Source organism: Vigna unguiculata, chromosome 1 (genome assembly GCF_004118075.2).
Source record: "Vigna unguiculata cultivar IT97K-499-35 chromosome 1, ASM411807v1, whole genome shotgun sequence".
Lineage (NCBI taxonomy): Eukaryota > Viridiplantae > Streptophyta > Magnoliopsida > Fabales > Fabaceae > Vigna > Vigna unguiculata.
Window position 1 is genome coordinate 32,010,600 of NC_040279.1, and position 72,089 is coordinate 32,082,688.

The 72,089-nt window shown below is 31.0% G+C and overlaps 5 protein-coding genes across 5 annotated transcripts; 1 reads left to right on the plus strand and 4 right to left on the minus strand.

The window, feature by feature from the left end:
- Positions 1–14,168: 14,168 nt before the first annotated feature.
- Positions 14,169–15,111, minus strand: LOC114180771 (ethylene-responsive transcription factor ESR1-like). Its single transcript, XM_028067066.1, has one exon. The coding sequence runs from the start codon at positions 14,968–14,970 to the stop codon at positions 14,482–14,484; it is 489 nt and encodes a 162-aa protein (XP_027922867.1). The 5' UTR covers positions 14,971–15,111; the 3' UTR covers positions 14,169–14,481.
- Positions 15,112–28,798: 13,687 nt separating this feature from the next.
- Positions 28,799–32,808, minus strand: LOC114190799. Its single transcript, XM_028079841.1, has 8 exons — positions 32,595–32,808; positions 32,164–32,387; positions 32,008–32,069; positions 31,072–31,293; positions 30,477–30,603; positions 29,982–30,304; positions 29,753–29,897; positions 28,799–29,273 (listed from the first exon to the last, which is right to left on the minus strand). The coding sequence occupies exons 1-8, from the start codon at positions 32,806–32,808 to the stop codon at positions 29,019–29,021; spliced, it is 1,572 nt and encodes a 523-aa protein (XP_027935642.1). The 3' UTR covers positions 28,799–29,018.
- Positions 32,809–47,971: 15,163 nt separating this feature from the next.
- LOC114193757 (flowering locus K homology domain-like) lies at positions 47,972–52,678 on the plus strand. Its single transcript, XM_028083686.1, has 7 exons — positions 47,972–48,113; positions 48,437–48,961; positions 50,014–50,263; positions 50,659–50,807; positions 50,999–51,286; positions 51,393–51,587; positions 52,272–52,678. The coding sequence occupies exons 2-7, from the start codon at positions 48,449–48,451 to the stop codon at positions 52,455–52,457; spliced, it is 1,581 nt and encodes a 526-aa protein (XP_027939487.1). The 5' UTR covers positions 47,972–48,113; positions 48,437–48,448; the 3' UTR covers positions 52,458–52,678.
- Positions 52,679–54,858: 2,180 nt separating this feature from the next.
- LOC114193753 (cytochrome P450 94A1-like) lies at positions 54,859–56,968 on the minus strand. The gene has a single exon (XM_028083671.1). The coding sequence runs from the start codon at positions 56,935–56,937 to the stop codon at positions 55,180–55,182; it is 1,758 nt and encodes a 585-aa protein (XP_027939472.1). The 5' UTR covers positions 56,938–56,968; the 3' UTR covers positions 54,859–55,179.
- Positions 56,969–63,417: 6,449 nt separating this feature from the next.
- LOC114180702 (cytochrome P450 94A1-like) lies at positions 63,418–65,256 on the minus strand. The gene has a single exon (XM_028067006.1). The coding sequence runs from the start codon at positions 65,227–65,229 to the stop codon at positions 63,682–63,684; it is 1,548 nt and encodes a 515-aa protein (XP_027922807.1). The 5' UTR covers positions 65,230–65,256; the 3' UTR covers positions 63,418–63,681.
- Positions 65,257–72,089: the final 6,833 nt, after the last annotated feature.

Sequence of the window (72,089 nt, forward strand, 5' to 3'; positions counted from 1 at the left end):
TAATATTAAGAAGAATAATTGAAATATTTTAATGTCAGATGAGAGTACCAATGAAATGAAGACTAATAAGAATAATTTCATCAATGTTTAACAATTATTCTCTATTTATTGTCTAGATCAATTTATTGCATTTATTAGTAAATATACTCTTTTTATGTTGTGTTTGTTTTTAAAGATTTACCGATTAAGAGGATGTATGAAATTTGTTACTTCTAGGAATTAGAGCTGATTTCTACAGATAGATCTAGATGGATTTTAAAGAGAATGAAATATTTTTATTCTTGCATAGATTTTAAGGAGAGAAAAACAACTCAACAATTCCTAGTTAACTAATTATCCATTAGTTTTTTTTATATATTTTAATTTAATAAATATGTTTTTACTTAATAATAATAATAAAACTAATAATAATTATATTTTATTTTATATTAATTTTAACCATAGGAGTAAAATTGTAATATAACAATTTTATCTACTAAAATATTATTTTATATTTATCATATTTAAATTTCTACACTTTCACCTCTAATCCCTTATAACAAACAACTTAACTTTTCCTTCTTCATCCCCTCAAACCAGTAATTTAAATATAGGTATAATTATTCGCAACGTACTCAGTTTTGTTCCAATGTGTCTAAATGGTACCCGCTTTTAACTTTGCATCTATTTAGTACCCAAATTAGTTAATTTGTATCAATATGGTCCATCCCGTTAAATTTTCAGAAACGCCGTTAACAGAACAGTGATCTGGCATTGTAGAACGGATACGTGTCAATGAGAAAATTGTACAGTGGCAATGGGTGGGTAACGTGTCATGCCCTATTTCAATTGATTTTCCCCACAGAAAAAACCCTAATTTCCCATTCCCATGTTCATCTTCTTCTTCGTTGCTCGATTGGTGCAGTGACCGTGAAGCTTAGTTGCTACAGTGGTGAAGTCGTTGGCGAATAGGGAAATGTCGCGTGGTTTTAGTCATCCATCGTCGTCTTGTTCGTGTGGGTCACGTAATCACAGTGTTTCTTCTCCTGGGTCAGTGAGTGGAACACCACATTGCCATTGCGGGGAGATTGCAGTGTTAAGAGTTGCAAGAACAGCAAAGAATTGTGGGAAACAATTTTGGGGGTACCCTCTCTACAAGGTTTGATATGTGACTTTTATTTTTGTTTGGGCTGAGGCAAAAGTGTGGAAAATCATGTTTGCTTTGTTTTTTGTGAATAGCGGAGTGTTGGTGAAGATTTCAAAGTCTGCAACTACTTCAAATGGTGCACGGAAGATAATGGGGATGAAAGAGATGCAACCATTGCTAGACAGAGTCAAAGAATACGTCAACTGGAGAAAGATTTGATTGATTCCGAGAAGTGGTTGATGTACTTGTTTAGGATAATAGGGTTGTTGGGTTTAATTGTGATCCTTCTTCTGTTGTATTGTTAAAAAAATAGGATGATTTAACTTTTTGGTTTGATGTTCTTGTTTTGTTAAATCTATGAAGGTTTAATTGTTTCAATGGTTAAATATGGTTTGTATTTGGGTATGTACTTTGTGTTCGATGAAGTTGTAATGAATGATTATTAAATGAATTGGAAGTGAAATTGTTGGTGATGAAAAGTGTGTTCAAATTGTGGTCATACATTTTTAAAGTTAATCTGCTGTAAATAATTAGATGAATATACATGCTGAACCATAACATTAAAGATGGATGAAAATGCATTCATTAAACTAAAACTGAATATCATGTGTTGAGTACATAACTTGGGCATATCAAAATAATTTGTCTTTCAAAATAAGCCCAAATATAAACCAACTAGTCAATTACAAATTACAGTTTAAAAAACAAAAAGAAGGTCCAAATTCTTCAAGACAAAACATTCATTTTCTGGATCATGGCTTCCATATTGGGCCCCTTTTAAAAGCCAATTTTGGTCTCTGATTTGTACGTGGAGGTGGTGCCTGAATTGGTTGTTGTGGTCCAGGAGGAGCATGTGTTGGGGGCTGAATTGGAGTCTCATTTGGTGCTCCAGCTGTGGACTGACTTGGTTCTTGTGGTCCAAGAGGAGCTTCTGTTTGTGGCTAAAATGGAGTCTCATTTGGTGCTTCAGCTGTGGACTGGATTGGGGGTTGCGTTCCAGGACTCTCAGTTGCTGGCTGTGATTGCTGAATTGGTTGTTCTGTTTCAAGTCCTTGTGTTGGTGGCTGTGATTGCTGACTGGTCCCAGTTGGTGGCTGAGTTTGGGGATTAGTTGGTGGTTGAGTTGATGGCTCCTTTGGGGCGTGGGGACAACCATTTCTTCTATGACCTATTTTCCTGCATATCCCACACCTTTTTCTACTCCCACCCTGTCTCAGTTGTGTAGAATTCTTGCGCAATTCCCAACTCTCAAGTCTTCTCTTTTTTTTAGGTCTCTGATAACGCTGTCGTTGACGCGTTCAAATTAATACTACTTATCTATAACAACTTCAGTATTGTTAAGAAAGTAGTCAACAAAATAGAAAGGGTAAAGTAACCCAAAGTCGTCTCCCAACGAACACGGAATTGATTTTTAACAAATTAGTTCTTATAAAACTATACAAAGCGGTTAGTCAAATAAAATAAAAAATATAGGGGATTAAGATAAACAAAGATAGAAATAAAATTTAAAAGATAAAAAGAAATAAAAACAATAGTAAAGAAAATAGATTGATTCCATTGCTTTTTCAAAATAGATTCATCATCGGTTATCTAAAGATTATTGCTCAATTAATTATTGTTATAGTTTTACAAATTAATCAATGTAAAGTCTCAATTAATTTGTTGGCGTTCTCACTTTTAACCAATGTACAGTCTCAATTAAAAGTGAGAACTTTTAGATTATCCATAGTAAATTCAACCAAAGTACAGTCTCAATCAAATTTACTATGCCTAATCATGTCTAGTCTTTTATCTCCTCACCAAATAAATAGCTTAATTAATCAAAGTAAAGTCTCAATTAATTGTAGTTAGAGTAAATACCTTTAACCAAAGTAAAGTCTCAATTATTGGTAAAAACTCATTTAATCATATGAAAGTTTCTAAATAAAATCAAAGTAAAGTCTCAATTCAATTTAAAAACCCTTGAACTCATATGATCAACATGTATATAGATTTAAAATCATTACTTTTTATGTGATTCAAAGATAAAAGACATAGATGAATTAAAACCTCAACAATAATAAAAAGAACAAAGAAATTAATTCATTCTAACCTCAGAATCCATAATGAAATTACAATGGAATCAACCCAAGAAGTTTAGCAATCCATGAAATACAAAATAAAAATAGAAGAATGAAGAGAAGAAAAGAGAGAAAGAAATTAGGTCCCCCTAAGGGTTCCTAAATTCCGAAGTGCCGAGCTTGTATTTTTATGCTTCTCCTTTGGTCTCTTTATATAGGAATTGGACTGGGCTTTTCTGTTGCTAAAACCTCTCAAATATCTTTTAAAATAAAGATAAAGATAAATATTCAAAGATATTTGGAGAGATATAAACTATTTGACAAATATAGTTGGTTAATAATTTATGATATAATTAAATAAATTAATTATTTAAAGATATCTGATAAATTATCACCAAATAATATTTGTATTAATTTTCTAAATAACCCATTTCAATCCTGTAGTCTAATTTTGCAAAGACATCCAAAAATATCAATATTTGCAAATAAATCCCTCTCCTTTGACTAGTCTTTGACCAGAGTTGACTGTTTGACCAACTTTTGAATGTTTGACCAGATTTGACCATTTGACTGTGCAATGACAGGATGACACGTGACAGAGTCTTCTCTCTCCCAAATGAAACTCTCTCTCTCTCTTCTAGGGTTTCTGCCACAGCACGAATTATGAGCTTCCATGGCTGCTGCTCTCACGTTTTTGCTGCTGCAGGTCCATCGCCTTGGTTGCGTCGTTTCGCGTTTTTCGGCGAGTTGCAGATCTACGGTGGGCGGCGTCATGTGCGGGGAAGATCTGGTGCGTTGCAGATACAGTATGGTTGCTCCCGGTGGCTTCGCTCCAGCAGCGTTTTCCGGCGTGGCTGCTTGCGCGTTGCAGCGATGGTTCGCTGTCACGGTGGATCTGTTCTGGCTCACAAGTGCATTGACGATGGTGTCGCGGTGGCCATGGTTGCGCGCTCGTTGCTGCTGCGCGGTGGCTGACGGTATGGAGATGGAGGCTAGGGTTTGGGAGGTTGAAGGTGATGACGTGGCAACATGTTATTGGCTGAATTTTGAGTTGCTAGATCATGACACATGTCTTTATCTGATTGGTTAATTTAATATTTGGAGGATTGCCACATGGCATGATCTGAGTGAATTGGGTTTAAGTGATAGGAGGGGTGCAAATAGACATATTAGGGGGTGCAGAATAGGTTTTGGTGAGACCCATTTAGAAAGAGGGGAGTGTATGAGTAAAAACTGGGGTGCAGAAGTGATTCTTCCAACTATTTTTAGCTTTATTTAAAGGTGTTTTGTAATTTCAATCTATTTATTTTCTCACCTTTAAATAAGATTAATCTTAACTTCAGCTGCATCAACAAACGTTAAAATATCCAAAAATAATTTATGCAGCTAAAAATCACTTTTTAAGACATTTTTATCGCACAAGCTCAAACAACCTAATTATCATAATTATCAATTAAATCACTCTTTAAGCACATAAATTCAATTAAATACCCAATATTAAACACTGAATGAGGGCAAAAATAAGCACTCATCAGTCTCCTTGGCAATATCCTCTTTGGTGGGGGCAGAACATCAATATCTGAATTCATCTCCCAAACCTTAGGTCCATTGACGGGATATATGAGTGGAATATATGTTTCCTCATATGTTGATGTCAAAAACCAGTGAGGTATATGCTGTTCTATATTGATATTGAGGAACCTCATAGCAGTCAGTGAGTGGCAGCAGGGTATTCCTGTGATTGTCCATTTTCTACATGTATACTCCAATTTGTCTAGGTTGACCATGAACTTGTCACCAATCATGGACACGTGGTTCACCTCAAACAATTTCTCTCCAGCCCAACTACCAAAAGAAAATATAACAGTTAAAATCTGAAATTTACACATTAAACAACATCATATTGTATGGAAACATAACTAACCAAGGCATCAAATACTTTGTCTTCTCTAATTCGTTATCCAGTCGGTTTTTGATTTTGGGGCAAATGGAACCTTCAACCTTTTTTATGCTGACTCTATTTTTGGCCCATCTCTTCATAAGATAAATCCTAATATCTTCCATCATGGTGATGATTGGCTTACTTCTTGCATTGATGATTGTACTGTTAAATGCCTCGCTCATATTGTTCACCAGTGTGTCACATACTGCCTGCCCTGTGAACCTGGACCTAGACCAAAATCTGTCACACCAAAGCAAAATGAGTACATAAAACTTAATATTGTTCAATCAGAAAAGCCTGTATGACTTGCCTTGGAGGAATGGCAATAAGATGTTTAAATGCATCTTCATTCAAGTCTTTCATGTCTCTCATTGTGGCCTCCCATGCTTGAGGGTGAGTTGCTGCAGCTGCCTTCCATAACAGTCTTTTCAAGTTTTTGCCAGGAAATTTCTTGCGAAAATTTGCATATATGTGCCTTACACAAAACCTTTGTTCAACATTAGGTATTAATTCTTGTAATGCTAGAAGCAGTCCCTGTAAAAATATCAAAATAAATTATGAAATGTTACACAAATTATAGATGAAGACAGTAATATAAATGGTTATACAGATGCTTACTTTCTGTTGATCAGACATGAAGGTAATTCCCTTGCAGACTTCAACCCCACCAAGATCATCCACCAAGAGCTCTAAAAACCAACTCCACGTTTCTTTATTCTCGACTTCAACAACACAATACGCCAAAGGAACCATTTGGTCATTACCATCTCTTGCCATAGCTGATAGTAATTCCCCACCATATTTTCCTTTTAGGAAACATCCATCTAACCCAATGATAGGCCTACAACTAATAAAGTTGTCCTTACAAGCCTTTATACACACATATAGTCTTTTGAAAGTTTTCTGTCCATCGTTATCATCTACACTGACCTTCACAGTAGATCCTGGATTAGACCTTAACAGTTCTTGGGCATAGTCATAAACAATTTTATATTGTTCCCTAAATGACCCTTCCACATTCTTGTATGCCATTTTTTTTTTGCTCTATGGGCAGTTGCCCTGGAGATTCCAATATTCCATTTTCTTCCAACTCTGTTTTTAATATTAGTAAGTTTAATATCAGGATTATCTCTTATGTTTTTTTCTAATCTCTGACTTAACCATTTAGATGTTATCATCCTGATATTGAACTCCCTGCTGCAGGTATGTTCATTTATAATTCGTCTTAATTGCCAAGTACTTTGAGCAGCCTTGTATGCAAAATAAGCATACCACTTACATGTTCCTTTAGCTCCAAGACACTTCACACAGATCCTTCGTTTGTCATTTCTAAAGATTTTTAATTTCCTTCCATTGTGCACACCATAAGTTCTTATTGCTTCCACAAACTCCTTTTTTTCTGTGAAGTATGTCCCCACCTCCCATTTGTAGCCTTCCATACTTTTGGGCATTGAAAAAATTCCAAAGTTTCCATAACTATCTTTGTCATCTCCAGAACAGTCATTGTACTCAACACTATTCAAACTTTCAGATGCCCAGTCAGTGTCAGATAAGCCTCTATCAGCTGCATGATTATTTTGACCACTAACTCCACCACTAACTCCACCAAAATCGACTGAACCACGACCATCACCATCCCAAGAATAATCTTCATCTTCATAAGTATGGATATTGACATCAAGTAGATCCTCTTCAACAAAACTATCCCCTATGGAATCACTACAGCTACTTACATCATCCTTATCTACATCTTCTTCACCTCCATCTTTGTCTTCTTCATTTTGAACACCTCCATCATTTTCAACTTCCACTTGCCCACTAACCTCACCTCCATCTTTGTCTACTTCATTCTGAACACCTCCATCATTTTCAACTTCCACCTGTCCACCAACCTCACCTCCATCTTTGTCTACTTCATTCTGAACACCTCCATCATTTTCAACTTCCAGTTGCCCACCAACCTCACCTCCATCTTTGTCTACTTCATTTTGAACACCTCCATCATTTTCAACATTCACCTGCACATCAACCTCACCTCCATGTTCCACAATTACAATTTCTACAGGCACATCAACCTGACCTCCATCCTCCTCACTTTGAACCTGTACACCCTCATCAACCTCTCCTCCATCATCCTCATTTTGAACCTGGACACCCTCTCTCACATCACCCTCTTCCACAACAGGATGATATTCTAACAGATTCACTACCTTAGCTTCATCTACTTTGTGAACCACATACAAATGTACTTGACCATTAAGAGTGGCAATATTCACCATATGACATGCCCCTCGGTCATCAGACAACAACTCCAATCTACCCTCCAAAACAGATCCTCCACCCACTGCATACCACATCTCCTTCACATTTGCATAACTCATCTCCTTTAGAATACCCAAAATCTCGAAATAGCTCCATCTATCTGGGTCACATGCCAAAGTACTTAATTGTCCAACATATTGCAGTGACCCATTGCTCTCAAACCTCCCACCATGATGAAAAACAACTTCGAAATGGTCGTCCATACCCTGCGAAATACCATTTTACCCAAACAAAGCAACACAAATTACAATTTCATACCACTATAAGACCGATAAAACCATTAAAATAGACAAAAGCGTGAAAATAGATAAAAGCATAATGGGGGACCACTGCTCGTGCCCACAAACACACTTCATGGACCACCACCGTCAACGGAATCATAAAAAAGGACAACCACCGTCAAACAGATCATAAAAAATTGAAACAGCACTGCATAAAATAGTTAAATAAATCAAACCCTAAACCCCACCATTCCAAAAACAATTAATTCAATGAAAGACAAATTAAAATGATTCGCGCACCTGGAATCCAAAATACTTGCCACTTTGATGTCAATTTCAGCTTCAATTTCCTCCGCAACGCTCAAAATCGCCAATTCGATTTGAACCCTAACTTCACCACGCTACCTCTCACTCGAACACACTCTTCTAATTCGTTCCCAAATCACGTCCCCTTTTAATTTTCAATTTAATTTTTCTAAACACTGTTCCACATCACACACCTGATAATGCCACGTAATCTTTTTTTTCCCACTTAAGTAGTCAACATGGTCAGACGTTAAGTCATTTAACGGAGTCAACTAAAAGGGACCAAATTGATGCAAATTAACTAATTTGGGTACTAAATAGATGCAAAGTTAAAAGCGGGTACCATTTAGAAACATTGGAACGAAACTGGATACGTTGCGAATAATTATACCTTAAATATAATATTTTTCTTAAATGCATTCCGATTCCGATTACACAATGTGAAATATATTTTCATATCCGAAAAATAAATTTGGATTAGACAATCCAGAAAACATCACTTTTAATGATGGACGGATATCATATTTTAATGGAGTGTAGAAAGGAAAAACCGGGTGCAGAAAAAAATATCCGTATCTTAACTGTGTTGACCAAAAAGCGCCTAGTCCAAAATCGAAGGCCTAGACTAGAAAGAAAGGACTGGAGATATTTTTTAATTTGGGAAGTTTAAAACATTTTCTTTCTCAATAATATTTTCAGAAAACACATTTTAAACAGTCTGAATTATTATTAGAAGACTACGTACATAGACATAAAATTTTATAGCTGACATTTACTTATAATTTTAAAACTTATATTACACGTTAAATAAATTTATTTAATGAAAAATCATACAGTTTTCGTTTCTCGTAAAACTTTCAGACTTAATCTACCGAATCAGAATTTTTGACTTAACTGATAAACTAATCAAATTTTAATATCTGCAAAAAACAAAATTAAAGAAATCAACTTTATAAAAATTTATTTTTCGGGTACTTTTTTTTAAAACTATTATTGGTACAAAGTATCTGTTTGAAAACTGTCATAACTATTTTTAATGAGTATTCTCTTTTAACTATTTTTCTGGTCTACAATATTCAATGTCACTTGGATCATACATTCGATAAATCTTCTTTTGCATAGATTTGGCAAAATTACTAGAACATAACCTTAAATATTATGTTTGAAACATCATTATTCTACAGATTCAAGATGGAAAATTCAACCACTTTTCTAGCTTGAATCGCGTTCAAGATACAATGCACAATAACAAGTACCTGAAAAAAAACAAAGTAGAAAAAAAATGTAAACTTTACATTTTTCTTAAAAAAGTAAAATCCATGCAAAAGAATACAACTCAACTTACGTGATAAACATTTTAATATTTTTAATATTTAATTAAATTTAATTTTTATAAAACATTTTAGTATTTTTCTTTAAAAGGCATTTACTCTATCATATTAATTAAAATTAAAAAAAACTTTTTCATCGGTTTTTCTTTGCTTTGTATCCTTTACTCTTTCATCTAAATAATTTTACTTTTCAGTAGAGTTGTAAAAATGGGTTGGGTTGAAATACTTTTACAAATTTCAATACAGATTGATTTTTTATCCGCCTCATCTATAACTATGCTCACTGGGGGGCTCACCAACCTGCAGAAAAAGGGTCACACAAGTGTTTTTTATTAAGTTGAACTTTACATTTGGATTATGTTAGGTTTTTTTTTATCCAATACATAAATAATTTGTATTTTTTTTATTTTGGTTTGTATTTGGATTGTATTAAAATTTATTTAGATTTTAATTAGAATTACAATTTAGTTTTGATTGAAAAAAATAAAAAGTTGTATTTTTGAATTAAGTGAGCCTGTGAGCCAACCCGTTTAACCCGCCAACTCGTGGTGGACCGGACTGGGTTTGAATTTTTTTGGCTCGCTAAAAAGTGAGTCGAATTTGATTGACTCACTAAATCATCAACCCGTGGTGAATTGAGTTGTGTCGAACCGGGTTACCCGTTCTAAAAGTTCTACTTTTCGGTCTATTTCTATTCCTTTCTTATTATTCTTCTTCTTTTCTCCTCCCTCGTTTTCCATTAAGTACTTTTTTCTCTTTTTTTTTTTTTTATCAGCCATTAAGTACTTTTCATATCTTAACGTTAGAAGTTTGGTTCTCGTATCATGCTTATTATAGTGCACAAGTTCTCCACATATTTCACTTCGTGCTCATTTAGAGTTTTTTCATGAAAGACATGTAACTTCTTAAAATTCTTCTGAATAAGAAAATTAGAATATTTTACATTGATTTCTTTAGAAACATTACAATATTTTAATTCTATTATTACCGTATAAAATGTTATTTACTATAAAAAAGAAAAGAAAAGAAGATTTGAGAACAATTTTAAAAATGTAATATGCAAGAGGTTGCGCATGGTCTTAAGAAAGGTTTTATCATATAGACAGCACTATTATAAAAATTGTACTGGTCGGTAATATCCAAGAGAACAATGTTTTACATAATCTTAAACAATGATTTTTCCTCTATATAGCGATATGAGAGAGCACAAAAAGTCGTAGTGTTATTTTAAAGTTTTATACTTAACAGTGAAAAACAACGACCGAAAAATGTTAGATTTTGATGTCATACGATACTATTTAATGTACTAGTTATTATTAAACTCAATCAATAATTATTTAACATATTAATAATTACTACTAAAAAAATTTGTTAAAAAAATTTAGCAAATAAGACTTTTTTCTGTCATTTTTTCTAAGAATCTGAAATGATAGGTATTTCCTTCGTGGATAATTATTTCCTATAAAATTATAAAATTTGCAAGTATTTCTTACAGAATTTGTTGTGAAAAATGTTGTATATAAAATATTTTGAAAAAATAATTGTAAGTATTTCTTACAAAAAAAAAATTAAAATAAAATTAACAGGAAATATGAGTTTTTTTTAGTAGTGAATGACTTTTATATATATATATATATATATATATATATATATATATATATATATATATATATATATATATATATAACATATTTATATCTCAATTTCATTTAGCATACAAATATACAAATAAAATGACTCATAAATTTATTGTTTTAAAATTTTGGATGGTAAATAATGTATTAATTTTTTATTTGAGTTTGCTCATGACTCAATTATGATGAATCTTTCTGTTATTTATGTATACAATCAATACATATTAATCGTCATTTTCAACTTTCAAGTTTTCATATTCATTCATACCATTATTATCCACTCTACAAAATAACAAAACAAATGATGGAATATTTTTCAATGTAAAAAAATTCTTTATAAGAAACATCACCAATATTTAATTCATGATACAATTGCAACACCAAATCAATGTTGCACCCATGATTATGATTCCTTTTAGGATATATAGTCTATTTTCAACTTTCATTGACATGACATCCCTAAAAACTCTTAACACTCTCCCATTATTTCAACTTGAACATAGAAGAGAGTCTAACATCAAAGAAACTAAATTTCTTTTTAGAGTTCAAAGGCATAACTCACATTAGTTAATGTTCTCACAATGTCATCAACCATCTTGATTTGCATTGTATTTTTACTAACTATACTACAAGTAGTGTCATTCTCCATTAAAACTTTATCACCCTCTATGACCATGACAAATCAATGTGTTAGGAGTCATGTGAAAATCACATGTTGAATCAAGAATCAAATCATTATCATTTATATTTGGTGAGAGAAAGAATATTTTCACTATTTGATTTTTTTTTAACCATAGTTACTCTCCACCATACTGTGAAGTTCTAGCTGTATCTTTCTAATAATCATGATATTTGTTGTTGTTCTTAATTTTGTTTTGTTGCTTGAATTTCCTTGAGGAACTTTTCTTCCTTCCTCTATCATACCTCTTATGATATTAGACTTCACGCGAACTAGTACCATTGTATGAATTATCAATACGTCTTTTTAATTCAAAAATTGCAAGATCGTTGTAATTTCCTACTTTAATAATAATTTTAGTAGATCCTTTATCCTAGCTTTTTGGAAAAGAAACAAGAAGAACAATTAGGTCCTCATAATCAATCACAACAACAAATTTTTTTTAAATTTAGAAAATTTTGATTGAAATTATCAATATATTTAAGAATGACATCACCTTCATAGATTTAAATTGAATATAATTGTTTCTTCAAATAAACACAATTATATAGAGACTTTGTTATATATAAACTTTCAAGCTTTACTCAAAATTTCTTGAGAGTCTTTTATTCAAATACTCCTAAAACTTTATCAATCAACGATAACAATTTATACTATATACATATTTTTTGTTATTGCATTATCTCTTTTAGGGTAGATATGAGTTCAACTCGCAATCTTTATTTTCCTTCCAATGTCAACTCACATTTTTATTATATGAGAAAAACAAGCATTTTCACTTCTCACATTCTTTTTGCATGTGAGCATTTTCACTTGTCATTTACCTTATTTTTTTTAGTAAATTTCTCAACATCAAGCTTTACAAATATAATAGCTCTAATATCAATTTCTTATAACAAAATCATATTTGACATAAAAATATAACTATAAGATAGTTATTTTTTGAGAAGAAATCTTTGTCATTATGAAAATAACAAGACTATAAAGAAGAATTATCAATAAAATCTTTATCTCTCGATAAATTCTTTAGTCCTCCATATATATTTGTATTAGAATATAATAAACACAAACTCCCTTATGAGAATACTCTATATTAACCATACCATTAATTTTATTACTACTTTATAACTATTAATTTTATAAGTAAATGAATTTTGTTAAAAATCCAAATACGAGTGGAAAGTATTATATTGAATAAAATTAATAAATTTGATAATTAATGAAAAATATTCATAAATTGTATCTTATATGGATGAACTCAAAATTTATTAGTTTTATAAAGATGAAAATCCAAGATGTACTCAAAATATGAGAAGAAACACTCAAATATCCCTTTCATTATATTAGTTATAGTGAGAATGAAAGCAGCTTATGTCATTATTAATCAATGTTGACTACTCTCCAAGAGATTAAGGTTCAATGTATTGACAATTTTCAAAACTGATAAAAAAGTTATAACATTCCAAACTTTGAACACAGTAAAATTCTTTTTTTTTTTTGAACTTAAGTAATGAAGACTTTTGTATATATAATAAAAGTTACGATTTGATCTTGATCCTAACAAAATAAATGTTGCGTGAAACACGAACTTTTAACTAAAATCTAAACTTGGAAAAAAAAATATAAGCTTAATTAGATTACAATTTGTTTATGTGAGCAATTTTAAAAATTTATTCTTTTCAATAATTTAAAAGAAAAGTTTATCCATTCATTAAAAGAAAAAAAGCCTAGTATTCAATCTTGACCACGTTCGGAGTAGAATTATTATTCAGCTAAAATTTATTGTAGTAATGTTTTATAAACATGAGAATGAAATTTTAATTTTCTAAAAATTATAGAATTTCGTATTCAAACCTTATAATAACGCGGGAAGCATAAAATATTATTTGGCTAGATATACTATTTCTTGACAACCATGATTTATTGGAATAATATTGTTAGGTATGGTACAAGATTTTCGAACACATTATGATGAGAGGTAATTATAACTTTGTCACTCGAATTTTTTATTTTTTTACCTTCCTCAATAAAATAAAAATATTAAGAAAATATTCTTTTAAAAATAAAATTACATAGGAAGAAATAAACATCCTCAAGCCTCTGTAAAAGAAAAAATGTATTCAAACATCTCTTAATTCCTACAGAAAATAGATAAACAAGGCAAAATGCAGATGTTCATGCTCGTAACGGCAGCGGTCAAAAGGGAGAACAGCAGCAATGGCACGTTGAGTCTCATGCACAGTCTTCGCCTTTTTCTTCCTTTTCTTTTGTTTCTTTTTTCCATTTTTTCTGAAACTCGAATCGATTCTGCAGTTCTGCCTGCCCATTTTTGTAAAGTATTACCTTTACTTGATTTTGAAAAAAAAAAAACTTTTACTTAATTTACTGTTGCTCACACAGATTGAACAAAAGCCATGCGACTACAAAACAACTGATACGAAACTTTCTGCAGAAAAATCCATTCATGTACAATGAATCACCACCCATTGGGTAAATCAGAGTTTGATTAATTTCAAGTTAACGGTGGTGAAAAAAGACCCAAAAAGCTTTACATTTAGAAGTTCGAGATACATATATAAAACCTGGACTTGCATATGCAACTGTACGTACTAACATAGGTTCAGTGATAATCCAAGGATGCAACAAACGACAAACAAATAGCTAAATCAACTGTAAACATATTCCCCAGCTGGTTTCTACCGCGATAATCAAAATGTTGCTCAAAACCTATAATCTGAACTGTACAACATCACAACAATGGCCATGTAGCACCCAAAACAAGTCATATAAACAAAATTCAAAGAAAAATATATAAAAGAAAAACACTAGGCCATCACCGCCGACGTTTTCGCCGGCGGCTTCAGAATAGCGGCGCCGGCAGATTAAGGTCGAACAAAAACGGCTTCTTCTCCTCCTCCTTGGTAACCACAAAACCGGCAATGTTCTCCAACTTGTAACCCTTGTACTCGGACCTCACCGGCGTCCCGGAAGCTGCATCCGTGGTGAAGAACAACGGAAGGCCCCAGAACTCGACCGGTGTGGCGAGTGGGTCATGGGCTGGGGCCTGAGATTCAGGGGCAGCGAGCACCGCGGGAGCAACGACGTAGTTGAAGTTGGTTTTGGCCTTGGGCCCTCGGAGCGTTCTGGCTGCGGTGTCGTAAGCCCTGGCGGCTTCCTCGGCGGTGTCGAAGGTTCCGAGCCACTTTCGGGTCTTTTTCCAGGGATCGCGGATCTCGGCGGCGAAGCGGCCCCAGGGGCGCTTGCGGACGCCTCTGAAATGGGCCTCTTTGGGCTTGGGTTTGGGCGGCGGCGGAGAGTGTTTGTTGATTGGAGGCGCGTGGGCAGGCATTGGAGAAGAGTGAGTGGGAGAAGATGGGATGAGAATGAAAAGGGGTTTTGTATATAAATAGGAGTGGGGACAGTCTGGGGTTTCGCCGACAGCTTCCTATTATCTTCTCTGTTTCCTAAATTTGGAACCTCCTTTCAATCTTTTTTTCTCTCTGCCCTCACTTTCTAATTCATCATTTTATCTTCATCCTATTAATGCATAAGCATAATTAAATTTTATACTGTTTGATTCCATTATCTTAGGGACACAAAGTTTAAAACATGACCAAGTCTTTCTTTCATCAACAATTATTCGCATACTTGACCCAAAAAAACACCACGAAATTCTGTCATATAACCGAAGACTGTAATTAAAGTAAAAAAGAAAGAAGGTACGGTAAGAAAAAATGGTAGGCTGAAGCAATATATAAAAAGGGGAAGTTTTTTTTCTTTTGCATTTTAGAGAGATTTTTGTAGGATGAAATGGGGGAAGTGAAGGAGTAATTCAGTTGTGGTTACGCCGAATCTTGTGCAGGAGTCTGTCTCTCTCCTCTTTACCTAAATTATAGACTTTTGTAACTTTTTGGACTTTTAGATGGAGAAAAAGCAGACCAAAGATCCCATACTTTTCACATTTAAATAGTAAGCTACCGAATTATTACTTTTTACTTCAACATGAGACCAAAGTTTTATAAGTAAAAATATTTGAAGGTACTAGTTGTGTGGTGTGCAGGAGTGTGAAGGTAAAAAAAAGTGATAGTTGCACAGTTTTTTCCATGATTATGCAGAAGAAGGAGGGAGAGAGAGGGGGGGGTTTGATTTGATATGATGGGAGGGAAGAAAAGAGAGCAGTAAAATTTGGGATTGAGATGATGAAACGATGAGGTGGAGAAGGGTGTTTATTGCGGTGTTACCAAAAGAAGACACCTCTTAAATGCAATACGCATTGACTGAGGCTGAGTGAAGAAATGAGAATATGTAACTACTACCTACGCCTACTGCTATGTATGTCTGGGCTCCCTCTATAGCGTCAAAACTCCAAATTTTTGTCCCCACCAGCATCCGTGCTGCTGCTGCAACGCAAACACTACCTAAAAACCCTATTCCTAAGGATGACATGCATTAATTAACATCAAAATACTCGGATCAGATCACAGATTCAATCACCACCAACAAAATCAACCATTCTTTAATTATATTTTGACTGCTAGGTAAGATAATGTCTCCTTCCTTTTATTATATTTGTGCTGCTTTTGTAGATAGGATGAATAATAATATTTTAATTTATTTTTAATTCATATTTTTTTTCAATTTTAAATTATCGCATTACATCGTTTTAAAAAAATCAAAATAAATAATTAAAATATTATTATTCAAATGAAGATTGGGTTAATAAATTTATCATAGGTTGTGTTAAAAGTTGGATTTAATGAAAACTATGTAATGTTAGGTCAAATATAGATTGGATCACCGAAGGGTATGATTGAAAAAATGTTAACTTGGTTGATAACTAGGTTTGAAAATCCAATACGGAACCAGAGATAAGAAAAATGTTGATCAAATTGATTGGTTAAATACAAACCTGGAAGTAGAAAGAATGTTGTTTGGTTCGATAGGTCTAATATCAATTCTAGAATATGAAAAATGTTGATTGGACCGACAGGCTTAATACAGATATAAATATAGAAAAAATGTGGATTGAGTGATATCAATAAACTTAATACATATATAAAGATAGAAAAAGTGTCGATTAAATGGTATAATAGATGTTAATACATTTAAAAGATGTTAGAAACTACAGTGGAATAATAAATAAGACACATTAAAAAATGTTTGATTGAGGTAAATAAAACATTTCTAGAATTTTAGGACTAATAAAAATTCTGATAATAGTACTTGTTGGCCAGAACAATTTTCATGGAGTCTTTTCCCCGATAATTACTCAGAAAATATTCTTAAAAAAGTGACAGATAAAAAAATGTATTTTTAATTATTGTAAACGAGTTTTTTTCTTTTTGTTAAACAGTGACATTGATAATGAGGATTCTGATAAGGAAATATACAGCCTGTTCTTTTAGCTTATGGGGGATACCACATTGATGGGCTATAGAAAATTCTTGTGTTTTTGGCAGACCAAAAGTCTCACGTCCACATAAATTTTCATGGAAGTACATACTCGTCTTCATAGTCCAAAGATATAAAACATCATGGATAAACTTTCGAAGGAGCATTTATAATTTTTAGAGGGTCCCACTTATCCGTATTTGTTATATTTCAAATATAATTAAGGAATTTTATAATTAATTTATTAGTAACTATTTAAAAATAAATTATAACAAGTTGATAATAATCTTCAGTATATTTTTCATATGATATTAAATTATAACACTATCATAAAATTCAATAGAAATAGAATCATTCACTAGTATAAGATATAAGACTATGAAAATTTATATAAGAACATCTTAATAATAAAAATATTTACTTCAACTCATACTTTTATGTTTTTTTTTTACAAATTCCTTTACATAATACTCTTATTTTGTCATTCACTTATTAATTTAATATAAAAGTGAAAGATCCTAGAAAATGACGTTTTAAAAGACAGTGATTTAAAAATAGTGAGACTTGATTATTTTAATATTAAAAGATTTTAGTATAAATAGAATTGTTATAAATGAGTTTCATATTTTAAAACACACTATCTCTCTAGAAACCACTTTTCTAGAGTTCTCTAACTTCTCTCTAGAGGTTTTGTCTCTGTGGTTGTCTGATTGAAGAACCGAGACGGTAGGATTGATCCTCTCGGCGAGCTCTTCAATTTGGACCGATCAGTTTCTCCATTCGTGTAAGTTGAGTTTCCGCTCTCTTTTTTAGTCTTTTTCTGTTTTCTTTTGCATGTGAGTCTTCTTCCGCTTGCATGCAACGTTTTAATCATCAGTATGAGTCTCTGCTGATCAATGATCATAACGGTATGTCTTGGTCGTTCTTGTGATGTTTCTATGTGTAGATAGAACATCCTGTGGAGTTAGAGGTGTTGACGTTTTTAAGACGTTGACGTTTGTAAAGCTGTCTAAACAGGATAAAAGGTAAGGGAAGCTAACTGTTTTGCTTGAATTTTGTATAGAAATCATCCTGATGACTTTGAATTGCATGATTGAGTGTTGTATGAGTGCTTAAACCATGTAATTGAGTGTATGATTGGATTGTGCTAGATTTTTGGATTGTTGCATGTGAGAACAGATTGGGAATCTGGTATTTTCGCCTAAGCGAGCACCTCTCGCTTGAGCGAAAACACCAGAAACTTATCCCTTGTCTCTGCGCGAGATCTCGCCTAGGCGAGCTAGTCTCGCTTGAGCGAGAGTCACTCTCGTCTAAGCGAGACAACTTAGCTTGAGCGATAATTCGCCCAGAGTTTGGGTTGTTCTATGTTTCGAGTCTCGCTCAGGCGAAAATGACTCGCCTAAGCGAGAGAGCCCTTTCGCCTGGGCGAGATCTTCTAGCTTGGGCGAGAACCTCTGCAGCTGAGTGTTATTTCCCTTGTTTCTAATGGATGAAGCTATGTTTAAATGTTAAAATGTGAACTTAGTTTTGTTATGACTGGTAATATGTGTGGTGAAATTGCATGAAGTTGGAATATGAGAAGAAGTGATTGAATTAGAATTTCAAGGGAAATTCAGAAGAGTATGTTAGTGTGTGTAAGGACATGAGGACTCCGTATGGGTTGGTATCCTGACGCTCCAATAACCATTAAGGCTCATGTATAGTGTAATAGATTATGTCATGAGGAGTAGCAGGAGGTCCTAATCTGTGGACCCGATTCAGTCACAGACGCGAAGGGGACTTACCTTGGGAGTGGTTGGGTGATAATCCCTTGTGTCCAAACTCTGCAGAGTTTGGGAACCTTCACAGGTGCAAGCCACCCAGAGATCCAATGTCGCTTACATAATCCGGATATCGAGTCTATAGTAATATATCTAAATTGTGTTTCGGGTGGTCTATGTGATTCTGGTGAAAATGAGAAAGATTGCATGATTTCTGTTTATAATTGAATTGTATGATTCCTTTAATCAGATTAGCTTACCCTTGTTTTCTATGTGTCTGTCTCGTGTTGTATGTTTTCCTTTTGCGATGATCACCTATTCGGTGGGAGCAGATGTGGTTGCAGTGTCAAAGACACTTTTGGAGGATGAAGAGCCTTCATTTTAGTGTTGAGGATGAAGTTTCCAGTGAGAGCTTTATCAGTGGTTAGTTTAAGTATAGAGTTTATTAGTTTAGTTTAAGTGTATATGTGATATATATATATATATAAATATATATATATATATATATATATATATTTATAGTCATATCTTTTGTAAGACTGTATTAATATATTGTGTACACTGTTTTGGAACTATGATGAAACTCTCTATTTTGTTTAGTTTTAAGCTGCTGGAATTGGGATGTTACAAAAAGCATTATTGTTTTCATGCATAACTTTCTAAGACTATAAAAAAAAAGGAAATATATATATATATATATATATATATATATATATATATATATATAAAAGTGCCGATAAAAAATACATAATATTAAGTAAATCAAAAGCAAGAGTGTATAATAGAAATGTAATGTCATTTATACCTTGAATCATGAAGGAATTCATGTAAATTTATGATTCATTTATTCAGATCAACTCAAGAACATTTATGACATTAAAAACACAAGGAAACGAAGAGATGAATCCGGAAAGAGAAAAAAAAAGTGTGAACAAAATAATATAAAGAACAAGAACTTAAAAAATAAAAAACAACAATGTGATAAGAAGGAAATAGAAAAGGATTGCGGAGACTTAAGGGAGAAAAACAAGTTACTTGAAGATCATCTTCAAGGTAAGACACATGACAAAACAACCACTCTCACAAAAGTTAATTTTCTAACCTCTTCCTAGATTTTACTATATTGAAAAGTGATTTACTAAAAAAAAATAACTATTTATAGCCATTAATGCCTTAAAATTTAAAGGTTTAAATACATCATTGGTCCCAAGTTTCGTAAATTTTGTTCACTTTGATCCTCATTTTGTTGAGATATTCAACATGGTCATATTTTTTTTTTTGTAAATTGTGGTCAATTTAATCATTTTTATAGACACGGTTTAACTTGTTAACGGAGAGTGGACAATAACTATCATGTGTCACTCTATAGTTTTTTTTGAATTCTTTTAAATTTTTTTCAATATTTTTAATTTGAAAAAAGTTGTCCACGTGACAAGCCAAAATTATGACACATGGCAGTATTAGTGCTAGGTGTGAAAGATATTATCATTGTCATAGTGTCATGTGTCAAGTTAGTATCGTTGTCATGTGTTAGTGTCTCGTGACTTATATTTAATTCGATCTCAATTTTCGCTAAATTTTGTTCAATTTAGTCATAATTTTTGTTATTTTTGTTCAATTTGGTCTCAATTTTGTCCCTCTCCAAATTGACAAAAAAATTAATCTTTATATAAATGTTATACTGAAATTTTTTGTATTAAAAGTTATGTTTATATTAAATATTTCTTTCATTGTTTTTAAACCAACCCAAAATCATGTTATTGGAAAGAAATTATTAGATTTATGTTTAATGTTTGCTACACGTAAAAAATAGGTTTTGAGTGGTTTTAAAATAATAAAGAATTTCCTACTGATTTTAAAAATGATGAAAAACTTTCCTTCTAATTTTAAAATTATTGAAGAATTTTCCTTTTATTTTTAAAAATAGTGAAGAACTTTCCTTTTAATTTTTAAAATAATTAAGATTTTTCATTATCATTTAAAAAATAATAAAGAATTTTCTTTCTAATTTTAGACTAACTTTTCCCTATTTTTTTACATGTAGCAAAAATCAAATAAAAATATAATAATTTCCTTCCAAAAGTACAATTAGGTTTGGCATAAGAATTAAGAAAGAAATATTTAATATAAATGTGAATTTTAATAAAAATAAAAATTTAAAAATATATAACAAATAAATTTGGTCAATTTGGAGAGTAATAAAATTGGAACCAAATTGAACAAAAATATCAAAAATTAGGATTAAATCGAATATAAGTCACTACATTGATACGTGACAATGATACTAACTTGACATATGACAGTGACACTAGCTTGACACGTGGTACTAACATTGTCACATCTCACAATTTGGGTTTGCCATGTGGACAACCTTTTTAAAATTAAAAAAAAATTAGATTTTTTTTAAATTAAAAAAAAATCACAAAATGACACATGATAGTTACTGTTCACCGTCCGTTAACAATTTAAACAGCGTCTATGACAAGGACTAAATTAATCTCAATTTACAAAAATTATGACTATTTTGAACGTTTAAAAAATTGAGAACCAAAATTAACAAAAAATAGGAAGCAATGATATATTTAAGTTAAACTTAAAGATATAAAAGAATATATAAAAGGATTAAAAATATAAAAAACTATAATTAAGAAAGTAACATCGTAACAAAAGGAAATACAACATGATTAAAGAGACTTATAAGACATAAGAACAAATCATTTAAAGATAATTTTTAAAATAAATATATTGCTGAATTACCACTCAAAGGTTAACACATTAAGATAAGACTCGTCAAAAATAATTATTATAAAAGATAATTCTCTAAGTTCTTAAAAATTTTATGTATTTAAATACAATTTAAGAAAAAATTACTATATTTAAAGTCATCAATGTCTTCAAACTTTAAATAAAATACAATACAAATATCCAAATCACCCAAAAGCCTATTTTCCATGTGTTTTTAGCTTTCACATACCTAAAATCCCAGCTTAGACTTTAAATATTCCATTGAAACCTATTTTAACCCATACAACAACAAATTAAATTCAAATTAAAAAAAATTACAAATTGTGAGCCGAATAAAAAAAAAATTATACTATGACTTTCCTCGTTCGATTCTCATTGTTTATTTGTTATTTTCTGACGCGATCCAATCTAATGTGAATCATTAATTTAAAAAAAAGAAATACATTAATTATTAATTAATAATATATATTAAATTATGTCATAAAGTAAAAATTTAAAAGTCAACAAAATGAAAATCATAAAATTATAATATTATTGTTAAATGGGGTGGGGGAAATAAATAATTTATTTCATATATGACTCTTGAGTCAAGCTTATTTTCATTTTAAAATTTTTAATTTTGAAAGCTACAGTCACAATTCCAAACCTACTCCATACCGCGATCAGACTGCATCTTCCGGTCAACGTCAAAATACAGGTCCAGCCACATCTGTCCCTCGTTGTACAAATTATTGCAAAGCAAAAGTGTCATTTTCTTTTATTTATATCACAATTTTATATATATATATATATATATATATATATATATATATTTTGTTTTTCATAAAACTAGGTGAAAATCTAACTGAAAGCTGAAATTTTGGTTAACAAAATAAAGGTTGGTAGCTAGAAGTAGCAAGTTTACATACTAATCACTAATGAAAAGTCATTGAATTAATTTTTTGAATTATAAGTATTTGACGAAATTATTAGTTAAAGTAGCTAAGTATATATAAAATGGCCTATTTATGTATGTTTATAACAATTTTATATAAATCTTAATTTCATTGATAAAATATAGCTTCAAGATATTTATAATTTTAATTAATTTAAGCTTTTATACCTTTTATTTAAAAATAAAAGTTTTTGTTGCATTTATTTTATTTTTAATTGTTATATATTTCTTCATATTCTATATTAACCATTAGTTTCATATTATATCTTGCAATATTTCTTTTCAAATTCAAAATAAAGCAAATATAACATATTTAAAAATGGTTATAATACATTCGTTAGGTTAATTAATACAAGAGTTAAAATATCCTAAAATATAACGTTTAAAGTATAAAAAAATGTCTTGATTAAAATACATGATATAATATAACAAATATTTTAAAAATAATAAAAAACAACTTTACACTGTTAACAATATTGGTATATGGAATTATAAGTTTGAAAAACTAAAATCAGTATTATAAACCGTGACAAAATTTCATTGAAGTGGGGTGGTTTTGGTTTCTCGTGTCATTAGATTCATCATTTTTCTCATAAAAATAAACTCAAGACCGTGTTGTTAGTGATTAAGAATGTGTATTTATTATATATATTTATTTAAATGCAAAATAAGAGTATATGTAAGTGTGAAAGAGAATAAATTCTAATAATTTAAATAAAGATTTAACATTAATATTACCCTTAGTCTGAATTTGACATCTAAAATCATTCGTTGAGATACATATTATAAATAATATAATAATAATAATAATAACAATAATAATCTAAATGTATGCAAATGATAATAAAAGTAGAATAAACTTATTTTTTGTCATTGAAAATATCTTATCGGGTAAAAGATAAGAACGTCTACTTTAATGTAAAAAGTAAAAAATTAGTAAAGCCATGAAGAAGACATATACTAAATCTTGCCTTATAAGATTAAAATTAAAACTTAATAAGTATGTTAGAAAAATATAAAAAAGGTGCATGTTATAGCTAAAATAATAATAAAAAACTATGTTAAGCGTTTCAAATTACTAAAACAAACATGTAAAATCAAACAAGAAAAAAAAGTTATAAACTAGTCAAACAACATTCGGAACCTAACCTAAATAAGACAAAACATTTTTAAATAAATAGAATATTTAAAAAAATCATTTTAAGTTCCTTTTATTTTTTGAGAAAAATATAAAATCTTTTATTATAAATTTTAGTGGAATTATTTGAACCTATCTTCTTTATCCATTTTATAAATACGTTGATTCAAGTTAACTTGGCATGTTGCACAACCAAAATATTAGATCAATCTAACGCATCAAAAGTTGATGAATTAAATAGATTAATCTATTCTATTTTTAAAATTAATATATTAATTTATTTTATATGTTTAAAGGAATATAATTCAAGAAAATTAAGATTCAATAACTAAAAATTAAAGATTTAATAGAATATCATACCAATTTAGTCTTCAATTTCATTTTTTTTGCATTTTAATATTATTTTCTAAATAATTCTAAATTTTTATATATATAATACCCATAATAAATTAGAAAAGAGTTAATATTATCTTTATAATTATATGCCTTATGTTTTTGGGTGAATTGGTACGTCTAATAAATTAAAGTGTAGGCGTAATTAGCTAAATCTAAATTTTTAGATCATTAGAAGAAGAAAAGTTATTCCAGTTGGAACCAAAGTCCTGATGAACCGAATTAAGTCTCCATTATATTTTCTTGACTATGTCGAATTCCAACTTGGCAGATGACCCATAAATGTCGAAGCAAAGAATAGAGATTACAGAACCCTAAAGGTTCATCTCCCAAACAACACATTTAGTTGCATTCTCACCAATGTTACTAACCAACCACCCAATTCAAGACTCAAAGGTCAACACATACAAATGGATACAAGGCATATATATATATATATATATATATATATATATATATATCATCCTCATAAATGAACAAGACACATGCTGCAAAGCCTACACAGTAAGGTTTTCAATAGCTGGTCTTTCGGTCTGAAAATAAATAAATGAGCCAATGGAGAAAGGGATTTAAAGAGCTTTTTTTTTTTTGAAAGAGACTTTAAGTCTAATTTAATTTTATAAAATTAATTTATAAATAAAATTTATATTTATTTATATAATATAAAACTGTTTTATTTTTAAATTAAAAATGTTATCCTTTTATTTTATCTTTAAATATACCGTCATTGTCTTTAATATTTTTAAATATATTAGAAGCTCTTTTAATATTCTAAATGAAAGGTTATGATTGTGTTTTTTTGGATGGATGTACTATTCATAAGAGATGATTAGGAGGTGAGTAGCGTGTTCTTTTTAAGATGATATAAGGTGATGGAAGGAAATGATTAGAGAAATTGACTGGAAGGGTGACATAACTGAATTTACCAAATTACCCTTCATTATTCAATTTTTGTTACATGTGATCTAGCAGTTAAAATCAGTACACATGATTTTGTTTACTTTCTTAATTCTATGTTAACAATAATAATAATTTATTATGGTTATAATAAAAAATTATTACTTCTAAAATTACTATTAAAAAGAAAAAAAAGTTTTCATGTAAATTAATTATTTTCCACCTTATACATTAAATTTATTTTTATACAAAATATATTGTATCATTTATTTTTTATATATTTTCAAGCATTCAATAAAATTTATAAAATAATTTTAAATTATTTATATATAATTTTATATTACCTATAACACTAGGGACATTTTGGTAATCTAACTTTTTTTTCTATTAAAAGTTATTTTTAATCTCAATTCAGTCACAAACTTTCACAAATTTCACTCTCTAATCAATTTTAAAATCATCTCTGAATCACTTAAAAGAAACAACATCAATTTCTTCACCCTCTAATTTTTTTATCTCTTCCTCTCCTTCTCCTTTTTCCTCTCCCTCTAATCCTTCCTCTTAAAAGAACACAGCCTAACAGAGTAAAAAAAAAAAAGAAAAAAAAAAAGGAGAAATGATGAAGTGCATGGAATTGTAGTGTGTCGCTAAGCTAGGCATGGAAGACTGGGAGGGGAAGCACGTGGAAAACGTAAGAAAACTGCAAAAGCGTGGTTGTGACTTGTGAATGTGAACATGCGGCGGCTATGCCCAAACTTTGAACTTGCTTTGGTTCCCATTACGTTAGGTTTAGGACTTTGGGCTTTTGTGGGCCACACTACTGACTCTGACGTTGAAAACTCCACCACGCTTTGGGGTTTTAGATTCTAACAACACTGGGACATCATGCGTGGCTACCACAAACAAAAACACCACACCAAAGTTAACGTAAGAGCAGATTTATTTTTCACATTCTAATGATTCATATGAGAATGAACCTGGGAAACTTATTATAATTCGTATCTATAAAGATGTAATATTTAATCTCTGGAGCTTTCAGGACATGGATCCTCTATCTCTCTACATAAAAAACATAGGTATAAGGTTATCTGAACCCATTTATAAATATGAACAGAAAAGAAAAACTACAAAGTTCTAGACTAGTACTTTATATTGAAAAATCCATGAAGAAAAAAAAAAAGACTTTTTTAGTTTTGTAGATAAATAAGATTCTGAAGATAATTTTGGCACCACTTATTCGAAGGTAACATTATTCTTGTATGTCCTAATAAACCGTATAATTTCCAATAATCAATTAAGTTTTCGTAGCATTTTTTCCTCAAAAATAGGGTGACAATGTTGTACTTGACTCCCCAACTAACTATAATAGAGATTCTAGATAATAAATGAAGAAAACACAAAAAGAAAAGGTGGACAACATTTTTCTCATTGTTTATATGACAAAGGACATTATGTGTCAACAAGGTTGAGTATAGTGTTTTTCTTGGTTCAATTATCTTTTCTTTGCAATTTGTTGTTTATCAGTTTGCAAGCAAGAAAAGTCACGATAGATAGTATCAAAAGACTTTAAAAAGAGTAGATACTAGACCTGTCTTTGTTAGAGTATATAGCTTAATTTATTTAACAAATACTAGAACACTCACTTGTGTGGAATTTTACACAGGTTTATTGTATGTAACTTTATGCTATAATTGATGAGTCCCTTCTCAAATCATCATTCATCTAAACAAGCATTTAATTATATCAAATATCCATTCAACTGGTGTTTTTGGAGTATTTAGTGTTTGAAATTAAAATGTGTAACAGATAACTTGTTTAATTAACATGATAATTTCAAATAAAAAAATATTTATTTTCTTCTTAAAAGTTTTTTATTAATATTATAAGGTAATATTAACGGATAATTTTCCAAATTATAGTCCTTGAAAGATTGGTGTACGGGCTAATTAGCTCCTAAAAAATTCATGCATTTGGATTCTTAATTATTCATTAATTATGTTTGCCTGCTAATCCCTCCATCCCTCCATTAGTGGGATGTTAAAAACCGTAAACTTTATTGAAAGGGGGAGTCTACTTAATACTATAAAGCTGCTGGTTTTGATGATGTCCAACGTCTTTGTATCACTGTTACTGTCTTAGATTTAGACATGAATTTATCTTGTGTATAGGTGATGCATATCTAGGACTACATGTAAACTAAGCTTGAGTTGTATAGATTAGTTGTCAATCTATTGAATATGTCATATGCAGAACTTACTAATGGATTGAATATTTAACTAATGGACTATTAGAGGGCACTGTACTGATGTAGTGAAAATTCACCCACGATAATTGATTCGGTAAATCTCCTAATCTACTAATCTCACTAGCAGAACTCTTATTTAAAAATAGATTTGAAAATCAATTTGAAGGTTACACATAACTGAATCAAGAAGAGATCTTTCTGAGATTGAGATTCACAGAGTTCTTGCTTTCTTGGAGATCATTCAATTGGACATTCAAGAAGATTAATGATGGATTCAATCTTGGAGGGTCAAACTTGACTTTAGGATTGAGTGTCACATCTGCACATCCATTAGGTGTATTCGTTCCTTGTTCTCTTTTGAATTGTATTTTTGTTCATTGTTGATTCACTGTGTGAGTGAAGGTCTAGGTGCAATTGTGTGGAGGCATTGCATCTAGGGGAGTTCTTGATTTGTAGATCAAGCTCCTTACTCTTTAGGGTCTTGAATTATATAGATGCTTTTGTAATTCTTGTAACTCTATTAATTTAGTGGGATGCTCTTAAGCTCAGGTTGCCTAGGAAAAGATTGGACTATTGTAACTCTATTGTTCATTTTGAATCGAACAAGTATAAAAATTATTGTGCTCTTTTGTTTCTTTCATCTTCTATGTTTCCTAATTGATTAAATCAGTCCATTAACTATAAATTTTAAAAACTGGTGATCTGAGTTTTAAAGATTAGAAATAGTAATCAAGATTTCCTTAAATTCATTGAAAAACCAAAATAATCAATTCATCCCTTTTGATTGGATTATATCAGACACATCAGTTTTAACAAACTTAACATTGACGCTCATGATGTGTTGTTACTTCTCACCTACGTGGTACACATGGCTTTTTAATTGGTTTTTTCATAAAACGAGTTTACTTTTTCGTTGTTATGAAATTCAAAGTAATTGATTTTATTGACTGCAAATTTCTAAGGCAAAAAAGAGAACTTAACGTGTTGCAGAGAAAATCGGTGTGAGAAAGAAATTTTGCTTGAATAAAATTTAGAAACTAATGCGAATTTGAACCACTTTTTCCTTTGGCTTTGAAGGTAAGTGCAACTTACATTTTTCGTCTGCAGAAAGTGTGCTCTGTTTTTTGTTTTTTTTGCAACCCATACATTTATGAGTTGATAAAAGTTCCCTTCATTTTCCTATAATCTTTCTTCTTTCATTTTTTCCCCTTCTCCTTTTATATTTTTGTGGCAGACAAAGCATGGTAATAGATATCTATTTTGCTAAATTTCAGTTTTCTGAGTTTTTTAATGATTTATTAAATTTGGATATACTTCCTTATAAGAACTCCTAACAAAGAGAATTAGAATAGTCTTCCATAAATTAAAATTAATTTTCAACATAAATTAAAAGAATTTAGAAAGTAATAATTTTCTTTTCACAAATTGACTTTATCACTAAATATTGTTCCGATTAGCTCCATACGAACATGTTTCATATGTAATCTGATATTTTCCAGAAAAAAAAAAAAACAAAAAACGCTTTAGTGAATGAGCCACAACATAATGATTTTCATATCCACATGAAAAACACTAGTCCTTGTTTTCCGAAATATTTCCAATAATTCTATAAAATAAAAGGGTCTAAAAGCACAATAAAGATTCACTCTCAACTATAAAAGAATCTGCCCCAGAAGGGTGTTTGAATTATCCTTTTGATCATTAAGTTGTATCTGAACATTAACTTAGGAAATGTGTGTTTCAATTTGTGTAAGACAATTAAATTAAAATATCCTGTAAGATTAACACTAGATGCTATTTGTTTATACATGTAAAGTAATGAAGGTGGGTATAACATGAAATGTGTGCAGTGAGAGATTTTAGAAAGGTGGTTTTGGTTGAAGAATTTGATCTGTTACTCAAGGGTGAAGCTGTATCTGACGCTTTCAATTCTTTGGATGGAGTACTTGAGCTCCTGTTGAATGTTCAACCTTGAAGGAGACAATACGATGTCTTTCCATACTGATCCAGCTTCACAAGCTGGGTTGGGGTGCTTGTAAAGTTCATAAATGGAGTTCGCATTTTCGTTCAACTTCGCAAGCCTCTTCAAACAGTCGAACTCATCTGGATCAACAAGCAGTGTCTTGTCTCTGTCTTTCCATCCTATTAACTTTACAACAATTATGGGCTCAGTAATACCAAAATAGATCTTCAACCAATATTAATCAAATGATTAATGCATGGATAACAACATTTGTAGTTTGTTGTGTCAAAGTTTCATGTCTTAAATACTTTTATCATCTTGTGATCAACATAGTTCGTTACTCAGTAGATAATATTGTTCCTTTAAGCATGTCATCAGAGATTCGATCACATGTCTATCCTATAATGATTTAACAACAATAAGATCTGAGTTAAGATATCCATATTTTTCTGTGAATTTTGATGCAATGGATTAAAAGAAAAACACTCTTCTTTGTTTATCTCTCTCTTACTGATACACACTAGTTTCATTCATGAGGCTAAATTTCTCTCTCGGCAAATGGTGGGATCCATTTTGTTATTGACTAACAGTTGCATCAATAATTTGTGTACACCGAATAAATAAAAAATTTGACTTTATCGGCAGAAGAAAAGGGAAATGTGTACCTTGGGTGGACCTTCCAATGCATTTGTGAAGTATAGTCGTGCATTATCTACTAGTTGACAGTAAGTCATAAATGCCTGAGCAAATCTCTTGTGTGATTTCAACTGTGAGTTTACTCTCACTGCTCTTCTGCACATGATAGCTCTCCTGTTTACATTCAAATTAAGATGTTAATCTCCAAAGTGAAACTAATGAATATGTTGATCAGAAATTGAAGAATTTGAAAATGACCTTATGCCTCTAACAACTGCAAGATAAGCATCACATACTACACCAACAAGCTCTATCCTATATGGTTTTCGCTTTTTGCCTTCAACTTGTTCAGGCTCTTCGCCTTGAATTCTCTCCCAATAGTTTTCAATTACACTTCCATCATCCTTCACTCTGTAGCCAGCTCCCATGCGGTAACGTCGACGGTGAACGTTCCTAGCCATTGTAATTGTCTGCACAACAAAGGGCACCCAGGACAGTGTGCCATCCATGATCACATCTCGTCCTTCATTTAGTGCTGTAACTAAGAGTGATGAGGCTGCATCTGTGGATGATTGGTGTACCTGTTTGGAAAGAAAAATCAAACAATCCAATGCAAATGTGAAGTGGATGAACCACTTTGGACTTGAAAAAGTTACCATTTCAAAAGATTTGGAATTGAATAATGCTACACTAACATCTACCAATTCCTACTTTTATTGCAATGGCTAGAGCAGAAAATTAAAGAGTCTCAACCAGTTCTGCTGTTTGAATCATGTCATGGTGACCCCTTGAGCTCAGGGCCTTGTAGATCACATCTGATTCTTTGAACGCATCTGCCTCAATGATTACGGCATTCCCGGCTGCTCCTGCCCAGAAAGGTCTGTTCAAAATTCATTTACAGACAAACATCATTAGTTCATTGTCGTTTATTCATAATTAAAACCTATTGCTAGCACAAATTATCGTTGAAAACAGGGAAACAAACAAAGATGAGTATTTTTTACATATCTAGGACAAATTTGCTCAAATTTTACAAAAATGGACAAGTCAAAGTCTCACTATTTCATACACTTACACAAAAGTTATATAAAGTCGTCATAACCTTGCTTTTAAAGTCGTATGAGTCCACACAATTCAGTTCATGATCAGTAATATTTTGGTGACTTGATCATTTTCGTAATATATAGACACAATTGTCCTAAATATGTAAAAAAAAACCAACGTAGATGTTTTCTTGGAGTACTTTGTTCATGAACAAATTTTTGAACAGCCGAAATGTGCTGAGTATACAAACACTAAATGAAAAACCGTTTCCGAAAACACTAAACAAACTAGGTCTTACACTTACTCTTTGAGAATATCCTTGAGCACGGTGCTCTTGCCAGCTCCCATGCCTCCACCCATTAAAAGGAGCACTGGGCTCCTATCGCTATGAGCTACTGGAGCCATCACCTCTGTACATTGAGAATCATCAGTTGTAGCAATTCCCATCGCTTTCATTTCTTCCACTAAGGTATTAAAAACTCTAGCCACCTTCAGATTCTTGGCAAGTCTCTCGAACCTTTGCTCTCTGTGTAATTCAAAATTATTTGCCTCAGAAAAAAATTTAAGCTCAACCAAACCTAATATAATTGTATCTAAGACAATGATAATTGTAAATCATTTAACTACAAATATCCAGCTTTTTTGGAACCATAGAGAATAAGTCTTGTTTCATTAACTTGTAGGATTTCATCCCACTAAATTGACATGAACAAATGCATTTGAACAGAGGTTTGGATATTTCCTTTCAAGTGATGAGAAGCAAAAACTATTTTTTTCCCTAAACCTGCATTGTTTAAAACTGTTTATCTTTTCAGTCATGCACCAGAACACTAAAAGGAACACATAATCAGTAAAATTTGGATTATATTCTAGCTTATGAAAACTTTCCCAAGGTAAAATCTTTTTATGAATTTTTTAAGACAAGAATGAGAATAAAGGTAAACCTAAGGAAGCTCTTGATGTTAGTAGGGTTTTCGGTAAAGAACCAACAACTGAAGTAATTTAAGGAAAATAGAAAATACTATAGTTATTATTTTGTTATCATGGTGAGCTTAAGAGATAAGTTTAATGGAGTGTGTAACACTGTAATAAATATGATTAGGAGAAAACAACTCAGTAAAAGGTAGGTGATGTGGAGAAGTTTTGAATAAAATAGATAGAAAGACAAATTTTATTGAATTTGTTGGAAGAACTTTTAGTTTTAATGGTAGTACCACCACATAATACCAATAATACACACCTAGTTGCTGCCATAACTATGTGCTTGAGCTTCTTTTTTGGCTCGTTTTCCGAGCTCAACACCTGCATATTAATCAGAAAGAAAACACGGTTTCACCGAGTATTGTACAGATAAGCCATTTTAGATTAATTATTATATGAGTAAGCATCACAATACCTGACTCATAATTGTGTCACCGTAGTTCCAATGAAATGCTAAGTAACTAAGAATGCATCTCTCAAACTCCTCAACCAGTTTCACATAAAGTGAATCTGCATCGGGTTCATTCTCAAAAAAGGCGTATATATCATCTTCAAGTCCCTCGTATTTCCTTATGTATTCAGAAGCTAATCTACATAGATGGGGACAAAATCTTCTGTCTTTGAACCCCATTTGCCTAGCTGCAGAATCAGAGAACTTTCAAATAAGGAAAATGGTGATAGTTATACCATTTTTCTATAATAAAGCACATTTTATTCAAGCCAATTATTGTTATTGTTATTGCTTTAGAAAACAACATAACATTTGCAACATAATTTCAGAACGATATACATGTTTGTGGATCCATGTATATAATCGAAAAGAAATGGAAAAACAAACATTATTACCTACGTAATGCGAGAATCTTTCAAGCTTTGGGACGTGGCTTGCGCGTGATAATCTTATACGTGGGATGATCTTTCGATCTCTAGAATGTTTCAGACGAAAGTGAAAGATCACGATAAAGAACAACCCCACAGAAATGGCTACGGTGATCTGTGTAAAACTGGGTTTGACATCATAATCTGAACAAGTTTGAGGGGAGTGAGGGGAGAAAACCATCGTAATTCAATTCACATTGCATGAGGAATTATATATTTTGATGAATAAATATAGAGAAAAAACTAATGAAAAAAAATTTTAACAAATCAACTACAAGATGCGCATGAGACTTGAGTTTTCCTTTGTTTTATTTTTCCGAGTTTACCTTTCTGCATATCTCCCATAAAACAAAAGACCCAGAGGCCACAGGAGCTGCAATGAAGGAGAATTTTGTGTCTTTTGACACTGTCTTTTTTTTGAAGATTTGATTCTGTAGTTGTTTGATGAAGTTCTTCATCATATTTTTTCAACACACGTCTTTAAATATAATTTTATTAATTTAAAATTACAAAAAAACTCATGAAATAATCCAAATTAATCTTTTGAAATGATAAATGATGTTCATAATTTTAATAAATATTAATTAATAACAAAAATAGGTTAAGAATGTATTATTATTCTGTTCATTGTTATATTTGTTTGGAATAGATTACAAAATTGACACGTCAATGCACATTTGTCTATGGGTCATACGTATGTAAAAGGAAAATGTTTCCTCATTGTTGGAAATATAAAACATTATCATTTTTCATACAAATTCATAATTGTAGGTTAATTATATATATATATATTTATTATAATGAAATCCAAAACTGATACTACTTAAAATGGATAATAAAAACTCGCTTTGCATTACTCGTTCCTTTTAAATGTACTTACACGATATATGTATCTTGTTAATCTCTAACACTGTATTTCTATGCATGGTTGGTCCTGTTGAGAGGAGTTTGAGAGAACAGACTTGAGAGATTGCATGTATTCCTATGCAGCGATTTGCGTGGAAGTCAAAGAATGAAAATGCAGGATGTATGATGATCCTCATCTAATCAAGGTGAGAAGATTTGAAGGGATAACTTGTGATTTTACCATAGTATCCTTATCACGTGCCATCCAATTTTCACGTGTTTTTGATTGCTTCTCATTTTTTTTACAATTTTTTTAACTTTATTTATATAATTTTTGTTTAAAATTTAATTGTATAATTTTTTTTACATTCATAAAAATTTAATTTTTTTATTTTAAAATTTCATACAATTTTAATATATATTTTTTAATTTGTATTAATTAATTATAATTATTTTTATAACATCAAATTACAAAATTATTCTCTTTTTTCATTGATATTTTAGTAATTTCCTAATTCTATCTATTTTTACAATTAACTTTATTTATCACATCAATCAAATCTCTCTAAATTTTATAAAATTTATCTATAAATCCACTCACTTTACTTTCTAAATTCACTCAAAAAAACACAAAAATTTATCTATTTAAATCTACACAAATTCATTTTCACACTATTTCCCATATTCACCCGTCAAAAAGGAACACACCCTAAGGTCTAAATTATATATCAATCGTGCCTCTTTTTGTCATATTAAAAAAGCCCAAAACTATTTGAGTAATTTTCATATGAAAATTAATTTATGTAATATTGTAATATATAACTCTTACATTAATACGCATACACTATAAGAAAATATTTATTAACAACCAATGTTAGTGATCTCACAAAAAATTGTTAATCCCTGTAGTGATCAATCTACAAAATAAAAAATTATTGATATAAAATAGTTAATATTATGAATAAAAAATTATAATTAGTCTCTAAATTAGTTTATAAAAATTTAGCTTTCAAGGTTTTAACTACTAAAGAAAACACTACAAGAAAAGGTCTTATTAACAACCAATTTTAGTGATCAAAAGTTGCTAGTCACTATAGTAACCAATTTAGATATCAATTTACAAAATTAAAATTATTGATTACTAAAATAGTCACTATTATGAATAAAAATTATCATTGGTCGCTAAAATATAGATTTATTTTAAATTTAAATCTATAATTTTGGAATTAGTACAACTCGTTTAATTAAATTTAAATTGAATCATTTTTAAATTTAAAAGATTTCAAATCAACATAAATTGAAATCAGTTTAAGTTAACAAATGTAAGGTCAAGTAGACATAAGTAAGGAATGGTCTAGATAAGTTGAATCTAATTCCTACAAGATAAAGTTGAATTAAAGCCAAGTCATAAAAAGTTAGTTAGGATCAGACGCAAGATAGGCTGAGTCATACGCATATTAGGCTAGACCAAGCCAAATCTCAATTAGGCTCGACAAACCTAGCCTTGAGTTAGGTCGCACATAAGTTGACCAGAATTAGGCCATATAGGGTCAAGTCGGACCCAAGTCTAGTCTAGTCGGAATGGTCACAAATCAAGTTGAGATAAGTCAAATTGAGTTGAGTCAAATCTATGTAGGGTTGAGATGACCCAAGTCCACATCCAGAGTAAACTCAAGCCCAACTTGAGTCGAGTCATCCTAATCCATTTAAGGCAAAACTAACATGTTTCCACTTTAGGTCAAATTTGTTTACGTCAAATTCAAGTTGAGTTAGTTTAGATTCATGTTAGGCCAAGCTTAGGTTGTCCCGTCACGTTGATTTAGGGTCGAGACCAAGCCAGTAAGCCTAGGTAGAGCTAAAATAGATTGAACTCAAGTTGGTTTGGTCAAACTTAGTTAACCTGGATTCACCTTAGGCTGAGTCAGACTAGTCCTCATCAGCCTAAGTCAATATTAACTCAGATTTAACTGAGTAGACCAAGTCATTTTCAAACAAAGCTAAGACAAATCTATGTTAGACCAAATCAAATCAAAACCAAGGTGAGCCAAGTTGTCGAAACCTGAGTCAAACAAAAACAAGTAAAGAACCAAGTCCAGATGAATTAAAAGCTAATTTTGAATTAAGTGACAATGAGTCCATATCAAATTGACCTAAGTCAAAATTCAATTTTTGATTTCAACCAAACATAAAATGAGTAAACTTATTTATCAACTTGTTTTTACGGAGATATTACTTTATTTTAAGTATGAGAAATGTACCTATTTCAATTTATTTTTTCGAATCAACAATAAAATAAACAAAATCGAGACAATATCCCATTTTGCGAACCCTATTTTTTAAATATAAGAAAGGTTTGAAAATTTGTAGAATCATATAGTTAGTTTTAGTAAGACAAATAAATTATTATTCGTACTTCCTGTATTATTTTCTAGTCACCATGTTTTTTATTTGATTTCTATATTGTATTAAGTCTTTCATCTTCAATAAAAATAGTGATTTTTTTTTCGGTTAAAAGAATTATTAAGTCACACAAGGTAATTCATAGACACTTTTAAATTTGAAATAAATATACTTTTCAAAAATATTAACACCGAAGTCATTTAATTCAGAACTAAAACAACTCACATTTCGTATCAATTTTATTTTGATTTTTTTTAGAAAATACTTAAAAAATTTGTTTTAAAAAAAATTGCAAAAAATTGTTATCAATGTTTTTGCAAAATATTTTGTATAAAACACTTTTCGCAACAAATTTTATAAGAAATACTTATAAATTTTATAATTTTGTAAGAAATATTTACCTGCCAATTAAGATTTTTTTAAAAAATTGCAAGAAAAAGTATTTTATTACAAATTTGTTAAAAGTTTGTAAGAAAATTTATCTGTAATATAAATTTTTTTAATAATGATTCCAAGTTGAATGCATAAGATAAAAAAAGTAAAAAGATTATGATATTTGAGAACAATTTTTTGACAGAGGTCGACAAAGTTTACTTCTCAAGTCACAATAAACCTTTCTTTCCTCCATTAATATGTCGTCATGTGTGCATTTTCAAACATTTATTAACAAAACTTAGTTAAAATATAATTTCAAAAAAAAAAAGCAAAATGTGCCCAAAAATTAATCAACATTTAAGAAAAATATATATATCAGCAAACTTTCAAACAGAAACTGTTGTCCTCAATGAATTTTGAACCTATAAACATAAAATAGTTTTATACAAACACTTGTTTTTTCCACCCTTGTAAATCGAAACCACTCATAACGCCATAATCTCAGTAAGTGGGACATAAGTACATAAATCCAATGAAGAATGCGGTAATTACAGTTGCCATTATTATCAGCAATAAGAGGCTTTTGAATTGGAGAGAGAGAATAAGAAAAAGAAAGAGTTGTATCGGTGAGTCACCTGAGTATGCCTACCTGCTAGTATAGTAGCTGATCCAATTCTCAACCAACCCAACATAAATACCAGTTCTTCACTTTGTTGATGAGCATGTAGCTGAGGGGAATGAAGCCTGGTCCGAAATCACTCGACAAAGTTATGTAACGTGTTTCTGTCTCAATGAATGATCTCGAACCAGATGACATTCCCCACAACTTTGACGCGTGCACGATGAAGAGGGAGAGAAATTGATACAGTTTTTTACATGATCATGCCATGCATTATTTTACCAGAGGGATGTCCTTATATACGTAAATTTCAGACCAGATGCTTTCTTTCTTGGGCCATGTGATGCAATTTGGAGTCCACTTTCTACACTCTTGTTTCTTGCGCACCACACTTTCCTTAACAACAATTCTTGTTTGCACAAAAATTGTGTATTCGAATTGTCTCTAATTAATCAAGGTTAAACTGTCATTTTAGTTCTCACAAACGGAACCACGTCGATGTTGAAAGTAGATATATTTCAGATTAGGTTATTGGCCTTAATTAAAATACTACCTATACCCTCAGTTTAAAATTTGAATAGAGGGCACCCCTAGACTCACTTGGTACTCTAAACAAAATTGCTGATATTGGAAGTTAAGTATCATTCAATTAATATAATGATATTTTGTAATGCCTTGAGATTCCTTATTTTTAAAGGTTTTGACCTTGGCTTTATTCTCCTCTCTCAAGTAAAGGAATTCACTTTTGTTTGCCACTAATGTGGATAAAAAATTGTGATGGTGATCAGTCATTAAGGACCATATACCACTGAATATGCCAATTTTGGAGCACACAAGTTTAATGAATTAAGAAAGGTTGGTTAAAAAGTATAAACATATATGAACAAAAAGGGGAGAGTAATAGTATATGAGGGGGAAATGTAACATGAAAAGTTGCAAATAATTAATTAAATAATGGATCAAGTAGTGGTTAATATGCTCAAGAACATAACAAAAAGAGGAAAAAGTAATAATGGCCATATGATCTCAGCACATGATTGTTCCAGCTGTGATATAGAAGACAGTGTTTCAAACCTCAGAACTGAGATCTTCCCCTTTTATTGCTTTTTATATGCAGTTCATATCTTCCAATCATCCATCCAGTGTGGATTCAATTCAAAATGATAGTTAAACTCAAACTTGTATATTTTAGATAAGTTGGTGCATTCTTGAACAAATGAGAATCGAAAACATAAAAGTATATAATATTAGAAGATATTTGGATCATCTCGACCTTTGAATCGGAGTTGAATAAGTGAAGAACATCTTCAAAATGTGGTAAAAAAAGTGTCTGGCCCAAAAATGTATACCACGTGAAGTTTTGATAGGAAAATTGTAGGTGGAAAATGAGATTTGTTGGGAAATGGGAGAGGGGGTGGCAACAGGTTGTCATGCAAAGCTCTGCTGAATAAAGCTTTGATTATGTAATTCCAAGAGCAATGGATCATGTTGGGAACCCACCTAATGGAAATTCATTTTCACATTTCAAGGATCTTCACCTCAAAAACTGTGATCCTATTAGTAAATTCTGTCAAAAGTGACAATAATTGAAACACTCCTAAAACACAAATTCTTAACTTGGTAAGTACTTTTTCTTACTCTATGCTACACTTCCCATTGTTGTTAGCATTTTTTAATTCCGGAAATTCTTTTTTCTTTTTCTTCCTTTCACTTCTAATCACTGAAATCCAGTGTAAATAGTGTGTATATGTGAGTTACTTAACAGTGTGAAATGAGATTTACAATTTTTGGATTGTGAGAGGCACATAAAAAAGACAAATTTTTCGTAATCATGTTTATGTTTAAAAACATATGTATTTAATTTATTTTTGAAGTAGTTTACAATTAAGTTAAAAACATGGAATTTATCTACTATATTAATATTATTTTATTTTAATTCTGACTACCAGTAACAATACTATCTACTGATATATTTTAGGTAATATTACTACATTTTAAAACTATCATAAAGAAATAATACTTAAAAGAGAATTATTTATTGTACACTTCGGTTGGAAAATGATACTTTAACGGAGGAATTTCTATCGATAATTTTGTTGTGTAAATGTACTACTATGTGTTGTTTATAGGATGTCATCTTTGGTAGGAGTGGATATAAATTTCAATGAATATAATTTTATTGGTTAGACTTTTATAAATTCTGTGGCCTTTTATTTTTATGTATACAAATTATTCTCACAAAATAATTCCATCTAAATATTTGAGACCTTTTTACTTTTATTCTGAATTTTTTATTATTTCTTTAATGCGCTTATTAGAAAGTCTATAAAAAAAAATAACGTTATTTTTTTTCATATATTACTATAATAATTTGTAATTAAATAAAAATGTAAAACAGTACATACGTGATGTATTTGTTTTTCGCTTCCCTTCATTCTAATTATTGTAATCTTTGATCAACTTATTCAACTATTTTAAAAATTTTAAATTACATTATTTTTATCATAAAAACTCTATTAATAATTGTTAATACAACATAGTTTTATAAATAAGTTAAACTTGTCAAAAATATAACAACTTTTTTATGACATAAATTCTAGTATTCCTAGTTTAGAAAATTTTGACTTTTTAAAAAAGTTTTGTTAACAATAAACACTAGGGTTTATGTTTAACACTCAAACTAAATCATCCGTGCGCTTTTTTTATATATTTATACGTGTTAACAAGTATCTGTAGATATTTTAAGAAAAATTTATAAAATAAAAAATAAACAAATATTTCGGAGTCGTTAAAAAAAAGCATTACAAATCTTATTATAGTTTTGTAGATTAAAAAGTTGTAAAAACTAATTACTTTAATTTTTTTATTACCTTATAGATGAAGTTCATAAATTATGACACATTTTTCTAAGAAAAAAAATTACTTATGAAGAGATAAACACCAGATGAAATATGAGGTTAATTTACATTATATATTGACATAAACTTTAATTAAAAATGTTAAGACAATAAATTTATTAGTTTTAATATTTATACACTACTCACCCTTTTCATATTTATCTAATGTAGAACTTCAACTCAATTTTAAATTCTCAACACTAAATTATATGTGTGGTTATTCAATAAAATTTCAGATGGAATAATATGAAAAAAAAAAAGAAAAGCACAAAATTACTATGAAAAATAAAAATTTATTTGTATTATATTCCTATTTCTATTTGTACATGTTTGAAGAGATAATTTTCCAATTACCAAATTCCTAAAGATATGAATATTCATGTTTAGATTTATCAAGGAATGAATGTCATAACGCTAAACTTAGTATTCATACTCAAAATGCATAGAATAACTACCTATAGTTTTAGATATGTGGATAAATGTGAAATTGGAAAAAAAGAAAAAGTTACAATGAATTAAGTATTACAATTTATATTTTAATCCAATTATTATCTCTTTCTTTGTTGGCTTACTCGCCGATTAATATAGTAGTTTTGAAATTTTTTTATTCACAATTTCACTTTACTTTATCTAGAAAAAGTGGATTATTAAACACATATCCTCCATCACTTACGTTTTTTTTTCTTTTATCAAATATTTAACATTTATCTATTTAAAGAAATATATTACAAATAATAATTATTTACTATTTTTAATAATGACTTAGTATCAAATGTTTTTTTTTTTATGTTTAATGGTTTCTCATAAAATTAACATTCTTTTTCAGTAAAATACACTTTATTCATAGTTGTGTAAAACAGAATAATAGATGGGTGCATTTCATTTCACCATAAAAATTTAAAGATATATGGTATTTATAATTTTTAAATACATAAAATCCTTTATATTGTAGTAAATCCATATGTTGGAACAATGAAATTACAAATTCCTAATCACAAATTTTAAAATAGTCCTTACGTTCTTACTTAATCATTTAAATTTATAAAAGATTATTGTGTAAAAAAAGTATTTCAAATGTCAATGCTCTCTTATTATGGAAACATTATATTGGAAGACTGTAAAAACAAGACAACAAAGTTATTATTTAAGGTGAGACAATTACATGTTGTATGGTTGTAATAATTTTTTTTATCTTGGCCGACAGTGTTTGTGATAATAATTGCTAAGTTCCGTCATGGCAATTGAAGGATCACTTTCTTGAATAATTCCATAGCATACCAGAATCATCTGCTCAGGCATTTCAAGGTGGGGGCTTTGCTTTATGTTTTCCATTTCCTTTTATTGGCAAAACTTTAAATCCTACAATTCAGGCAACAAAATCCTTTAATACCAATAACTTACAAGACAATCTTATAAAACAAGCAAAAATAATAATTTAGATTCTCATCAGTTGAGTTTCTGATGCTGTTTTTATTGAATTTTTCAAGATTTACTGATAAACAATAATTTTAATGTTTTAAAATATATCAAAAACTTCTTTAGTATACTAGAAATACAGTATTACAGATTAAATAGAAAATCTGGACTAGAGAAATAATTGCAAACTCTAAAATGGTCTTCGGTGCCCACTATGAGTAGTTTTTGTGTGTGTTGTCTGAGTTTCTTCACTTTCTTTCCAAAGACACCGAAGGGCATGCAATGCTTTAAAAACAAAAGAAGGGTAAGATGATGGTTATTTAGGTGGGTATGGTTATTTAGGTGGTACGATCGGGAGGCGGGTTTAAATCTTTTCGACTCGTTAATAAATGAGTTTTATATCAGATTAACTCACTAAATAATCAATTCGAATCGAATCTGACTAGAATAAATTATCTTTCTTAACATTTGTATGTTAGATGAAGTCTTAAACTCTTATGTTATTTGAAGAGTTCAAACATATTAAACAAATCTTTAAGTTCATTTATTATATATAAAGCACGAAAGAAAATATTTAATATAATTTGTGATATATTATTAACTTAAATTTAAAATATTAAAGAATATAATTAAATACTATTTTAATTGAATTATTAGTCCATACAAATAAGTATAGGTTTAAATACACATTTGGTCTTTATTTTTGTCAAAATTATTCAATATGGTCCCTATTTTTGTTGTTTGTTCAATTTAGTCCTCGTTTTGGTAAAATCGCATTCAATTGAGTCTTTTTGGCAAACGGAGTTAAAATTGTTAACGGCACAGTGACACGGTGTCATTGTTTGGGCTACGTGTCAGTTTTTGGGCTGTGACATTGGCACAATGAACTTTTATGGCCGTTGGAAGTTTAAAAGTTAGGGAAATTGATTTGGGGAAGAAATTAGGGTTTGAGAGGTTTGAAGCAAAACTGTGGCTAATCCAGTTGGGGAAGAATCCAGTTGGTGATTCGAATTTGGCGTTTGAGAGGTATGTCTCATCACCATTCGTCTTCCTCCTCTTGTTGTAACAGTTGGGGGCAACCAAGTTGCGGTGGGTCTCATATTCGTGGTTACAAGGGTATGGGTTTAATCCCCATTTGCAAATGTGGAGAAGTTGCAGTGCTTCGAGTGGCAAGAACTTTGAAGAATAATGGTAGACAATTTTGGGGTTGTTCTAAGTTCAAGAGTGCTGCTTCCAGTGATAATGTGTGGTGTAACTACTTCAAGTGGTGTGATGAAGAATTTTGTGATGAAAGAGATGGTATTATAGCCCAGCAAAGGATGAAGATTTTTGAACTGGAGATTTTTGTGAGGGCTATGAAGAAAACGAATCAATTTTTCTTAGGATTAGTTATTGTTGTTGTTGTAATCTTTGTAGTCATGGTGCCAGTAATGTTAAAAATTCAATGTGTGTAGGTGAGGATGATGTTTTGTGGGTGTTGAAGTTATGAATGTAAAAAACCAGGGTTGTAAGTTATGAATGTTGTGTGTGTTGGTGATGAAGCAGGGTTGAGTAATGTGTATTTTGTTCTGCATGAATGAATCTTTATGTTGGTTTACGTTGTTTAATTCCATCCCAACTCTTGTTTAAAAAAGTCCATTTAAGTCCATATTTTCGTTTAAAATGTGCAATTTGGTCCCTATTTTAAGTTTAAATGTTCAATTTGGTCCCTATTTTATGTTTAAAATGTTTAATTTGGTCCTTGTTTTAAGTTTAAACTGTTGAATAGAGTCCCTGTTTTATAACACAACCTGTCAATCAGAAGTGCAAAATATACCAAAATATAATTGAATCCATATTGAACATACAAAATCTGCCAGTCACACAAGTCCAAATGCGAATCACAACTCCACTACTGGAGACCAATATTCATTCAAGTGCAATCAAAATCTGTTAAAGTCATGCAATTTAGATGTTAAACAAAAGTGTGCTGGACAAAAAAAGTTAACAAACAGAGTACCAATTACTACAAAATTACTACAAAACAGGCCTAAATGTCCAACCGCAATGTCGAAGCCTAACTAATGTTGTCTCCAATCGCAAAAACCCTAATTTTCCCCTTTCTGACCAACCCTAGTTTTCGCGATCTCTCGAATGCTCTCCACCCTCTCCAATGATAAATTTCAATTCTTCACTCAATTGATTGCTCTCCACAGTTATCACTTCTCGCTGCAGTAAAACCACATTTGATTGCCTAAGTTCATTGTGCTTGAAGGTTTAATTGTTTTTCACTTTACCATTTTTAACTTTTTAATTTATTTAACTTTTTTCCCCAATTTTTATTTAACGATACACTATGTCAATGTGTGCCATCACGTATTCAAAAAACTGACACGTAGTCCAAACAATTACACCATGTCATTGTGTCGTTAAAATTTTTAATTCCGTCTACCAAAAGGACTCAATTAAATGCGGTTTTACCAAAACGATGACCAAATTGAACAAACAACGAAAATATGGACCAAATTGAATAATTTTGATAAAAATAGGAACCAAATGTGTATTTAAACCATAAATATAAGATATTTAACAATTATAATTCTTTTTTATAAATGTTATTTTTAATTTAGTCTACATAAATATTTTTTAAGACTGTATTCTCAGAAAATACATCTTTACTTATTTTCGTCCCCTCAACTTATTATTTTTTTATTGTGATCTTTAAACACAACACTTTTCTTATTTTAATTTCTAATCATGTCATATGCCACATGACATTCTGAATGACGTTATTAAGTTTACAATTTTCCTATCGTATAAGTAATGGTGTCATCATGCTAGCGTCATCATCTTTGGATTTAAAATGAGTTAACAACATGCACTAAAAAACCAAATAAAAAATATATATGACCAAAGCATAGTATGGAACCAAAGAATTAATTAAGTTATTATTCAAATACAAATTTATATATATATATATATATATCATAGTTTTTACGTAATATACTGTTGTATATGTATTCATATTTTTATGTCATGTTAATTAAAATTATACTGGTTAATAAAATATTAAAATTAAAAAATATTATATGAATATTTATAAATATTAATTGTAGTTTAAAAATGTTACATAAATTTTCTATATTATAGAAAAAGTAGTTATATTAATGAAATTCATTTTTTTAATATAGTTACATTTTTATATAATTTGCATAATTCGTAGACGAATATAAATCACGAGTATTTTTTTTAAGAAAATGTTACGTAATATTGTATTGATAAAGTATCGTTTAAACATAATTTATACTGTATCCTATCATATCTTTGTTTTTTCTTTTATGTGAACACTTCGCATAATTATAATTTATTTTGGTTTTATTATTTCCTTTTTTATATCATTTTTTTATATTATATTACCAACTGAGTTATACAAATATAAAGGCCACTTGATAAGTTTTGATTTAAACGATATTAATGATTTAATTGGTGTTAGCTAAAAAAGATTAAATTAAACAAAATTAACAAAAATTGAAATCTATTTAAGTACACAAACAAAATTAGGAATAATTTAACAATGTAGTTTAACATATTTTATATATTTGCCATATTTTAAGATTATTAATTTTTACTATTATCATATAAATGTATTTATATTATTATTTTATTTTATTATTGTTATTAGTTTTTAATATTAAAATGAAAATTAATTTATATTATTATCATATTTATCTGGTTTAATTAGTCGGGTGATACCTAATTTTATTTACATGTGTCAGTTTGCCCTTCGCTTTTAAATACGTGTCAATTACGTTTTAATTCTTGACAAAATGTTTCAATTAGGTCACTAAAAAATGAATGATGTGTCACATGTCAATTTGTGTTTTTTTTTCATTTTATTTTTTTTCTTTTTTATTTTTTTTGAAAAAAAAAATTACCACGTGTTTGGTCTCTAGTGTGACACGTGACACTATTAGTGCCACGTAGTAAGATACTGTCATGTGTTAGTGTCATTGTCATTACCTAGTGTCATTGTCTTGATCTCAATTTAGTCCCACATATATCTCTTAGTTTCAATTTAGTGTCATTGTCTTATATCAATTTAGTGCTCCCGATATATCTATTTATTTCAATTTAGTCCTCACATATGTATTTTTAATTCAATTTAGTTCCAATTATATTTTAATTATATATTTTTTAAATTATACTAAAATATTTTAACCGCAAGAAAATATTTTAATTATATATATTTTAAATTATATTAAGATATTTTCAACAAAACTTTCATTAAAATGTTGGAGAAAGAAAACAAGCATGGTAGATAAAAAGTCAAATTTGAAACTTGAAGATAAAACAATAAGGCTTACACAATGAATATATTGGGAACTTGAAGATAAAAGTTAGAGGATCAAATATCATCGTGAAGAATGACCATAAGAGTATTTTTTTTTTTATTGTGTGTGTGTGTGTGTTTTTTTTTATATTTACAATTGTTAGGTGGGTCACCAATTTATTGGTCCTACTAATTTAATTAAGAAAAATAAAATAGGTAATTTTTTTTATGAACTCCAAACTCATTATGTAATTTAAAATATGCAATCCTTGCATGAGATTTAAAGAGATGAAATAGAGTGGGAGACATAGTGATATAAATTGTGAGTGTTTTTTGTGAGAGAAAAAAACATGAGATAGAGAGAGAGAATGAAGAAGAAGAAAAAGAAAGAAATAACAACTAATTTATTATGTTCCCTCTGTTATTTATTTAAGTATCCATTGGAGTTTGTTATGTATCTTGTTGGTGAAGAAAATAATGTTCTATTGATCATTGGAAGTTCTAAGAGAATTTATTTTGTATCAATTAGTTATTATTGGTCGAAGATTTTACTGCAGGTCCAATGATTTTTTCCTCATAGTGAGATTTTTTCAGGTTGAAAGTTTTTGGTGTGTGCTAGTTCCTCTATTCTTTGTTTATACATTTTATTATTTTGTGTATTATTTATTTATGAAAGATTTGATATGTGTTTTGGTTCTCTTTGTTTATATGTTGATTTGTTATCTTTCCAACATCAATGATGTAATTGGAATAAAAGATTTAATTATTTTACTAATTTGTTAATTTTTTTAGAGTCATAATACTTTTTTATATATTTTGAATTGTAATTATTAAAAATATATTTTATTGAATTTTGAAATTATAAATATAGTGAAAAAAAATAATTAAATATTTAAATTACGACATTTGAAAATAATAACATTTATAAATATCGTAATATAATATGAATTATGACATTTTCAAGTATTGTTATTTTTATTATATTTATTTTTAAAAGTAAATAATATCGTTTTTGTCTCTCACTAGTTACTTCTTTAAAGTGACACTTTATTTAAGGTATAAAGAAACGTTTGTTGTGATGTTTAACTTCAAAATAATATATATATATATATATATATATATATATTATGGCAACAAAAATTAGGATATTTTAAAAAAAATGTGAATAATATAAAAAATAAACACCGTTACGCTATTTTATTAATGACTATTTAACATTGATTGGTTGTGGATCGAAGAGATAAACTTTTATATTACTTTATGCACCTTTTATGCAAAATAATGTTTTGAAATAAAACATGAAAATGTCAACTTGTTTTGTGAAATTGATTGTTTTGGAGATGAAACTATTTTTTTCTTCATACTTCATTATCGTGCACATATTAATTTTATTTTTTAAGAGATTTTGGAAATATGTGCTAGTTTTGGCAAAAGTATTAATTTAAAATATACAAAAAGATTCATAGTGTAGAATGTAAAATCTTTAAGGAATTTGATTAGAACTTTTGATGTCAATACTTCAACTGGCTTGTGTTTAAAATTTCTGTAAGGTGAAACCTGATTTATTTGATATTCGAATTTGTTAATAAACTTTTATTAACATATCTGCAACTTAAAAATAAACAAATATTTATATTTTTCAAGGAAATTATACAATTTATTTTACCTTTGTAACTATTACTATTAAGTCTTTCTCAAAATCTTATTTAAATTCATTAAATTACTCAAATATTATATTAACATATCATAAATCATCTACTATTTAGTTTAACTATCATTATTTTGTTTATTTTAAAATACAAAAGTATCCTTTTCATTTATAATAATTAAATAATTCAAATCAGATAAAAATGAGGTAAATCATGACATAAAAAATCTGCAGTCATTTTCTTTCTAATGTCTCACATGTAGAGTGAATATTTTGTTTCTCAATTAACAACATAATTACCAATAAATCCAAAAAATAAGGATTTTTTAAAGTAATGTTGAATTATCTTTAGATTGAATTAAAATCAATTAATTATTCTAAAATTATTAATATTGAAAAAATATTTGAAAGTTAAATTTGAAAGTTAAAACATTTTTTATATGTTAAAATATTTAATTACAATTTAAAGCAATTCAATTCAATTTTTGCAAAAAAATAAATTAATTAATTAATCTAAACGTGTACGTAAATTAGGGGTTTTGATACTCAAAATCAAATATTAAACTAAATACATTATAAACCCAATGTAAATTAAATTAATTTACATGAAAATTCTAAGGTGTTAAGTGAATTCATATACTAAATATATTAATTTGTGTACATAAATTTATTTACATACGACTTAATTTAAATTCATCTCTCACAAAAATACCATGGAGTACACGTACATACATAAATAAATAAATAAATATATATATATATATATATATATATATATTTATTTATTTATATATATACGAGCTAAAGCTATCACCTTGTGACTCGGAACGAAAATATCCAATATATAAATGCAACTTGTTTCTTTGGGCTTTAGCAGCTGTTTATCTTATTCTTCTCGTCTCATTCTTGCAAAACCTAAATTCTCCGCGGCTCAATATTCTTGTACTCCTCTGCAATCTCTTCTCTCACCCATCATGTAAGTGTATTTGACCGTTAATCTCAACAACTTACAGCCCTAATTTTTTCAACGTTACTCTCTGTTTCATCTCTCTCACTGTAGTTTCTAGGGCTTTTCTTTTATATATTTCTGCTCGATATCGTCCGTCAGGACGCCGATTTGAAGTTTGTTTTTAATTTTTGAGACTCTGGAATTTGTTCAATTGTTAAACATTGTCTTTTTATGTTCATTCTGAAAGGCAATTTTCTGTTTAGTTTTCGTGAATTTCAATTTCTGCCGAATACGGGACGGACGGTTAATTATTCAAACTGAGTGATTTTTTTATTTTTTATTTTTTGCAGAAAACATTTCTCATGGCCGAGCACGGTTTTGATGGTCATGATGAAGGATATGTACCGGAGGACCCTAATTTTCCTCATAATCACTCCGATGAACATGATGTAGGGACTGTTATTGATGGCTCTGGATTTCCTCATCTGCTGCCTGATGAACATGATGCAGTGGATTTGGTGGAGGATACCGATTTTCCTCAAAATCATTTTGATGAACATGAACATGATGCTGGAGGTTTGCCCGGAGACACGGACTCTCCTCAGCAGGAGCATGTTGAGGAAGACCATGGTGCTGGAGAAATGTCTGAGAATTTTGATTCTTTGCCGGTAGAGGGATCCGAGGCCGTTTTGAAAGGGAGTGAAATAAAAAAGTGGCCCGGGTGGCCTGGAGAGAATGTCTTCAGGATGTTGGTTCCAGTGCAAAAGGTCGGCAGTATTATTGGCCGAAAGGGTGAGTTTATAAAGAAGATTACAGAAGAGACTAAGGCGCGAATTAAAATTCTTGATGGTCCGCCTGGAATCTCAGAAAGAGCAGTAAGTTTCAATTTCTGGTTATTTTATGCATTGAAGGATAACATTGCACATGTATGAATGTCTGTTTGAAGAATATCATACTTGTTTATTTTGCTGATCATCTTGGTACATTGAAAACAATTAACTCTATTTTGACCGTCATAATGGTTACTTAGAACTAGTGTGGCTTATATTTAAATTGGGAATTATGTAATACTGTAGGGAAGACTTTTACATAGTCAAACAAACTTATTATGTAATTGACTTGAAAAATTAATGACGTGTCATGATAAAACATGTAAGATATTTACAATGGAGTAATTTTATTTAAAAAAAAATAGAGTTGCAAACGGAGTGGATCAAAAAGTATCCAAGTGAAGCAAAATACAATACATAATAATAAAACTGGTTAAATATACACAAGAAAAGGAGATGTCTTTTGTCTCGGTAACCAAATGGATATGTGCAGGTTGTCAAGCAAATATGAGTGATCAAAGTGGCTTCAAATCGAAGTGCCAAAGTTCAAGTTGCAGGGAACAACAATGAGCATGTCAAGTGTCTATGTTAACAATCAGAAATAGTTTGTGCAGACTTTGATGGCAAGAGGCTTTCACTGTACCTGGTAACTTCAGAACTCAGGTCGATTGGTGTCTTGCCACACTCCGTGAAACTATTTCCTTGAAGAACACCTAAACTCAATAAAAAGATAATACAGCAGAAACTATTAGATGAAGTCAGGACTCAGGAGATAATGTGATTGACATCTGTAAATCTGAAATTTGTCTTGATTCATCCATCAATTAGTTGGGTGACAGCTGCCTTGAACTGGAATTGGTTGCTAATCCATTGAAACAGAGATTCACAGTGTGAAAGGAATTGAAAATGAAATTAAAACCCAATGGTTTTTTGTTGCTATTACTACAATTTTGATGGACAAATATGTTTTTTGAACATTGAATGGATCAATTTAATTGTTTGCTTTAAAATACGAAATGAATGTCTTTCATATTTTTGAGATCTTATAGTCTTGTATTTTGTGTTACTGAATTTTCTTTCTTTGATGTTTGTGATAGGTAATGGTTTCTGCAAAAGAAGAGCCAGATCGGCCCATACCACCTGCTGTTGACGGTTTGTTAAGGGTTCATAAGCAAGTTATCAATGTTGACCGTGAACTTACAGATAGCGCTTTGACTGCTGGACGATCAGTTGTTACCAGGCTTCTAGTGGCAGATACTCAAGCAGGAAGCTTGATTGGGAAGCAGGGATCAACGATAAAATCCATTCAAGATGGTTCTGGTTGCACCATACGAGTTCTTGGTTCAGGTTTGCTCACAGCTGTTGTATATTATTTTAGGGTATTCTTGCTTGTGTTTGCATCTAATTATTTATAAATATTGCTTTTAATTACTTTTTGCCCTAGGTTTCATTTGGGTCTTTCTAGACATATTATACCAAATTGCATATGCTGTCACTAGATCGACCCATTACACTTGTACTGGTTTTTGTATCAGCTGTTCTTATTTGTTTTTGAAGATTCTGTTCCAGTCAAATGCTGCATTTTTTATTAGTTTTTTTCTTGATGAGCAATTACACAAGAAAAATGATTTAGCCTATTTTGAATGAAAAGTACTGGACTGTTCTTTTAAATCTCTTATTGTTGTGTGCCTGGATATTGGGAATTTCTATTATGGACTAATATATTATTTATGCTTAAACAGAACACCTGCCAGTATTTGCTCTGCGAGATGATAGTATTGTTGAAATTCAAGGGGATTCTACTGGTGTTCACAAGGCCATTGAACTTATTGCAGTTCATTTACGCAAGTTCTTGGTTGACCGCAGTATAGTTGGAGTTTTCGAGACACAGGCAAGTCTCCCTGTTTTTAAATTATTTTTCAATGTTAAAGATCTGAATTCAGAAATAGCTTCAAGGTTTCTTTCCTGCCTCTTGTCTTTATTTCGTCAATGTTGAGTGTTTTGCAATGTTATAATATTCTTTATTGTATAAGTTTCTTTGGATACCATTCTCTGGGTAAATTTTTCCCTTCCAAACTTCAGATGCAAACATCAGATGTCAGAGCTAACCAGAATGGACCACCACATCAAAATTGGGGTCCTCCTCCGCAAGGGTTTCCTGCTGGTGGTGGTGGTGGAGGACCTGCTTTTGCACCCAATCAACAGTATATGCCACCTACACATCACTATGATAGTTATTACCCACCCACTACTGAGTTGCCTCCCATGGATAAGCACCTTCATCAAGGTCCACCACCTGCCTATGCAAGGGATGCTTCTGTTGGAATTCATTCATCAAGTGCGCAACCACAACAATCTCTTGTAACTAAGGTGTTGTCTTTTGCCTAACTTGAGGATGCTTGTAGAGAATATCACTCGCTTTTGAAACCCTTTTGTTTTTTATCTCAAATGATGTAATTTTCTGTATACTGTGCAGGTCACGCAGCACATGCAAATTCCTCTTTCATATGCAGATGCTGTTATTGGAGCATCTGGCACTAATATCAGTTATATTCGTCGTGCTAGTGGAGCAAGTATTACAATTCAGGAAACAAGGGGTGTTCCAGGGGAGATGACTGTCGAGATGAGTGGAACTTCTTCTCAAATACAGGCAGCCCAACAGCTGGTTCAGGTATTTGTTCACATCTTGTATTCTGCTTTTTACCTGTATTGGCAAATGTTCAAACTTTATGTGGCACTCCTCGATATGTGGGCTGTTGTTGATTCGAATTTGAGTTATTAAATGATTTTAACACTGTCAAACATTACACCCTTGTACTGGTAGCCCCACTTCGCTGTTGCCAATGTGTCCACGATTGGCAATTTATTGGCCTTACTATCCGCTACAATTCGAAGTCCTACTGGTGAAACTCCTTTTTAGTTGTGATGTTTGTTGAATCTAAAACAATAGTTTGACAAATTTTGGGCAAGGAAGAGATGATTAATGGGGGCATCTGTATACTGAATCCACGTCTATAAAGAGTAACGACTCCTGTCGTTATTGGACAATTCTTGCTGTAAAACTTATTAATTAATTTCAAATGCTGAAATCATTAGTTTGACCAATCCCTTGCATATATCTGTGATTCCTGCCCATTGATTTTATACTCAAATACACCGAAAATGACTGTAATTATCATATTCATTTTTATGGCCTTTCTTAATACATTTTCCCCGCATTTTAATGATGGTATTGACATTGAAGATACAACTAATTAGAACATATAGTTACAGAATATGGAGCAGTTACTGGAATGGTGTTTTTTTAATGGTTTAGTTTCTCTGAAATGCTCACATTCTATATCTTCTGATGCAGAATTTCATGGCTGAAGCTGCAAATGCGACGCAGGATCCACTGGGTGGATCAGTTAGCCAAGGTTACAGTGCCTATCCAACTAATGCTCCGGTTTACGCATCTCCCCCGTCTAGCACTGGTGCTCATACAGGCCACGTGCCTTCTGCAGATTATGGGCCCGTATATGGCACTAATTATGGGTATTGATATGGTTTCTTTTATTTTGCTTGAGGAGAGCTATTTGTAAACTGTAAACTTTACGTCCAGTTATACTATGGGGTATAATTTCTAGATTATGCTGTACTAGATTTTTTTTCTCATTTTTTCTGGGTAGATGATTATTATACTGTTAGTCCTCTTGTTTTTGTTGGGTATTTCACATTGATTATTATTATTATTATTATAAATGATTTGATATTTCTAGCCTATGCTGAACAAGTTTATGGAATATATGTTATCTTATTAGATTTTTGCTTGAATAGTTTTTCCCCCCAATATTTGTATAGTCTATTCGATGAGATTTATTAATTTTTTATCTTCAATTTAGTTTTTATTTTATTTAAAAAGATTAGTGTTCAAAGGTGATCACGTGGTTTGTTTTTTCTAAGTGTATTTTTTTCTGGATTTTTTTGTTTCTTCTTCTGCCTTCACCTTTCATCTTTTAGTTTTTTTTGTCTCCATCTTTGTCATCACTCCAATCAGATGTTCATCAATCACAAGGAGGCATCCGCATCCTTTATTTGTCAGTGTCACAAGTTGATCCATAATTAGGGAAAAACAAATGTAGATGTGAAGGACTTCGAAGATTAGATTCTTCCCAATCTTGTGGGATGGTTCGTCCTACTCCTTGATGAGATTCCTTGCCTCCATGAGCGTATGGCCAGTGTCCTTGAAAACTATCTAAATGGCGGTGGATGTGAGAGGCTGAACGGGTGGAACTCTATCTGGAGACGCAAATGCATGACCATACCGCATGCTGTGGCCAGCGCGTTATATCTTCAATGGAGGTGAGTGCGATGAGGAGTGCACTCTTCAGCCATGTACAAGGTACGAGGAAAAAACTGAAAGGTTAAGGAATCATAATGAAGACGGAGGAAGAAGAGAAAGCAAACCAAAAAAAGTTAAAAGCTTAAAATTAGTTAAAGAATCCTTGGATCTTTTTAAATAAAATAAAAATTGAATTGAGGAAAAAGAAAATTAAAGAATAACTAGATTTTACCTACGAATATTTATAATAAGTAATAATGAATTCTCTTGTAATGATTGTTTTCTATGCTATCTTTTACATTTGTGGTGTATACTACCTTTTCCCCTAAGAAGGTATTAAGAATATGACCTCTAATGTAAAACTAAGTTGGTTATTCAATGTAACTTGTACATTTAATTTTAGACACATCCGGAAAAAAATTGATTTTTTTGGTGCTTATGGGTTATCCAATTTCATGCATTAACTTGTGCAAGGGTAAAAACCTTCTTTGCATCTATCCTATGATCCCTTAAAATAATATATTTCTTTGAAGCCATATGTTCCAAATAATAGCATCCAATGTACATCTCCAAATTTTGTTGTCCTTGTTGCTGATACAGCTTATTTCAAAGTTATAGAAATGATATTGACTTCTTTATGTTGTTTAGTACTATTACCTATAGCATAGGTTCCATACCCTCACTACTACTTGAGTAGAAGAAGGGGTGACTTTCTGATTTTGCACAGGAGTCATTCATGATACATGAAGAACTCTACTACCTACCCATCTATTGTGTAGATTGTCACACGTTATCACTCTGCTCAGTGTCACTCTCCACAGAAGATGTACTAAAGGGAAGGTCTTGAATTTGCATATCAATTCATAGAAATTGGATTCCTCCATGTTGGTTTCTACTTGGGATTTCTAACATGCCGATTTGAGTGCGTATATACATTGGTGTTTCATTAAAATTTGCGGTTTTTTACATATCTGGATAAATTTGTCCAAATGTTTCAAAACTAGACAAGTTAAAAAATAATTACGTCATAGGATAACGTCTTTAATTTTAAATATACAGAAAGTGTTAGTCATGTTTGGACCGAAGTCATGTATTCTAAATTATTTAAGCTGGTGCAGTAGTTTCCATGCTTTGCAAGATGTATTCAAAGTCCTGGTTAAACATAAAACTAAATCACAACTTTAGTTAAGTGCTATATTATTTATTTATAATATAGTTATAATTGTTATGTAAGTATTATTTTTCTTTATGTTTTTGTCATATATCAGTGATAATTATTTATAAGCAGTCAACAAAGATTAAATGAAAGCAGATGCGTCATAAGCAGTTATTCATCACACTTTCAAGCTTAAAAGCTACACGTGGAGATATGAGCGATTCCTGGCCACAAGTTGGAAAGAAAATTGGGATGTTTGATGAATTTGGCTATATTTTATCTTTGAAGTGTTGTAATTGAAAACATTAGCATGATGTCTGAAGTGTTTAGGAAGAAGTAATAGGAAAAGGAATTTTAAAATATTTTATAAATTTATCCATTCTACTACTTCATTTAATTTTTATTTTATAAAATATTTCTACTACTTCATCTTTTTCTACGAAACTGATCAAGAGTGGTCCTGGGTCAAATAAATAAGAACGGTATTTCTTTTCAGGAATCCACGTCCACATCCTTGAGACAAATGTCACCAAGGTTCCTTCTCTACTCCAATTCAACTATACAATACTATATTTATATCGAACTCTTTTCCACCTATACTAAATACATCAAAATCAAATTCCACTGCTCTTTTTCTTCTTCACTCGTCTTTCTCCAAACGATTATTCATATTCATATTATAAGAACACAAAAACAAGTGAAACACAAACCTCAAATTCAAATCCCAAACATAGGACTAGTAATATAATGAAGAAATGATGTGGTCTAAATGCAAGAAGTTGGGTATTAATTTGAGGTTTCCCTCTCAATGATCTTGACAGGAAAACCACCTTCCATCTGGGAGGAGAGGAAGGAAATGAAGTTGGGCTCCACCCCTTCGGCCACCGTGGGAACAACCGCGAACCGCCGCAGAATCCCAGCCACCACACTCTGCATCTGCATAAAAGCCATATCCTTCCCCAAACACATTCTGGGACCAGCTTGAAACACAGGATAAGTGAAAGAATCTTTTGCTACAAACTTCCACTTTCCGGATTCAAGCTTCTCCAACCACCTCTCTGGCTTAAACTCCGCCCAATCCTCACCCCAAATACTCTCCAACCTCCCCATGGCGTACACGTGATACGTCACCAGCGTCCCCTTCTTCACCACCGTCCCATCTGGCAAGACGTCATCCTCCACTGCTTCCTTGGTGTCCATGGGCACCGGTGGGTACAGCCTCATGCTCTCGCACAGCGCTGCATGCGTGTAAAGCATGTGCTTCACCTCATCGTACACCGGAGCCTCCGATTTCTCCATTATCTCCTTCACAATCTCCTTCTCCACTCGAGGGTTCTTCGACAGCAGCCAGAAGAACCACGTCAGCGCTGCTGACGTGGTATCCTTCCCCGCCAATATGAAGCTTATGACTATGTCTGTCACAAAGTCTTCATCAGAGTGCCCTGAACTCAAGAACCGCGAAAGCATGTCAACCGATTCGAGCGATTCTTTCTCCTTCAGCTCCCTCTTCTTCTCTCTCACTATGTTCTTCGCGAACTCGTGCACTTCTTTCACTGCAATTCGCAACCGCTTTTCCGAACCTATGTTCAATGCCCTCTTCACTTTCCACACAAACGGAAACAGTTCGCGGAACCGTTTGCTGCTTATCTCCGTCGCTTCTTCGTACGCCACCGCGAACTTGCTCCGTTCACCTGACGACGCCAGGTACTCCGCGTCGAAGCCAAAAGCGATTTTGCAGATGTTATCGAAGGCGAAGCGTTGGAGGATATCTTGGAAATCAAGGGTCTGGTCCTGTTGTGCCGCTGAAGCCATGATGGGGAGGAGGTGGTCGGAGAGTTCGGCATCCACCACGTGTTCAACAAACTTGCGGAGAGACTTTGTGTTGAATTCGTGGCTGGCGACTTGCCTTTGGAACTTCCACGTGTTGCCGTCGGCGTTGAAGATTCCGGTGCCGAGGAAATCGGAGAGGGTGTTGATAAAGGAATAGCCCTTTTGGTAGTTGGAGAAGCGGGTCTTGAGAATGTGCTCCACGGTAGCGGGGTTACCAGTGAAGACTTGGAGGCGGCCCAGTGGGCGGCGGAAGGTGAAGGTGGCGGCGGGTGAGATTTGGACTACATCGGATAGCCACTGAATACGGCGGTTGCCGATGCGTTTGAGGGCTAAGTAGGAGCCAATGAGTGGGTATGATTTTGGGATAGTAACGGGTTGTTTGGTTGGAGCAGCCTCTTTGTTATCGTTACGTGAGGAGGAGAAGAAGAAGAAGATGAGGGGAAGAACGAGAGAGAGGAAGAGGAAGAGAGGAGCTATATGCTCCAGACTCAGAGGAATCTCAATCATTTTCGAAAGTTTTGTGACTGCGAAATCCGAATTTGGTGTGAACTTTTGAGTGTGTACTAGATTGATCTTGAATCGTAATTTGTTTGATATGTTTGTGTTGAAGATTTGTGTATATATAGTGAATGATGGGTCGGACAGCGAAAGAGGCGAAAGAGGGAAGGCGTGGAGAAAATGTAATGAACAAGTCCTCATGGGTGATGTCTGCATTTTTGTCAGCTTTCTGATATTTTCATTGAACCAATAATGTTTTCTATTTAATTATCAAAGTTTAACTTGGATCCTCGAGAAAACATCTATTTATTTAAATTATTATGTTTATTCTTTAATTGATATTTAACATATGTCGTTTCTTTACCTTCAGCACAGTGTGAAACGTATTTTAATTTAATAAATAAGGAAATAGTATAATTAAGAAAGATAATATCATAAACTTAAACAAAATAATTAATTTATGAAGTAATTAATTTAAAAGAAATTATTATACGCTCAAAATAAGAATCGATAATATATTAGAAAATTGAAAGTTATTTAGGGTGTGTTCTTTTGAGTGGAAGGGTTTGAGGAAAAGGAAAATAATTAATTTGAGTGAATTAGAAGGTGAAGATTATGTTATTTTTTTTAAAGGATTTGGAGATGTTAATGGAGTGAATTTGAGAGTAAATTTTATAAAAGTTTGTGAAGGATTGAATGGATGTGACTAATAAAAAATAAAATTTAATTGATAAAAAAATTAGATTACCAAATTGTCTTTGATATTAATAGTATTATAAAATGATAATTAGATAAACTGTAATTAATTTTAATTTTTTTTTGTAATAATTAAAAATATTAATGATATTTATTAATAATATTAATTATGATTATTATTATTATTAATATTATTTGTTATTATTAATATAATAATAATAATAAATAATAATTAGTTATTTTATTTTCATAAAAATTAAATTCTTTTTAGTCAAATTAAAACCTTACAAGTCTTTTTTTCGATAGAAATGATGACCATATTGCAATTTTATGTGAAAAAAGAAAAACTAAATAGTGAAATAAAAAATATAAGCATGGTCAACTGAAATTTACATTTATGTAAGAACAAAGGTATTATTGTAAATATAAATAAATCACTCTAAATCTCTTTAGTACATGAGAGATGGAAAAAAATTAAAATCTCTCTATCCCGTTCCTTTCCTCACTCAGAAAACTACCGAAAAAATCCACTATTTAAAGCATAAATTCATCCTTCTATTTCTCTATGAATAGTAAAATCCATAGAAAAGAAAAGGCCTTAGGCTTAACTATTCTAAACTACTTTGCACATTTGGCTTTGAAAAGTCGAGGGGGATGAATGAACTTTTTAGTTTTCTTGGGTTTGACCACATGAACTACTTTCTGTTTGGCGTAAGCAAAATCGTCACTTTTTATGTTTCTTCTTAATGTGATAATTGTCTGTCTTTAAAGTTTGACAAGACTGGCTACACCTTAAACACACGTTCATTTCTTTACGTAAGCAAGATCGTCACGTTTATGTTTTTTAGATAATGATATTTTATTTTTTTTAAATTTATTATTCTGATTATTCTTAAATTATTATATTACATTATTAAAAAATATATTAAATTAAATAGTTAAAAGTTAATTGGAATTGTAAATTAAAAATGGATAAAATAAAATAAAATATCATTATTTATTTTTAACAATTTTTAACATTCTATCTCATGTATGTTTATGGAGACTTTTAGAGAGTTATCAAAACAAATAATTCAGTCAGATTCGCTTTGATTCACTATGGGTTGATTATGTAGTGAGTCAATCTAATCTAACTCATTTATTAGCGAATCAAACAAAAAAAATTAAACTTAATCCGACTCACCACGAGTTGGTGGGTTAAACGGACTGACTCACAGACTCACTAAATTAAAAAAAAAATTATTTTTTTCGTCAAAACTAAATTATAATTCTAATTAAAATTCAAATAAACTTTAATATAATCCAAATACAAACGAAAATAACAAAAATACAAATTATCTATGTGTTGGTTAAAAAACATACCTAACATTACCTAAACATAAAGTCCAACTTAACAAAAAAATACTTGTGTGACCATTTATTTGTGGGTTGGTGAGTCATCTGACTTACTACGGATTCAACCTGGATGAGCTAGCCGGATTCTAGGTGGGCCTGATAAATTATAAAAAAATTTCAACTCAATCCAGCTCGAATCGGTGGTGGGTCAGATTGACTCGCAGATTCCAACCCATTTTTACATTTATAAGTTTTATACGCGTTTGTATTTACTGTTTTAAGGGAAAAGCAAAGATGCATTTGTAATATATATATATATATATATATATATATATATATATATATATATATATATATATATATATATATATATAACCAGCAATTACATACAAAAAAAAATGAAAATTAGTTGTAAAAATATCAATTACTTTTTTTTTGTCTACTCTAAGTTTATGTCGAATTTGTGAAATGTTATATCATACATATACATCATTCATAATACATTATATTACGTTTAACATAATATAATTAATTATATAATATAATTTAATGTATAATAATAGTAATAAAATCATAAAATAATAATAATATATAAGTAAGGTAAATAAATAATAAATAATATTAATAACAAAATAAGTAAAACTGATAAAATAATATTATATTAATTATATTTAATTAATTTTAACTTATAGTAAGAAAAGTAATTTAATTATTTTACAATTATATATTTTTATGAGTTTTTAAAAAAATATTATATAAATTAAATAACTCACAAACTTGAAACTTTTTTTTCTTAAATTCATACAACTTCACTTTCCTTTCTCTTCCTTTCTTTCATTTTTCACTGACTAAAAAATAGTTATTGTATTCTCTTACAAATTAATTAGTTTGTCTAAGGACTTTATGAATTATGTCAATACATAAGTATTGAAAATTATGTTTAGTTGAGTGTACTTCGAAAGTACAAAATCATATGCACGAATTTTAAAAAATTATTACAATTTACGAAGACAAAATAAAATGATATGAATCTATACGAACTTGGACTATTCATATTGTGACACCTATTAGTTTGGCAAATAAGTTGAATAAAAAGTATTTACATATATTAAGAAAGGTAAATCATAATTGTTCCCATCTTTAAAATGATTTTAAGATTATATAACATGACAACTATAACACATATTGAATCTTCTGATTAAGAATTCTTAAAGGCTTTTAATTGAATATTTTTACGTCCATGGTAGAATTAGGAAATTGTTCCTATACCTAGGGACGGATCTTGTATGGGACGAGGGGAATGATCCCACAAATATTTTTAAAGTCTTTTAAATTTATATATTAAAGTTTTTTAAATTATATGTAACGTATATTAAAAATGAATGACAATTAAATTAAATAATTTTTTTTATAAAACACAATATTTAATGTTAATAAATAATAAAATGTAATAGAAAAAAAATTATTAAGATATTTTTATTTTATTTTCTTCCTATTGTCTTTTGAGCTTTTTACATATTATACTCATCTCCCTCCCACCTACTTTCTTTCTTATTTATTTTTGTTTTGAAGAAAAAAAAATTAAACACAAATTCATTATTTTGCTCTCATTTCTTATGTTTTCTTTCATTCTTGAAGAAAAAAAAATTATTTTTTTTGTCTCACTTAATAATGAAATATTAGTTCAATAGTTAACATTATTTGTTTTTATCTCATGAATTTTTTATATGTTATTTTTTGTGAATATAAAAGAAAAAATAAAGTATTATTTGTCTTTTCATAACCAGTTTTTAATTTTGGCCTGATTATTATAGAGTTTTTTTTTAGTAATTATGTTTTTGATTTTTTTATTAAAATATGAAAAATTATTTTTGAATTTTATGCCTTAAAAAAATGGTAGATTGATGTGAAGAATAAAAGAATAAATTTTTTTTTAAAAAGTAATAAAAGGAAAGCTTCGATGAAGACAAAAACAAAATAAATTCAATCTCTTTACATAATATAAACATCACAGTAATATTCTAATTGTTTAATGAGAAGAGTCATCTCTTACCGTTCAAAGAATTACAAGTGATGAATTTGATATTAATTATTTGAAACATGATACAAGTAAACATCCTCAAATATGACAATATCCAATGAGTACAAAAGATGAAATTATTTAAAATGATGTTGATATAAATACAAGCTTATAAATTAATTTTTGAATATATGATTTTGGCTCTTCAAAAATTATTGGTAAAGATCCGCTATGTTAAGGAATAATTAATGCGTATTAGTTTCATATTTTTATATTCAAATTTGGAATAATTAATTTCATTAATTAAAAAAATATAAATGCATATAACATATCTTATAAGACAAAAAATATCCTTTGAAATTTCTAAGTAATAAATCTATGATACAAAATAAAGATTTTGGAATTAATTATAGAGGACTGACTCAAGGGTAAAACAAGTAAAATATTCACTTTAGATATCTAGTAAAACAAGGTCTCAATTTTTTTTATTACTATTATTTCTCTATTCTATTAATTATAAAATTATGTTTAAGAAAAAATGTCTGAATTTATTTTGTACTAATATGCCTTTATTAAATTAATGATAAAATTGTGTTTAAAAAATAAACATAAAAAAATATTTTATTACTAAAATAGCTATATTGAATTAATTATAAGTGTGTGTTTAATAATAAATTTAATTAAATTATTACTAATATATGTTATTTTTTATTGGTATTAAAATGATAATTAATGACTTAAAATCTTTATTTAGTAAAATTATAATTTTATTTACAAGTAAGAGAATAATTAATTATCTTTGTTCTCTTGTAATCAATTTGGATTATGTTTTGTTCTTTTAGTCAATTATCTTTTATCTTTATTCTCTTTTATCTGTTATCTTCTAAGAGTCATGCATCCTTATTTTGGGTGTTGGCATATTACATTCATTGAATATCATATTGTCTATGTGTACCAATTTTTCCATTCTCATACTTGATTAGTATTTTTTTTCTTTTTGTATTGATGTTGTTTTTATTTTGTTTCATATTTATATTAAAATTAGAAATGCGTATCTTTTGTCTAGTTTTGTTTTTTGTACTTTTCAACGTACAAGTTTTGAAAAAACAAAAATTCTATATATCATGACGAGGAACCAAAACTTTTTTCAAAAAAACTGATAATTACATTGGGGACTAGTCTTTTAGTGGACAATAGATTAATTGAAGCATAATTTAAAGTTGGAAACGTTTAAATTTTTTTTATATGTATATACTTTAAAAATATATTTATATGCTTTTATTATTTATATTAATTTAGTTTGAAAAAACTTTTTTAAAATTTGGAAACCACATTTTTTTGTCTTATGTTGTTTCTTGTGTTGGAATCTCACATTGGCTAGGGATAAGATGATTTTAAAATACATAAGTGGGTGCAACCGGTTTTGTGAGATTGAGTTAAACTTAAAATCCACTTCTTAATATGGTATCAAAGCCATGTGTTAAGCCTATTTTAGCTAGGTTTGTCTTTTGTTCAATGCCATCTGTGTTGGAAAAGGTGCAAAACTCATTGTCTAAACCTTGTTTATAGAGTTGAGCTAGACTTAGGCTTTGTTCACTTCCAAAGATGGATTTGAGGGAAAGGGAGAGGATGGGTTTGAGTGAATTTGAGAGTGAAGGGTGTGTTGTTTTCTTTAAGGGATTTAAAGGTGATTATAAGTGAATTTAGTAGTAAAGTCTGTGAGAGTTAGTGAGTGATTTGATTGATATGATAGATTAAAAAAAATGTTTTAATATATTTAAAAGAGAGTTTACCATTTTGCCCTTATGTAATAAGTAGTATAAATTTGTGTTTGTATGAGTTTAATCAATTGGTAATCTGCTACTTCTGGGATCGATTCCAAGCTTCACTGGATCGGTTCCACAGTTGGGGATCGGATCTGCTCCTTCTGGATTGATTCCAAGCTTATCCAAGCTACATCGGATCCGTTCCAGGGCACGAACATCGTTCCAGCGTAGGGGATTTCTCAGATTTTGGAACTGTTCCAGGCCACCAGCATTCCGAATTCTCAGATGTAGCTTCGAACCAGTTTGGTGTTTGTCTTCACCCTCATCGCACCAAGAACAACATCAAGCTGCTTCAAATTGGAACCAGTTTGGTGTTTCTCTCCACTCTCATTCGCACTGGCACCAAGCACATATAAGCAAGAAAAATAACTCACCTCAAATGACACAAGCCACACCACCCTCTGCTCTCTGCCAAAAACTAACTCTGTCTTCTCCCCTCTTCCAACTTATACACTGCACCAACCACACACACCAACCTTCTAACTTATTCAATTGCTATTTAATGGCCGCTGCAGTCAAAGAAATTCAAACACAGCTTGTATAGTCACAACATGTCAAGAATCTTATTGCTTTTTACTGAGGGAATCTCACACTAGCCGCTGAAGCTGAAGAACGTAGTTGTACATGCAACACGTGAATAATATAATGTGACGAGGGTAAATGGGTCATTTCATAAAACTCTCCTTCAAATCTGAGCTAAATAAGCGGGATGAAAAAATGTTCGTATCCTTCAAATCCTCGCTAAACCTCGCTTGGATATCATGCAAAACGAACAACGTTTATCCCTCCTAATCCATCTAACAACGATTATCCCTCCTAATCCATCTCCTTATTTACGTGACACCAATAAATACACCGAAACGAAGAGGCCCTTAAAGTCTTACACCAATACACAAAATTGAGGAGTAAGTTATCAAATAACTAAATATGAAAATTTATTTTTCTTCTCAAATAATGATTACGAATATTAATACAATAAAAAAATTACAAACAATTAAAACATAAAGCTGAAACTCAAAATCACAAACATGATGCTAGTAACATAGTGAAGCAATTACGTTGTCTAATTGCAAGAAGTTGGTATTAATTTGAGGTTTCCCGCTCAATGATCTTTACAGGAAAACCACCTTCCATCTGGGAGGAGAGGAAGGAAATGAAGTTGGGCTCCACCCCTTCAGCCACCGCGGGAACAACCGCGAACCGCCGAAGAATCCCAGCCACCACACTCTGCATCTGCATAAAAGCCATATCTTTCCCCAAGCATATTCTGGGACCAGCTTGAAACACAGGATAAGTGAAAGAATCTTTTGGCACAAACTTCCACTTTCCGGATTCAAGCTTCTCCAACCACCTCTCCGGCTTAAACTCCGCCCAATCCTCACCCCAAATACTCTCCAACCTTCCCATGGCGTACACGTGATACGTCACCAGCGTCCCCTTCTTCACCACCGTCCCATCCGGCAAAACGTCGTCCTCCACCGCTTCCTTGGAGTCCATGGGCACCGGCGGGTACAGCCTCATGCTCTCGCACAACGATGCATGCGTGTAAACCATATGCTTCACCTCATCGTACACCGGAGCCTCCGATTTCTCCATTATCTCCTTCACAATCTCCTTCTCCACTCGAGGGTTCTTCGATAGCAGCCAGAAAAACCATGTCAGCGCTGCTGACGTGGTATCCTTCCCCGCCAATATGAAGCTTATGACTATGTACGTCACAAAGTCTTCATCAGAGTGCCCTGAACTCAAGAAACGCGAAAGCATGTCTACCGATTCAAGGGATTCCTTCTCCTTCAGCTCTCTCGTCTTCTCTCTCACTATGTTCTTCGCGAACTCATGCACTTCCCTCGCTGCCATTCTCAACCGCTTTTCCGAACCTATGTTAAGCGCCCTCTTCACTTTCCAAACTAACGGAAACAGTTCGCGGAACCGTTTGCTGATTATCTCTGTCGCTTCTTCGTAGGCCACCGCGAACTTGCTCCGTTCAACCGACGGCGTCAGGTAGTTGGCGTCGAAGCCAAAGGCGATTTTGCAGATGTTATCGAAGGCGAAGCGTTGAAGGATGTCTTGGAAATCGAGGGTCTGGTGTTGTTGTGCCGCTGAAGCCATGATGGGGATGAGGTGGTGGGAGAGTTCGGCATCCACCACTTGCTCCACGAACTTGCGGAGAGATTTTGTGTTGAATTCGTGGCTGGCGACTTGTCTTTGGAACTTCCATGTGTTGCCATCGGCGTTGAATATCCCCGTGCCGAGGAAGTCGGAGAGGGTGCTAATGACGGAATTGCCCTTTTGGTAGTTGGAGAAGCGGGTTTTGAGAATGTGCTCTACGTTGGCAGGGTTGGCAGTGAAGACTTGGACGCGTCCCAGTGGGCGGTGGAAGGTGAACGTGTTAGCGGGTGAGATTTTGACTATATCGGATAGCCACTGGATACGGCGGTTGCCGGTGCGGTTAAGGGCTAAGTTGGAGCCAATGAGTGGGTATGATTTTGGGATAGTAACAGTTTGTTTGGCTGGAGTAGCCTCTTTGTTGTTGAAACGTGAGGAGTAAAAGAAGAAGATAAGGGGAAGGACGAGGGAGAGGAAGAGGAAGACAGGAACCATCAGCTGCATATTCAGAAGAATCTCAATCATTTTCGTATGTGTAGAATCTTAGGTTGTACTTTGTTGGATATGTTGGTGATGAAGGAAAATTTATACATATATATAGAGAATGGTACGTTGGACAGTCAAAGAGGACTTCGAGAAGATGCATTGAACATGTTCTCGTTGACACTTCTTTGTTTATGATGCTTTTCATATTTGGGTAAGAGGTGGATTTTGTCTGCTTTAGGATGTATTGGTTGCGCTAACTTTTTCGGGTTTGACTAGGGGCGTAAGTTAGCAGTACGAAAAGTCTCCTTATTTCCCTAATTTTAAAGTTTGACATGAATGCATAGACCTTAAAACACACATTTCCTTGCGAACGAAAAATCGTCAGCTTTTGTCTTTCTTTTAACGTGTGATTTTTGTCTACTTCTAAAATTTAACAAGGGGGCCTAGATCTAGAACACGCATTTTTTCCCATAACCAAAATCTTGTTGCATTTTCATACAGATTGCTCTTAAATTATAGTTGAGACTCCGTAAGTTATATGCGTATTAAAAGTTGTGAATTTTTGTTGGTGATAAACAGAGACCGAAATAATAATAACCTATGGTGGGCTTGAATTTATCAGTTCAATTATGCACTTAAATAGTATGAAAATATTTTAGGAAAATATTTTAGAGGTTGTAACGTGTGTTCGATGATTTGGGATGAATGAATATTTTTAATTGTTGAAGGATTACAGGTAGTATATATCTGGACTATGACGGTTGTATGCTTTTTAACTTTGGGTTTGAGAATAGTAAGATTATTGATCACGGTAAAGAACAAAATGATTTTAACGAATTACAACAATTTATGTTTTTGGCATTGGGCTTGAATGTATTATTTTACTGCTATGTTATATATTAAATTTATATGAGAGGTTAATAGAATGCTTTGCGGGGTAGTGTTTTACTTAATAGCTTACATAAGGTGCATCACAATTATGTGTTAAGGGATTTTTTTAAGGAAAAAAAATTGTTTTAACATTCGTGAGTTGGTGCTATTTTCGTTAAGTCTTGGTCTCAAATAGAAATATTCTAAAAAAATTGCATTTTGGGTAATGGTAGAAGGTATATTGTAAATAAAAAATAAAAAGAAAATAAATAAATATAGGTTGGGTGTAAGAGTATGGTTATGGCGATTGTGTGGTTTTTTTTTATTATTGCGTGATTGATTTTATTTATTATCAGGTGTTGGTATTTTTTTTATGGAGATAAAGAGAAAAAAAAAAGGGGCTTCCGGGTTTTGGAATTGGGTGAGTTTCATTTGATAAAACTAAAACGAAATGTCGAAAGCTTTGGTGTGTAGTTAGATTATTTTTTAATTTTGTTTTGGCAAAAAATGAAACTTTTGAATTCATATATATATATATATATATATATATATATATATATATATATATATTGTATAGGACATTATTATTATTATTATTATTATTATTATTATTATTTGGATTTTGAGTTTATATGAATTTACGCAATTGAGTTTTAGTATTATTATATTATATATACAAAATATGTTTCAATATATGAATATTGTTTACATTAGTGGTCAAAGAAAATATTATTATTGGAATCAAAAGTTGATTTACAATAATGTTATTATGTTGGTTTAGATACAGATGGTTGTTGTTGTTTTAAAAATCAGGATTGTTGCTGTTTCTTATTTTTTTTAATGGTGTTGTTGTTGGTTTAAGAAAATGTTGTTGTATCTGTATTATCTGGTGTAGAATTCTTAGTGATTTATATGTTAAAATCCTTAAGTTTAAGGATAAATTGTTTAGGTTACGATATGATGATGATGTATGGTTAATCTTATGATGATGAGGTATGATATACATGAGTGTGCATATGTGATGGGACAATATTAATTCTTTGATAACTATAAAGTCAAGATAAAAGGATTTTTTTTCAGCCATAAGTCTTTGGCAGGAACTTAGCAAGAGTGCTCTTACCCATGTCTTTGTTGAGTGGGTAGAGTTGTTGCTTGTAAGTCCATGGAAAGCATGGGAAAGGCCTTTTCCAAGAAGCGTTGTTGCGCAGGAAAGGTAGATTGGTTGGTTATGAGAGAATGATGTAATGTTTGATATTACTAGGGGGTAATATGATTTGATAATTGCATATTGTGGTTTTGGGAACATATGATCAGTTGTTATCTTAGTGGAGGTATAAGTCAGATGGTTTGAACATTGGATATTCTTTAAATTGGAAGGTTTATTTTGATGAATTAAAGGAAATTTTGTAATTGGGAAAAATTTTCTAAGTATTTTAGTAACACTCTGACGGGGTGTTATAAGGGGTGGTTATACTAACTTGGTAAGGCGGCCAGTCCAAGCATATGTCGTCCTATAGGGTCGACATGAACCCGACTAGGCCGTGTACGAGGTGGGTTCCTTAGGTGTATGATTTTAGTGGCTTCCCAGGTTGTGTACTTTGAGGGTACCTTAGCCGGGTAGTCCCATCAGCCACTAGTGCAGTTTTGGCCTTTTAACTCGCGTTATAGGCCTCGGTTATCGCTTAACCGAAGCATAAAATGGTGCGGTGGCACTTTTGCAATTTTTTCCAACTTTTATGCCTCGATTCATTAGAAAACTGGTGCCAAAAGGTCTTATATGACTCGGTTTTGAAGACTCGAAGCCTAAAAGTTGGCTAATATTTCAAAAATGCCACTACAACGGTGATATTTGGCCTCGGTTGGAATTGAACCGCTGCCAAAAAATGTTTTCTGCCTCGGTTAAAAATTGAACCAGGCCAAAAGTTATTTTCTGCCTCGGGTGAAACTGAACCGTTGCCAAAAACTGTTTTCTGCCTCGGTTAAAAATTGAACCGAGGCCAAAAGGTTCGTTAGGGTTCAAAAATCGCGAATCACTTTTTTTCTTCTTCTTCCTCGCGTGCGCGTTCTCTCTCTCAGCAACCCACCTCCACTGCTACTGTTGCGCTCCGACTACTCGCGATTACTTGACGTTTGGCTCATTCCTGTTATGGCTTAGCGAAGTGCGATTTGGGGCTCGCAAAGTGGGCATCATTTTGTTGTGTTGCAAGTGTGTGGATGGAGATTGGTCGTTGATGGTGGCGAGACGTGTAGGTGGCGGCAGCGTGAAGAAACTTGCCGTTGTGACAAAGGTGGTTTTGCGATTTGGGGGAGGAGACACAAGTTAGGGTTTGTGATTTGCTGCAGATGGTTGATTTTTGTTTGCATTTATGCAAATGTGATGTTCACATTTTCGTGTATGAAGAACATGGGGGTTTCATGGTGGTGGCACAATTCACAAATTGCTCTTACGATGAAGGAGAAGATTGTAGTGGTTGCGGATCTTTGGTTTTGAGTTTCGGATGTGGCAGTGGTTGACGAAGTTGTGGTGGAACCATGGTGGCTACCTAGGGTTTCTGGTGGAAAAGATGGGATGTTGAAAATGTAGAGAGGCACATATGGCCTCGGTTCTCAGTAGAACCGAGGCAGAATATGAAGCTTCTGCTTCGGTTGAGACCCGAGGCAAAAAGCTAATCTTTTTGGCCTCGCCCTAATATGCCTCGGTTCTAGAACCGTTCTACAACTGGGGCAAAATGACAAAAATAACCGCTGTCAAAAGCCCTTCCTGCACTAGTGAGTCCCTTAAGCCATGTACCTCTGAGGGTATCCTATTCGTGTACAACACAACAACCCCTAGTCTTAACATGTTTATATGTTGAAGACTATGAAATAGTGGCCATAGGTTTCTTGATGCTGACTTCTTGTCCTATGGTGTCTAACATACACGAGTTTTGCTAAGAAAATTTATTATTCTTTGGTTGTATGGTCCTACAGGTATAAAGTTTGAGAAGGATGGTTGTTTCCAAAACATTTCTTTGCGTAAGCAAAATCATCACCTTCCATCTCTCTTCTTAATATACATATTTCTCAATTTGGACATTGATTTGCTTCTTGAACTTTAAAGATTAACATGAGTGCCTAGCCTGACACATATTTCTTTGACCTTGCGTAACTAAAATAGTTATTATTCTCTTATAAATTACTTCTTTATAGTTTGGACTCTAAATCATGTCAACATATGAGTATTGAAAATTATGCTTACTCGAGTTTATTTAGAAAATACAAAATCATATATACGAGTTTTAGAAAATCGTTATAGTTTACAAAATCATTATAGCTTAGAAAATTTGAGATAGCATTCAGATATGAGATTAATGTTAAGAAAACTAAAACTGGAAGAATATGAATCCAAAAAGGTAATCTAGAAGTAATCACAACAATTTTCAATTGTGGTACCTTTCACTTACTTAGCAAGAGAGAAGGGGGACAAAAAAAAAGAGTTTTGGGAACCAGTTTTGAACAAAATTAAGAAAAATTACCATTATCATATGATGTTAGAGCTTAATTCATTATCATTCAAAACAAAATCATGAATTTGACAATTATTAGAATTATCAACATTAATATCTATGTATGGTTTAGGGAGAAGACGTCAACCAATATATCGATGTTGAACGAGATAACTTTAGACGTCCACGCTGATGACATTACCCTAAGAGACACAATTTTAGATAAATAATAAAGGATTAAAATGACTAGTCACAGGTAAAGAAACCCTAAGATTGGATACCCCTACGAAATCTAGGCCCATGAAAGACAAAACTCATACAGGTACTATAAATATACATGATTCAAGAGGTATCAGATCTAACTCAATTATTATAACATTTATTACTTGTGATGTATTGTTGATTTGAGCGTCAGAGTGACTTTACAGACTTCTCAACCGAAGACTCTTGTGATCAAGTCTGGAAGGAGAACTCAAACATACATACGCAAAGACATATCAGTTTTGAAGGAGCAGATACATAGAAAGCAGTAGAAGCGTTAGGAACATGGGTACATCTCAATCTTGTAAGAATAATAAACATTATTATTTAAAACTGTTGTATAAATATAAGGAGAATTAATTGTTATCTCTATCGTTACTTTGTTGATTATAGTAAGGAAACTTATTTTTTATACCATGAGTATCAAGATTAAAAACTAAATACTCTTTGATACGAGCCTTATGCCTTAAGAATTTGCTAGGACAAGCTCTCATATGCAGTTATTTTAGCATTAATAATGTTTATGTAACAAAGACATCCTAACACTTTTATATTAGTGATATCACTCAACTTATTATAGAGTTTTTCACAAAAAGAAACATTAATAAGAAAAGGGGTACGGATTCAATTTGTAAAAAAAATAGCGTAACAATATATCACCATAATTGTTAAGCAATTTTGACTTGAAAAAGCAAAGCTCTAGTATCATTTAATGTGTTAATGTTTTCGTACCACTATACAATTTTGTTTGAATGTTTCAATACATGTAATTTGATGAACAACGGCCATAAAGAGAGAGAAAAATGAACTAAATATAAAAAGGCCGAAAAAAAAAGGCCCATAAACTATACAGATGTTAAAAGACTAACTATGGGTAAAGTAGTAAATTTGGGAAAAGCAAAACATGAAATGACTAAAAGACCAAAATAATGGTCACGTGCCGTGAGAACAGAAATGGACATTTAAGAAATTTCGATGGCACATTTTTTTTTTCCTCATAGATATAGTAGATTAAATATTAAAATCATATTTAATCTATTAAATAATGGATATTGGTATTTTGACACTATAATTTTTTTTTACTATTTTTATTTTTTTTATTAAAATATACAAAAATTAATTTTTGTTAAGATTATTTTACTTTTATAAAAGTTGTCAAATGGTAGTAAAATAGTATAAAACAACCCTTTTCCTTAAAAAATCATCTAGTATGTGGAAAATGAAGACAATACATAAAAAGATAAACAATGGAGAGAGAAAAGTCAGGTATTGCATTTATAAAGAGCTATGACGTATCGATACTTCAATTTGGATCACATATCCGATATTTTAAGATACTTAATTGATAATTAAGTATCTCATTTACAAAGTTGTAGTAAATTATAAGAAAATCTTTGAATAATGACCAATTTTAGTGACAAAAAATAATTAGTCATTATAGTAATTAATTTATATACCAAATTATAAACGAAACATTATTAGCAACTAAAATAGTTCAAAAAATTAAAATTGGTCCCTAAATTGATAACTAAAATAGTTTTTATCATAAATTAGATTCTAAATTGGTCACTATATTAACTACTGAGGTTTTGATTACTAAAATAATTTGTCTTTAATTAGAAAATTAGTCTCTAACATAAATTTTGTTACTAAAATTGATCATTGTTTAAAAGCTTTCTTATAATGGTATTTTTGTCATGACAATACTTTTTATGTTGAAGACTTTATTACATATGGTTTAATTTGGATTCACACAGTAACAATAATATATTTATTATGTTTCTAAGAATTATTATACACTTTTCAATATTCATATATCACGTATATTATCCTATTATTTTTAAAATAAACGTATCGACGTATCAGATTTGTCCTATCCGATACACGTATCATATTCGTGCATCATAGATAAAGAGTAATGGCTATTGAGAGAGAAAAGTAAATTAAATTAAATTTTAATCAAATTATAAAGAGTAATGGCTAATAAAAAATAAATTAAATTTTAATTTTAATCAAATTTAATAAAATTTAAATAAAATTTAAATAAAATTTTAATTTTAGTTTTTTTTGCAAATAACATATACCCACATATACGGGTAATATGATACTCACACTTAATCCATTTATAAACGGGTATTAAAATATCCACTACTTGCTACTCGTAGATAATAAAAATTCGTGAATACAATCTATTTATGGATAAATGTATTTTTGTCACTAAACATTAAATATAGTTTTACCTGTTATATATAAATGAAGAAAATAAAAGAGAATAATCGTTAA

What these genes read in the sequence shown, in the direction of transcription:
- LOC114180771 (XM_028067066.1), bottom strand. Translation starts at nt 14,970, where the DNA reads ATGCCTGCCCACGCGCCTCCAATCAACAAACACTCTCCGCCGCCGCCC.
- LOC114190799 (XM_028079841.1), bottom strand. Translation starts at nt 32,808, where the DNA reads ATGGTTTTCTCCCCTCACTCCCCTCAAACTTGTTCAGATTATGATGTC. An exon ending in AAGATTCTCGCATTACGTAG is followed by an intron (nt 32,388 to 32,594) that starts GTAATAATGTTT and finishes CTGATTCTGCAG; the next exon opens with CTAGGCAAATGGGGTTCAAA. An exon ending in CTCAAGGATATTCTCAAAGA is followed by an intron (nt 30,604 to 31,071) that starts GTAAGTGTAAGA and finishes AATTTTGAACAG; the next exon opens with ACCTTTCTGGGCAGGAGCAG.
- LOC114193757 (XM_028083686.1), top strand. Translation starts at nt 48,449, where the DNA reads ATGGCCGAGCACGGTTTTGATGGTCATGATGAAGGATATGTACCGGAG. An exon ending in TTGGAGTTTTCGAGACACAG is followed by an intron (nt 50,808 to 50,998) that starts GCAAGTCTCCCT and finishes TCCAAACTTCAG; the next exon opens with ATGCAAACATCAGATGTCAG. An exon ending in CAGCCCAACAGCTGGTTCAG is followed by an intron (nt 51,588 to 52,271) that starts GTATTTGTTCAC and finishes CTTCTGATGCAG; the next exon opens with AATTTCATGGCTGAAGCTGC.
- LOC114193753 (XM_028083671.1), bottom strand. Translation starts at nt 56,937, where the DNA reads ATGCAGACATCACCCATGAGGACTTGTTCATTACATTTTCTCCACGCC.
- LOC114180702 (XM_028067006.1), bottom strand. Translation starts at nt 65,229, where the DNA reads ATGATTGAGATTCTTCTGAATATGCAGCTGATGGTTCCTGTCTTCCTC.